The sequence below is a fragment of the Aristolochia californica genome, unplaced genomic scaffold (assembly GCF_029961685.1).
Source record: "Aristolochia californica isolate CCGP_79_NKW_82.1479 unplaced genomic scaffold, dmAriCali1.0.hap1 SCAF_14, whole genome shotgun sequence".
NCBI lineage: Eukaryota > Viridiplantae > Streptophyta > Magnoliopsida > Piperales > Aristolochiaceae > Aristolochia > Aristolochia californica.
In genome coordinates, this window is record NW_027181815.1 from 21,492,554 (window position 1) to 21,564,642 (window position 72,089).

Consider the following 72,089-nt stretch of genomic DNA (forward strand, 5'->3'; position numbering starts at 1 on the left):
GGTGATCGCAATGACACACTGGTGGTAGACCTGTAGGGTCATTAAATAAATCCGCAAATGCTGTAAGTAAAGGAGCTAACTGATCATCACCCGTGTGTTGAATATGCAAAGTGTGAAGTGCGTAAGGGACCTGTGCCACAATGCCTTGTAATGTAATCTGGCCCTGTGGTGCTGAAAATGTCATAGTCTGAGCCTGAAAGTCCCATAATATCGGTCCTAATAACTGGAGCCATTTGACCCCGAGCACCAAATCAAATCCAGCCAATGGAATGACTAGTAAATCTGCCTGAAAGGAATGCCCCTCAATGGTGAAAGGGGTGTTAGCACATAACCCCACGCTAGCAATTTTGGCCCCATTGGCCACTGAAACTGAGAGACCCGTTTGTTGTTGAATTTCCAATCCCAATTGTTGCGCGGCTGGTTCACTGATAAAATTATGTGTGCTGCCCGAATCAACTAAAGCAAGTAGCATGAGATGATGTAACCTGGCCTTTACCTGCATGGTATTAGAACTACGCAGGCCATGCATGGCATGGAGGGAGAGCTCTGCTTCCTGTTGTACCTCTTCAACAATTTCATTTTCAAGAAGCTCTTCTGAATCTTCTTCCAATAATTCAATACTGAATAAACGTTTACAGGTATGTCCGGGTAGGAATTGTTCGTCACAATTAAAACATAGGCCCTTTGCCTTTCGAGCATCCATTTCCTGTTTAGTCAAAAATTTACATGGCATAGAGTGTGGAGGAACATTAGTAGCCTGATCTGCTCGGTTAGGGGCAGAGGACCCAGAACGTGGACCAGATGCAGTACCCTGTGTTCTGTTTTGCCAAAATGGTTTTCTTTGTAAAGACTCTTTTAGAACTCTCTGTTTGTGCTCCACAGCCCTGGCATAATTCATTGCAGAGTCCAAATTTGTTGGACCCAGTAATTCCACTTCCAATCTGACTGCCTCTGTCAATCCAGCATTAAAAATCTGAACATGTAGGTGAGGAGGAACAAATTCACTAGCTCTGGCCAACCTTTCTTGGAACATTTTTTGGTAAACCTCTAAGGTGCTGGTCTGTTTGTAGTTGATCAATTCCCCCACTGGGTTGCTGCTAGCTGGAGGTCCGAACCTTAACTGGCAAGCATGTTTAAAGTGCAGCCAATCCTGAATGGAATGGACATTTCGGTAGTGATGGAACCACATGAGCGCTTCATCGAGCATGTGGTAGGCGGCCAAAGTAACCTTGTCCATTTCCACCGTTTGTTGATGATAAAAGAATTGTTCACATTTCGTGAACCACAGTAAAGGATCTTTAGAGCCATCATAGGTAGGAAAGTTAAGTTTAAAGTACCTGGGAACCGTTGATGGTGCTTGGGCGTGAGTGGTCATTGAACCCATTGGTTGGCGCAAGGGTGGATTTGGTGGTGGCGTGAATTGTTGGTGGGGAACTGGTTGTTGTTGAAAATTGGTTGCTGGTGGTGGCGTTGGTGCTTGAAGTGCAGCAAGTTGTCGTAGGATGGATTGTAGAGATGATTCCAGAGTTTGTAAGGTAGTATTGATGTGAGAAATTTCAGTACCTTGAAGAGTGGATCGTTGTTGAAGGTCTGAAAGGACTTGACGTATGTCCTCTGGAGAAGAGGAATCACCGAGGGTGGACCTGTCTGATACCACGTTGTTAGGATCCTCACGAGCCATGGATCTTGTCACCCTCCTCTCTTCTCTTCCTTCCATTATCTTGCTTGACGTTGAGATGGAATGAGGGGTTGAAGGGGATTGAATTTCGGAAAGGAGAATTGGGGAAATTCGGAAGAGCTTGAAGGAGCTCTTGACCTGTTTATCTAAATTACGTTAACTAGAGTGAACTCAATTCATAATCTTCATTACCCTAGCCGTCCCCTTAAATAGGGTGGAGGACGTCCAAAACCCTAAAGACCTCTTGGGTCAATGGTTCAAACCAATAAATGCTAAACCAACCCAACCCAAAGACAAAACCAAACCAAAGACAATTACATGTAAATTGAAAAACACATTAATTAATTCCTACGCCTGTTGGTAACTCGTGATGCTATAGAGTCCATAACACTTTATATGGAGAATTATATATCAAAAGAAAGATACGTAAGTCTATTTTCTTACCTATTCAACCAATTCTTGGTATGATTTTTTTATAAGGAGATATTATTCTTGGAAGAGTCAATGGTGATTCAAGAAAAAAAAGAGAAATAGTACTTAGTTCGGCAAGATAACAGAGACTGAAATCTATCAGATTATTTATCTTCTGATAATTATATTTTATGAAGAGAAGTTATACTTGGATAAAATTTATTTCAGTCTACTTTCATAATGAGAAAATTTCATGTTAATATGATCTATATTTAAAAACATATTCGCATTGGAAGAATCAAAGGTCATGCTGGTATTCTGTTACATTGAAAACCCGAATTTAAGCTGATTGTTTTGTGTCACTTTTTGAGTTGATATATCAAAAAAATATCTCACTTCTCCCTGGTTTGAGGGCTTATTTATACATCTCTGTTATTTGGGCCTATTGTTACATCTATGATATTTGGTTCAAGCTGGGATCACTGCCATTACCTCCCAGCTTAAGGGGGAGAAGTATGTTATGCACACAATAACATTAATATTTAATTGTTTTTATTCAATTTACATTATTTTATTTTAGTTTTCGGCCATAGGGGTATTTTTGGAATATTTTTTTAAAGGGGTATTTTTGTAATATTTTATCTTAAACCATGTAAGGGTGAACCCTATTTAGGGGGTAAGAGTAATGAGAAAGACAAGCATTGATCATTAGTCTAAGTAAATCAGATCGGGTTCTCTCTCTTACAAGGCCTAAAGTGTAAGCTTCCTTCAAAAGTTTGGTTATCCTCACATCTTCTGATCCGGAATGAAGAGAAAATTGTCTGGTGGTTGATCCATGGAAATGGGGCATATCAACATGGTATCAGAGCCGACCATCATCGGCGATTCTTCTTTTCTAACTGATTTTCGCAAGCAACTTGAGGAATTTCAGAGTGAAAACGACGCACTCCGCACTGATCTTAAGGACATCAGGGAGATTATTCTTCAAGTTTGTCTTCGATTTGAAGGAGATATTGCTCAGACTTCTGCTATTCTGGGTCTGGGTAGTGTAGTAGAAACAAAATTGGAGAAATCAGTGACGTAAGAAATCAAAGAGCCCTTTGTCTCTCCAGCGGCGGCAACATCAGAAATTGGGGACACCAAAATTCCAAAATCAGAAGGGTACTTAGAAATTCCTTCTTCGGAAATTCCGGAATGGAGTTCGACATCAAATCCGAAATTGGCCACAAAACTTCCGAAATCTGGAGGCGGGAACCTAGATTTTGGGAAATCGGCAAGGTATTCTGCCTCAACCTCGTCAGTAATGGCTGTTGTGAGTTCGACCTCAAAAAACCCCTCCTCACGGCCAGCGGAATGTCTCCTAGATTAGGAGAAGGTAATATTCCCATCATTTCTTCGAACTAGGATGTGTTTTCGAGAGCCCTCTGTCTCGGCAAATCCCCAATCGGTGAAGCCCAAAAGGGCTGCTCTTCACCGCCAGACACTGAGGAGGCTCCGTCGGCACCGTTAGAAATGAGTTCGGGGGAATTTGACTTCCGGCCACCACCACTCACTCTAAATCCAGCTCTCGACAGTCCAACGGGGAACCTACTTCAACGTATTTAGGGGTAAGCTTCTGAAAAGCCATCGAATTTTATGTCTACACTATTTTTCCATGGGGGTGCAGGGGGTGCAAGGGGATGAGCGACGCTGCTCGAATTTTTGGCTGGGAGGTTCTCTGCTCCATGAAGCAGAGAAACAGTACCCAATTGAAGGTATTCAGACTTGTGTGCATCCAGTCCAAAATGGATTTTTTCTGGGGATGCCGGATAGGATAGAAATAATTTTTGGGATGATGTTTTCTCTTTTTCTTGACGAGGATAGTAGCAGTGTGCATTTGTCATATCCATTTGGCAACATTGGGTTTAATCTTTTGAATGATTTGTATGATGCTCAACCACCTATCAAAATGATTCAACCAAGTGATAAAATTTTGTTGGGTATTCAGAGCAGGGCTAAGATATTTATCTGGATGAATTGTTTTTCTATTGGTGAGACCAGCAGTAGTGAGTTTGTTCTTGATCTAATTGACCATTTTGGGCTGAAATTTTTGGGTCCCATGTATGGAGTGGTTATGCAAGATTTAGTGTCGCGGAATTCCCTAATTTATGCGTTCTTTGCTGAAGATAGTGACCATTCTTTGTCCAACAACATATATGATCCAATTGCAGAAATGTTTCACATGATAAAGTGGGAAGGTGTTGTTCCTAACACATCGAAAGCAAGATTAGATACTAAGGATGAAGAGGACCTTGCTGATGAGATTGCTTGTGGTTTTCACATGGATATATTGGTGGGTACTCCTACGACCATTGATCAATCTAAACCTTCAGATGTGGTGGTTCCCTTCGTTGTTGCTGCTTTGCTCAACATACAATCAATTCGTACAACCGGTGCAACGGAAGACTTGTATAGTGCACATAATTATCTGAGTACGTGGACAGCATGGGAGCATAGCAACCCACAAGGTTTTTCAACCCAAAATTTTACTGTGATCTTTGGTTCATGTATATGTGTATTGTGCAATCTACTACTCAATCAGCCATGGAAAATTACACAAAGGTTGGCAAATCCCTTGTTGTGGCTGGGTGGGTGTCTCAAGGCAGTAGATGCTTGAAGGAGCTTGAAGGTTGCAAACATTGGTAAGTCCTCAGCAGACCTGCTAAAGGCCCTACATGGCCATATGGGATAAATACACCTTTCAGTGGTGACGTACTATCTACCGGGAAGAAATTGGTATATGGAGTTATTAACGCCTCTATCACTGTTGTTATTGCATTCAGTTCATTTGACATGACCTCTTGGTACCTAGACTATGCTTACTTCAATGACACAGGGGCAGTGACTGCTAGAACAGTTTTGGAACAATTAGCACGGAGGACCTTAAAGTGCTGGATAGCAATCACATTGGGCCATTGGATTAGGAGATATCTTGCAGCACTTGGGTTCTTCCACAAATTGTTGAGTGTTTCTGCTTTTACAGTGCAGAAATGGGCTCCACTAGATAGTCAGGTTGGAGCTAATTCAAAGGTGATAAACATATTGGCAGAGGACGGGCAGTGGGTTGATGAAATGTCTGGCAGACAGGGGGAATACTGTCATTTCTTGCTTAGTTGTTTGGGTTTTCTGGAATTGGTGCCAATTATGGATGGCGCTACTGCTGCGAGGTTTTTTGTGCATCACAATGGGGCTAAAGTTGTGTTTGAAGGGGTTGGTGATCATGGTTATGAGTACATGATGGGTGGTACTATCACAGTACTTGGGATACCTAGATGCAACCGTGCTCTGGATGGTCCACTTATCCTTTCTGTTTCTAAGACGATTCCTGCCTCTGATAAAGGTCGATTTATTGCCTGTGGGCATCCCTTTGCTGGTAAGGTCTGCACTGATATGGATCCAAATATGGGATAGATGCTTCTCATGGGATGTATTTTCCTGTGCCTTGATACTGGATTACCAATTGTTGCTACCATGCTGGGAAATTGTGGGCAGTGCCACCTTGCCAACAGGGGGGGGGGCTCCGTGAAGGGTTGTTTCACACCAGCCCAAGACCGATGCAGGGCAGCAAGGGTACTGGGGGAGATGTGGTGACATTCGGCACACATCCATCCCTTCGACCATAAAAAAAATTGCTACTTGGGTGGTATGCTCTAGGCGTTGGGGAGTTCCGAGGGAGGACACAGCTCCGAGGATGCTACTTGCACACAGGTGGAGACGTCAGCATACAGACCCTACTTTTGAGCTTGAGGACAAACTCGTTCTTCCAGGGGGTGTAATGTTATGCACACAATAACATTAATATTTAATTATTTTTATTTAATTTACATTATTTTTTTTCATTTTTAGGCCACATGGGTATTCTTGGAATATTTCATTTATAGGGGTATTTTTGTAATATTTTATCTTAAAGCTTATAAGGGTGAACCCTATTTAGGGGGTAAGAGTAATGAGAAAGACAAGCATTGATCATTAGTCTAAGTAAATGAGATCGGGTTCTCTCTCTCATGAGGCCTAAGGTGCAAGCTTCCTTTGAAAGCTTGGTTATCCACACGTCTTCCGATCCGAAACAAAGAGAAAATCGTCTGGTGGCTGATCCATGGAAATGGGGCATATCAAAGTAGAAGAAGTACAACAAAGAGGTATTTTATTTCATATGTTGTGAATAAGTTTATGTGACCAAAATATTCAAGAATGGGGAGCACAAAAGATGAAGTTTGTGCATCTAAGAAGAAACTTTTATATCGGATTACTTCATGGATTCTTTTATAAAGTTTATTATTCGGGTCATGTTATATGTGTTGGAAGATGGTCGTGTTAAATATAGTTGTTGCTGTGATGTCTCTTTGAGGACATTATTATTGAAGAAGAGGTGGCCTCATATCATCATTTATTTTACCTCGTCAAAAAATATCATGGTTTGGAAACCATGATGGAGGATATCCTATAAAAAAAATCACGGTTGCGAAACCATGATGGGCCCTGTCAAAAACAAAATATCATGGTTGGGAAACCATGACGGAGGATACCCTGTCAAAAAATATCACGGTTGGGAAACCATGACGGAGGAACTTATCATTACATCTATGTTATCTCCCCCCCCCCCCCCCCCCCCTGTAATGGCTTTTATGACTCCTACCAGTTGAGAGTCGTTGTCCTGTGGAAGGACACGGTGGTGGACACTTTAGAGCAATGCTGATAGACACACTACCGATAGAAGACGAAGTGTGCCCTACATCCACCATTAGGACTGGAGTATGAAGCAATGGCTTACCAGTTAGGAGTGATTTTTAATCTCACTTAGATTATGCCAGTAGGGCCTCATGGAAGGAATCAATAGTGTGAGGGGGAATGCTGGAAGATGAAAGCATATTGGAAGATGTGCCATTTTATTCAAAAATATTTTATACATCATTTGCAGTAAGTTGGGAGTTCATGTTGTTCTCTCACCCCCATCTTGAGGGGGAGTGTTGGAAGATAAGCTAAAACCCACCACGACCAAGGAAGGCCCACATATCTAAGATTATTATAAGATGGGCAACACGACCAAGGAAGGCCCACAAGATGGGCCTAAACCCATAAGAAATAGGACCCACAATGATTACCATGAGATGTCATCCTTATCAAATCAATTGGAAGATCAAGAAGGACTCACAAAAGTATTTTATGTTATGGTCACGTCAAAGAAGAGTTTTAGTTTTAGTTATGTTTATCTTTTATCTATATTGAGTTATTTAATTATGTTAGGACTTATCTTTAAGTGTTAGAGTTTGGGTGTAATTGGGATAAGGGTAGTTGATGAGAATGAAAAATGTCATATTTTTATCTCTTAATACTTAGTCTTTTATATTTATTTGGTGCCTAAATATACTTATTATTTTTATATTTTGATTTAGGATGCGAATGGAAGCGTTAAGTGCAAAACGAAGTTACTTGGGCGATTCTGGACAGTTTCGACATTGATTCATAATCTGGGCATAACTCTCTCGTCCGAGCTCAGATGGAGACGATTAAAGATGATATAGAATAAAACGAAAATTTTCTATATATTTTATGTTTTCCATTTTGAGCAATACTGGATGTGTCTAGGTCAAAATCTGGATTGAAGTAGCGGTACGTGCACTATGACCCAAACCGGATGCACGAAAAGAAAAACCCTAAACGGGGAGAAATGAGAGGATAAAAACGAAAAAAAGGAGTTCAGCGCCCATGAACTTATTGTCTCTTCTCCTGCTTTTCCTCTCTTTTTTATCTAGTTTTTTTATTCATATTTCTTCATGGCCCTGCGTGGCTAAACTTTCAGACTTGGTCAAAGGAAACTAAAGCCTTGGTATCAATACAACAGTGAGATCTGATTTATTTTCATCATTCAATTTATGTTTTGAGTATCTAATGTTCTGAAAAAAATTTCATGATTGTCTCATTTAATTCCTAGGATACCTACTAGTTTATTACTCATTGCATTCTACTGCTAGGTTAGATGTCAAATTCGTAATTGTTTGATCTCTCTAACCTGTGAAGCAATCGAGATTTGATGATTTGTTGCATCAGAAATTATTAGATCTTGAGAAGAACGTTGGACTAAATTAAATGCCGCCACTTGTGCTTGTGTTGTTTAGCTTCATCGATCTCTCTAATTATTAAGGTTGCTGCAAGATTAAACCTTTAGCGCTTGTCTTGGGTTGTTTAGTAATTAGGGTTAATTGGAACGCTTGTTTTATAATTAACTACGAAAGGAGAGATAGGAAGATAGTTCCAACAGTGAATATTCAAGTGTGAATTGATATATGCTTGCATCGATGATCAGTTGTGGAATTTTGATGGTGGATGTTGACTTACACTAAGGTTTGTTCTCTTGATTGATTTCGTTTCTTTTAATTTGAATTGTTTCTAAGTTGTTTTTTTAAAAGTGTTTTTGTTATACTAAACCCCCCCCCCCCCCCCCCCCCCCCCCCCATCCTTGTTCATGGAACATAAAAGTAGACTAATCATTCTTCATGAGATCGATCATTACTCGCACTTCTACATATATTTTTAGGAGAATAGGTTTTATTTTTGGTTGCCTATGACAGCACACCAGTAGTTTTATCGTAATTGGACTCTACTACCTTCCTCTATTATAAATAGAGGTTCATGTACTCTGATTACAACAAGTTATTGATGTCAATGAAGTATTTCACTTTTCCATAAATTCAACAATTCCTAACAAGTGGTATCAGAGCTTTGGTTCATGATTCAAAGCAATGACTAGCAGAGAAGGATCGGTACTAGGGATCAACAAATTTAACGGTATGGATTTTACGTTCTAGAGGATGCAAATCGAAGATTATCTGTATAGTAAAAAACTTCACGTACCACTTCTGGATATGAAACTAGAAAGTGTGAAAGATGATGAGTGGAATCTCCTCAATAGACAAGTGTTGGGAGTAGTCCGGTTGACACTATCAAAGAATGTTGTTCACAACGTGGCATCGTAGAAACCCACAACGGGGATGATGAAGATTTTATCTAACATGTATCAGAAGCCTTCAGCAAATAATAAGGTACATCTCATGAAAAAACTCTTAAATTTAAAGATGACAGAAAATACATTAGTTGGATCACGTTTAAATGAGTTTAGCATGATTTTCAATCAATTGACATGTGTTTAAATTAAATTTGATGATGAGGCTTGTGCTTTGATTCTTTTGGTGTCTCTACCAAATTGATCTTTAATGATGTTCATGACACCATTCTCACGAAGGGTTGCGGTCAGCAACTTTTTAGGCAACGGAAAGTTGATCTTTAATGATGTTCATGACACCATTCTCACGGAGGAAGTTCATAGAAAGGACTTCGGAGAATTGTCAACATCTAATTCTGCCCTAAGTATTGATACTAGAGGCAGGAACTTCGAGAGGAATTACAACAAGGGCAATAGTAAAGGGAAGTCAAGGAATGGTAGAAGTAAGTCCAAATTCAGAAGGAATGTGGAATACTAGAATTGTAGAAAGTCTGGTCACATAAAGAAGAACTGCAAAGCACCGAAGAAGGATGAAAAGAAAAACAATGATGCAAATGCAGTGATTGAAGATGTATAAGATGCTTTACTCTTATCGGTTGATAGCCCTATTGACTCTTCTTTTCATTATGGAAAAAAGGAAAACTTCATTAACTTAATGTAATATGAGTACATGAGCACCTATTTATAGCAGAGGAAAGTAATAGAGTCCAATTATAGTTAATGTACCCTTGTCCCAATTACACCCAAAGTCTAACACTTAAAGATAAGTACGTAATTAAACCACTCATCACAAATAGAAGACTAACATAACCAAAACACTATTAAACTGAGACTCTTCTACGAGATCTAATTCTGTGAGACTCCTGTAAGACTCCACCATATTTATTTTGGCTTTGTGTGACTTCTTAGTGTGAGAGAAAGTAAGAACCTTTCATATCTTCTTTCAACACCCCCGCATGCTACAGTTTATAACTTCAGCCTGCAATGAAAAGAATTCTTGGTCTTCAACTTTCTTTGCCGCAAAGAATTCTTCATAGAAGCAAAAACTTCATCTTTTGTGCTCCCCCTTTCTTGAATATTTTGGTCACATAAAAATTACCACAACATGTGGAACAAAATACCTCTTTCTTTTAATTCTACTTTACTTCTCCCTTTCAAGCTAGGGATAAAAAGGAAATATAGACCCAACTTAGACAAAAAACAATATGGGAGAAGAAAATTACTCCTACCCATACAACAATGATCCATACACCAGTCAAAATGGTCATAGTCTGAAACACGCTGCACTCAATTTTAAAGGCAAAACATTAGCCCAACTTTAGGACTTAAAAAAGAGACTACTCACTTTTTAAGGGTAGCTCAAACACAAATCACCTCTTGGGTGAAGAATAAAAGACTTGACTCAAGATGGATATTGGGCACACTCCTATACTTTCTAGGTAGTGGGTCAAGGCATTGCTCTCGATTGATAAAAACATAAGATGATAAACTGAAGAAATACTTGAGGAAAACAACTTTAACCAGAAGGACGCAAGTATGTGTTGAATTTAGGACCCTTTACTAAAAACTCAAGCAAGGTGAGAGAGGGAGAAAGAAAAAAGAAGAGAGAGAGTGCTCTCGGGTAGAGAGAAGAGTTTAGGCTAGAGAGGAAGGCTTCACGAGATGAGAAGTGGAAAACTACTTCTTTCTTATTATAATTTGAGTACAAGAACCTCTATTTATAGTAGAGGAAAGTAGTAGAGTTCAAGTACAATTAAACTACCATTCTCCTAATTACATCCGAACTATAACTCTTAAAGATAAGTTTATCATAATAAAATAACTCAACATAATTAGAAGACTATCATAACTCAAACTAAAACTCTTCTATGAGGATGTGATCATATGATAAAGATGCCAACTTGTGGTTATATTTGTGGGTCCTATTGGAAGATAGGGCCCAAGGCCACACGACCAAGGAAGGCCCACATATCTAAGAGTATTGTAAGATGGCCACACAACCAAGGAATGCCCACATATCTAAGAGTATTGAAAGATGGGCCAAGCACATAAGAAGTAGGACCCACCATGATTACCATAAGCTGGCATCCTTATCACATAAGTTGAAAGATCAAGAAGGACTCACAAAGATAACCACAAGCTAGTTAGAAGATCAAGAAGGACTCACAAAGATAACCATGAGCTAGCATCTTTATCTTATGGTCACATCCTAGAAGAGTTATAGTTTGAGTTATGGTTGTCTATTATTTATATTGAGTTATTTAATTATGCTAAGGCTTATCCTTAAGTGTTAGAGTTTGGGTGTAATTGGGACAAAGGTAGTTTTATTGTAATTGGACTCTACTACTTTCTGCTATTATAAATAGATGTTCATGTACTCTGATTATAATAAGTCAATGTTATGGTCCCTAGCCATAGATCTAGTAACTTGGCATGGGAATGGTAATTCTAGAGTGAGAAAAACGAGTTCAGCACGGGTAGGTGCTACTCCTTTGGGTAAGAGGTATAATGACCTCTTATGGAACTCGAAAAAAGGAGATTTCAAGGCCCCCTTGCTGGTCTCGGCTGAGAGGTTGAGAACCCTCTTGTTCTTCATAGAAAGAGAGGATTTTTATCCTCTTGTGGTTCACGGAAAATCAGAAGAGGGCCTTCTCTCTCTCTCGGAATGTTGTAGAGAACAATAGATCAAAAAGGTAGAAGAGAAATCAGGTTCAAGAGGGACCTAGAGCTCGTCAAGAAGAACTCCAAACCCTAGAGCTCATCTAGGAGAACTCTTAAACCCTGTTTAACCTAAAAATCAATACTTGCCTTCTCTTCATTCCTTTACCTTCTAAATTGGGTTTGAAACAAATAGACTTTAGGGTTTCATAATTACATTTCTACCCCTATGGCATGTAACCCTAAATACTTAATGAAAAATATACTTAAAAGCAATATAAAATATGAAAGTAAAAGTAATTAACTCAGTAAGTTAGTGGCACCTCCTTTGAGTGACTCGGTTAGCTATTGAGTCCTCAACATTTGCCCCCCCCCCCCTCACTTGGAGAAAGAGTTTATCCTCAAACTCATAAGTTGGGTAGTCCTGATTGAAGTTGTCCAACTGTTCCCATGTAGCAGTTGTTGGTTCGTTGTCCTTCCATTGTACTAGAATCTCCCACTGGTCATGAATAAGGCGGGCACATAATACCGTGGCTGGAGTAAGAATAACCCGTCCATTGTCCACTGGGGGAAGGGACGGGGTGGAAGGAGGGGGTGAGCACTGAAAGGGTTTTAGGGAGACATGAAACACATCATGAAGTTTGTCTATGGTGGGAAGTTGCAGTTGATAGGCGATCGGCCCCACACACCGAATAATAGAGAAAGGGCCAAAGTACTTTGGGGAAAGTTTATTTTACTATTGGCCAGCAATTGTCGGTGTGGTTGGAGGCGTAGCCAAATGTAGTCCCCTTCCTTGTATGAGATATCCATGTGCCCTTTGTCATAGAATTCCTTCATACAAACTTGTTCTTTGAGGAGTTGAGCAGAAATATTCTGTAGCACCTGGTCCCGTTCAATTAGTGCTTGATCAATAGAGTCCACTCGGGTGGAGACTGGAGTATAAGAGAGAAGTCGAAGAGGATCTCTTCCATATAGAACGCTAAAGGGAGTAAACAGTAAGGTTGTGTGGAAGTAATTTTTGTAACAATATTCAGCCCATGGTAACCATTGAACCCAAATTTTAGGACAATCGCCCACAAGACATCTAAGATACATTTCCACAGTGCGATTAACCACCTCTGTTTGGCCGTCTGTTTGAGGATGATAGGATGATGAGAATTTCAGCTTGGTGCCGCATAGACCAAAAAGTTCCCTCCAAAAACTGTTGATAAAGACCGCATCACTGTCATTGACAATCGATTCTAGAATGCTATGTAAACAAACAATATGCTTGAGGAATATTTGTGCCACTCGGGATGCAGTATATGGATTTGCATGGGGATAAAGTGGGCATACTTGGAGAACCTATCCAACACCACAAATAATACCGATTTGCAGGAAGACTGCGGAAGACCTTCAATGAAATCCATAGATATATTGGCCCACACTTATGGAGGAAGTGCAAGAGGTTGCAAAAGACCCACTGGACTTAAGTGTTCGGCCTTGTTACGTTGACAAATCAGACAGGATGTGACATATGCTGCAATGGAGGTCTTCATAGCCTACCTATAGAAATCCGCTTGAATGCGAGGTAAAGTTCTTTGTATTCCTTCATAAGGGCTATCATGGTATGCAGAGAGGATGGCTGAAACAAACTCTGAATTGTGTGGTACATATAAGCACAATTTGTAGTAAATAAGAGAATCCTTGACCATCTAGAGTCTAGTGCCCGTGCAAATTTTGGAGGACCAGATTGGTTGTATTTTCCTCCTTTACCAAGTCTAAGAGAAGAAAATGAGGCTAGCTAATGGCATAGAGAAGCGGCGGATTCTCCAAACGTCGTGACAAGGAGTCGACGGCCTTGTTTAACCACCCAACGTGGTATTCCACTGTAAAGTTGAACCCCATAAATTTACTAATCCAGTGTTGTTGAGGAGAAGTCATGAGGCGCTGCTCTAGCAAATATTTAAGACTGTAATGATAAATGCGAGTGAGAAATGCATGACCCCATAAGTAAGGTCGCCAATGTTAGACAACTTTGGCCAACCCGATTAACTCGCATTCATATGCTACCAATTTGTGATGTCGGTCTGCCAATTGTCTGTTGAAACATGCAATAGGGTGAAATTTTTATTGTAGAACAGCCCCAATGCCTCCACCGGATGCGTCACACTCGACCTCAAATAAATCTTCAAAATTTGGAAGTTGCAGAACTGGTATGGGTGCAAGAGCTAATTTGAGATCTGTGAAGGACTGTGTGGCCTAGTCATTCCAAATAAAGGAATTTTTTTTAGGAGGCTTTTCAATGGTGTTGCTAATGACCCATAATTCTTGATAAATTTTCTGAAATATCCTGCTAATCCCAAAAACCCTCTCAAAGTAGAGGTATTCATAGGTTGCGGCCAATCAGCGATGGCTTGAATTTTCTCGAAATCAACTGTGACACCATCATGGGAAATAATATGGCCGAGATAGGCCACATGGGACGTCGCCAAAGAGCATTTAGATTTCTTAAAATATAGTTGATGTGAATGTAACAATTGAAATATCACTCTTACATGCTCTAAATGCTGAGTTCCGGACTGGCTGTAAATGAGTATGTCATAAAAAAATAAGTACAAATTTGCGTTGATAGTTGTGGAATACCTCATTCATTAACGCCTGGAATGTGGATGGGGCATTGGATAACCCAAATGGCATGACCAAAAATTCAAAATGGCAGTGATGAGTACAGAAGGTAGTTTTCTCAATGTCTGCTGGATGTATATGAATCTGATGATATCCGGAGCGCAAGTCCAATTTGGTGAATACCCATGACCCATGTAATTCATCTAGAAACCACAGGAATAGGGAACTTGTCTTTCATAGTTTGTGCATTCAAATCCCAATAATCAACACAAAATCACCATGTAACATCATGTTTCTTAACAAGGAGGACAGGTGAAGAAAATGGTGAACAACTACTATGAATAAGGCCATGCTGCAGCTTGGCTTGGCACTATCTTTCTATTTCATCTTTATGCAGGTGTGGATACCAATAAGGTTGAACCACCACCACATCTGAGCCTGGTTTTAAACAGATCTGATGGTCACAATGCCTCAAGGGAGGCAGCCCGAAGGACTCTTGGAACAAGTCTGAGAATTCATCTAGGAGATGTTCTATAGTGTTGTTCGGATTATCCTGTGTGTGAAGCATATGAATGTGATGTGGCTTGTCAACTTAACTGCCCTGTAATAGTACTTGGCATCCAACAATCTCGAGCCCCTGGAAAACCAAAATCGGAGGTTGCAAACACCTCATCGGTAAGGGCAGATTTGTGTTCAACTTTAAAAAACCTCTCTCGCAGGATGCAAAATGTCTCCCAGAAGAGGAGACGTTAGAAATTCGAGAGCCCTATGTCTCTCCAGTGGTGGGGACATCCAAAATTGGGGACACAGATCCGAAATTGGAGTCTAATACATCAAATCCGAAATCGCCCAAAATCACGTCGGCATTGGACGATTTGGTTGCGACCTCAAAGCCAAAATTGGGGACAATGGAAATCTCTGAGCATGGACGTTATGCCCAAAAATCCCGAGCAGGACAATGGGACCCAGAAATTTCGAAATCAAACCACCCCTACTCACGGCAAGCAACAGTTCGTCCTGAACAGAAGAAGGAAAATTTTCCAATGATTGTTCCGACCAGGAAATGTTTTTGAGAGCCCTCTATCTCGAAAAATCTCCAAGCAGCAAAGCCCCAAAGGGCTACTGTTCACCTTCGGAGAAAGAGGAGACTTTGTTGGCTCCGTCAGACAAAATCCAATGGGAGTTGGCTTTCGGACAACAGCTCTCATTCTCAATCTACCTCTCGGAGTACCATAGGGAACCCAATTTCCACAAATGTTAGGGTAAGTCTCTGCAACCTATTAAATTCATTCAATCTTATGGAAAGATAGGGAAAATAATTGTAAGGGTGAATTGTTATTCCATCTTTTGGGAACTTTCAATTGGCTGTTGTTCGCCCTCGGGAAAAAGGTAAGGTTGGAAGGGACGAAATATGAAGGCATGTGATTGACACTCCTGTACAATTCATAAAATCAGTAGAGAAGGTATTTGAAAGAATGGTTGATAGGAGTATTTTTGCTGGGAACTCTCGGTTCTCTATTTTTCTGGTGAAATGGTATGGTCAGCATGGTCAAGGATGCTGGTACCCAGTGGAAGGTGTTAAACATGATGGGGTTGTTGTCTCTGGCAGCGCTCAACTGTATGGGACGACTTCTATTGTTGTGGATGAACACATTAATAGTGTGTATGTTCCTGGTCATTTTTCCAGCAGTAACAGTTCATCTCATAACTTTGTGTTTAATTTTTTGGATGATATGTATGGTACTTGACCACTGTTTGTCAAAGTTCTTCAACCAGGTGTGAATTTTGGTGATGAAATTTTGTTGGGTATTCAGGGCAGGGTTGAGATAATTCTGTGGATCAATGATTTTTCTATTGATGGGACTAGCAGTAGTAAGTTTTTTCTTGGTCAAATTGACAATGTTGAGCTGAAATTTTTGGATCTCATGTATGATGTTCGGGCCCTGTTCATAAAAAAATTTCTATTCGGTGGGAGTTCTGAATATGAGAAGGGAGCTAACGTGGAAAAAAAATGGAGATAAATTTTTTTTGGGTGTGCTGGGAATGGTTTTGTGGATGAATGATTTTTCTATGGTTGGGTTGCACAGTCTGACTCAATTTCCAATTTTTGTTACTGTTGTATTCTTGGGTTGGACAGGAGAGCCATTTTACATTTTTAAATTTGCTGCTATTGTGGAAATGCAGAAATGGACTCAACAGAAAGAAATAAAACCGATTAGAAGTGATGAAGATGAACAACACCTAGAATATGTAGAAAATGAAAATGAATCACAGGGTGCCTCATGCCTCTATAGCTCATGAGAATCAGGGACATGCTGCAATGATTACTGTTGTTCAGATCTATGAAAACAAGTTTAAAAACAGAAAACTGATAGGTTTATCTTTAGGCCAGCACCATAGCAGTGTTTATTAGAAGAGTGGAAGTTCTACCTATTGTTCCAGTTCAATCCAATGCATTGCTGGATTGTACGGCGTTGTTTTGGCACTGTAGAACACAGTGCTGCCAACAGTGCCACTACTGAAAACAATGCTGATAATTCTGTGAGTAGTAGCAGCAGTGACTTATGGCCCACAATTATCTATTGTTGTGGGTACAACAAATACTCCTCTGCAGGATGTAGCTAATTCTGGCCGGACAGGGACAGAGTTAAAAATAATTTCTATTATTACTACTGTTAAGCACCTAGCCAATACTACCCCAAAGACCGGCCTGTAAGGAGCGGAAGACATAGGTACTTAACCCAGGACCGTAACATCACACCCCTCCTTCGCGGGCCGACGGCCCACTTGCGATGGCCCACTCTAGCGATGGCCCACTCCGCCAAGGTCACCCCCTCCGCACGTGCGATGGCCTACTCCGTCAAGGTCGCCCCCTCCGCATAGGTCGCCCCCTTCGCAGTCGCCCCCTCCGGGATTCGAACACGCGACGAGGGAGCTAGCTCTGATACCAAATGTTAAGCACCTAGCCAATACTACCCCAAAGACCGGCCTGTAAGGAGCGGAAGACATAGGTACTTAACCCAGGACCATAACAACTACATGTACCATTAGTGGAGATCTTAAGCCCAAGAGGATGCTAATAATTAAAATTATTGTTGCTATTGCAATGAAGATAAGGGCACCCCAGTAGCAACTACAAACTGAAAAATATAATGCAGCTGAGCACCACCTAGAATATTCTGACTTTGACCAAATGCATTGTTATGGACACAATAACACTGAGTCATCTACTTTACTTTTATTATTTATGTTGCTTTTAATTTTGAATTTTATTGATTTGTAATAAGACTTAAAGGTAGGGTAGAATTGGGTTTTATAACCCTAACCTATGTTAATGTTAATGACGCTATTTAAGGGATAAGGATGGAGAAATAAAGCAAGTTTGGAATTAGCATAAACTAGGGTAATTTACGTTCTTGCTAGGCTCCCTATTCTAGGGTTCTTGGCGTGAACTCTCTTGGTGGTTTGCTGCATCCATTGGGGAGTCTTTGAGGAGATCTTGGAAGAAAAAGGAAGAGGAATAACCCTTCTCTTCCAAGCTGCAAGAGCAATCTACCTCTGCCACGAATCAGCAGTAAGAGGGGGAGGTTTGCGAGAGCCTTATCATCAAAGGAGGAGGCTTTTGAGTTGCTGGTTGGAGGAGATCTTCAAGAGGTATTTTTGATTACCTTTTCCATGTTTGGAAAGGTCTTCTCTGGTCTCTTTTACGTATAAGATAGTAGATGCATGGTTTTAGGGATTTATACCTGTTGACGTGAGTTATAAAATAGGGGATTCATATCGGAGTGGTTAAACATTCTTTTAACTTGTTGGCTGCATCTATAATTGAGAAAATGAAACTCCTTTTTAATCCTAACATAAAAGGAGAAGTAGAAGAGAGTTCGTTTCACAAAAACGTGTTAAAAAACCCTCAAACAGTGCTGCATCCTTATTTAACTCGTCGAGTTACTAGATCTATGGTTAGGGACCATAACATGCATGTGCATGGGGGGAACATAGATGTTGCTCTTGGTGTATTTAATGTATTACCTGCCATTGATCTCATCTCAAATGAAATCATATGTGGTAGAGGTGTTGTCTTTGGTGAAGATTGTCTTAATACCATTGATTTTGAGAAGTTGTTGGTAGATAGGGAGACTCTCAATGATGAAGGTTCTCTTGGCCATATTTTGAATGTTATGCTGTGGGGAATAATTTTTCTGGCTATTGACGGGAAAAATATTAAATTTTGGGCGGCGTCTGAACAGAGTATAAGTGTTGCTGCTGTGGCACTGCTGCAACTAGTGCTGCCAACAATGGTACTGCTGAAAACAGTGCTAATAGTCCTGAGAGTAGAACCAGCAATGCTTTATGAAGTCCATGATGTTTTCTATTTGGAAGAGGCTCATGAGTTATTCCACCAAAAACAGCGTTGTTGTGCCAAGGACACCATGCTGCTAGACAGGCAAGGACACAGTGCTGCTATGGCAGTGCAGAACACAATGCTACTCGACAACCATGCAAAAAGTGATGCACGGGCAATGCTGAATGAAATAGGTGTTATTCATTCTGGACATCTAAATAACTCTTTGATTGTTCTCTCCCATAACCAAGTTGTTGCAACAATTACATCAGTGGCAACAAAGATCATTGATACAAAAAATCAGGGGGGCAAAAATGTTGGGCTTTCTGTGGATGATGGCTGATTTCATAATGCATTTGTGTCCGACCGAGATACGCGGATGATGGTTGTCAAGAAGGGTGGCATGATCTCTGCTGGTAACTCGAGCCAAGTAGGTGATGGTGCTGGTGCAATCCTCTTTATGATAAGTTTAGTTGCAGAGCAGAAGGCATTACCATTTCTTGGTGTATTCATCAATTTTACTATTGCTGGTGTGGACCCGTCTGTAATGGGCATAGATCAACTTGTTGTAATTTCTGCTGCGGTGAAAGCGTTGTTTGAGGAAATCGTTCCTGCATTCCATGTCATGTTGCTTTATGGTATTGGAGTGTGCTACAACAAGTGATACTGGCAGTGTCCCAAAAAAAAATCTCGGGTGGAATGCTTCAGTTTTTTCGTCCAGAGGGCTGACACAAATACCATGGATGTGACTGGGAATAGGTGGAAACATCGGCATGGACAAGCAAACCCTACCTTCGAGCTTGAGGATAAGCTCTTTCTCCCAAGGGGTGTAATGTTATGCATGTAATAACATTATTAAATTAATTATTTTTCTTTAATTTATTTTATTTTATTTTAGTTAAAGAATTGATAGGCCACATGGGCATTATTGGAATATTTTATTTTCAAGGGTGTTTTTATAATATTTTATCTTAAACCTTGTAAGGGTGAACCCTATTTAAGGGGTAAGAGTAATGAGAAAGACAAACATTGATTTAGCATAAACAAGGGTTTTGAGTTCTCCTCAACGAGCTCAGGGGTGAGCGTTCTCCTCAAAGAACCTAAGGTTTTCAAGCTTCCCTTTGGCTTGATTTTTGTCTTTCTCTTCTTCCTCCCTACAAATCCATGTGTCAGATCCTAAACCACAACATGTTGATGGATGTCCCAACTGCTTGTGCCATAGACTTGTCTTGGTTTAACTGGTTGAAACAGTATTTATTTTAGGCATGTCCAGGTAGTAATGCCCCCCTTGTTCATGGCCTCCACCAATCACCTACTTCGTTATAAGATCCTAAAATACACAAGAAGTGGGTGAGAAGGTGATGGAACAATTAAAATATTTTGCTAGTTGATTAATAGATAAAATATTCAAGGGAAAAGTAGGAACAAAAAAAATATTTGTGAGCAGAAGTGGATCCTTTCTCGAGAACTTTAGTTTGAGAGCCATCAACAATGGTAACAAATTTACGTGAGAGACCAGGAGAAACTAAGTGTAGTAGATTTTTGTTACATATGAGATTCTCAAAGGCCCATGAATCAATTATCCTAGATGAAGAGGAGGCAGATAACATACCTGAAGCGGTGGTGGCAGTAGCAGCTGAGGAGGAACTTGGAGAAGAAACCATCAGTGTTTTAATTTTCTGGAATAAGTCATACTCATCATCAGTAAAGGTTTTCTTTTCTGATGATGTGGTAGATTGGTCCTCCTTTGTATCACTTACTAAGGTTTGATTAGCCTTCACCCAATCCGGTTTGTCATGGATTCTATAACATGACTCTATAGTGTGGCCATATTTCCCACAATGGGTGCATTCTCTATAATAGCACGTATCTATGGTGTGGCCATATCTCCCACAATGAGTGCATTCCTAACCATCTGTTCTGATAGACCCATTCCTTCCTCCTCTTCCTCGTCCTCCTCTATAATTTCTTCTACGGCCTCGGCCGCGATCTATTAATGTTCCCTTATGCCCATAGTACATAGCGGATGATACTTCAGTAATAGAAGAAGAATCATCTGGAATACGGAATAATGTGGTACATATATCATCAAAAGTGGGAATAGAAGAGGAGCTAAGAAGTTGAGTTTTAGCAACTTTGAGATATGGCTTAATGTTTGCAAGGCAAATGGCAGTGACTAAGGTTTCTTTTTGCTTATCTTGGACAATGACATCCATGGAGGTAGGCTGAGCTATTTTCCATTTTTGAAGAATGCCTTTAAAATGAACTAAATATTCATGAATATTTTCTCCTTGTTTAGTGTTTAACATTCGTTGGAGAATATCATATGGCTTGTGTAAGTTGTCAAAGCTAAAGTACAACTTAACACATGTCTCCCAAATTTGTTTAGCAGTATCAAGATGAATAACATTGTTGGAGACATGTTCTTCCATGTTGTTGATGAGCCTAATAACCAAAGTATCATTTTTTAACCACTTAGTATAAAAAATATCTTCTTAATCAATAGGTGGCCCAAGTTTGGTGAGGTGACCCTGTAGGTCCTTTGTTATAAGAAACCGGCGAACCGATGTGGACCAGCTCATGAAATTTGATACCCCTCGCAAGGGTATATCACTCTTGTTACCCATGTTTTCTTCAGCCACAATAGGCTAGTCAATGTAAAACAATTCTCCAAAAAATAATAATCAATGAACCAAGTAGACTTCTTCAACCAACTCTATTAATGGAGAAGCTTAGCATAGAAGCTAAGTAATCATAATTCTGAATCCAATTAATAAATAACCACTCATAAGAGGCTCAATATCAATCTTCTTTATGAGGGAATCTTGTTCCCAAACAAAATTATAACCTTTTATGCATAAAATCTCAACATAAACTGGTTTTTCAGTAAAAAATTTCCAAACCAAAAAAACTGTCTTGGTAACCTCTTCTAATCCGAGATGAATAAATCTCAATAATCTCATAAGATGAAGACAACCATAAAATCATCTCTGAACCATTCTAGATTCGAAAAACCAAGAGCATTAATTAATAATATCAAGAAAAAAAAACTTATTTCATGGGCTTCACTCTTGCTTTACAAAGAGCCTTCTATGAGTGGCTTTGATCATAATTTTTTAGAGCATACCTTTTGACGTGGGGATCCAAAATTTGATGCCCTGATACCATGTTGAATTTAGGACCCCTTTACGAAAATCTCAAGCAAAGTGAGAGAGGGAGAAAGAAAAAATAAGAGAGAGAGTGCTCTCGTGTAGAGAGAAGAGAAGAGAGAAAAAAAGGGAGAAGAGTTTAGGCTAGAGAGGAAGGCTTCACGAGATGAGAAGTGGAGAATTACTTCTTTCTTATTATAATTTGAGTTGAAGAACCTCTATTTATAGTAAAGGAAAATAGTAGAGTTCAAGTACAATTAAACTACCATTCTCCTAATTAAATCCAAACTATAACTCTTAAAGATAAGTCATAATAAAATAACTCAACATAATTAGAAGACTAACATAACTCAAACTAAAACTCTTCTATGAGGATGTGATCATATGATAAAGATGTCAGCTCGTGGTTATCTTTGTGAGTCCCACTTGATCTTGCAACTCATGTGATAAGGATACTAGCTCGTGGTTATCTTTGTGGGTCCCACTTGATCTTCAAATTTTCTAACTCATGCCAGCTTGTGTGATGACCCATCATGTCATCTCACGTTCTCATGGTGGGTCCCACCAGCTCATGCAACCATGGTGGGTCCCACATTGTAATACTTTGCAACACTTCCAAAGAGACATTTTTTTTTGGAAAACTAGGGGAGACTATAATGGTAGAACTTAATAAGTTTGACCAAGTTTGACTTATTTTGGGGTGATTGCAATTTTTTGGAGTTTACTATGCAAAAGATATACAACCAAGTAATAAAAACATAAAACTTGAAAACAACTTTGATGCAAGATATTACATATCTAGAATGAGCACATCATGGAGTGATTAAGTTGGACAAAAAATCTTTGATTAGAAGACAAATTTGGCTAAAAAACTCTGATTTTAGGAGAAAAGAAACTCAAATCTTGTCCATGTGTGGAGAGATAATAGGAGAGAAAATAAGGAAAAATGAGAGATTTTTGGTAGAACTGATATTTCATACTTCTGAAATCAATATCTTCAAATATATAGCTCAGACTCGCAAAATATTTGTTGATCAAGAAATTAGACTCAAATGTATTTAATTTGATATCTAATTTGACATAAAAATATTTGTTCTTGAATATTTTATGACCTCTTGATTCTCTTGATTCTATATTTTGACATTTGTTGACTGCAATGTGAATATCTCCTTAAATATAGATCAGATTGACATGAAAAATTATCCTTCTGAAAATAGACTTCAATAAATTTCATCAAAGTATAACTTCTCCTTATGAAATATACTTATTTTGAGATAAAACTGATATATTTATGGAATTTTTAATCTGATTGAACTGAGTACCCTTTCCTCTTTGGCCAACATGATTATTGACTCTTCCAAGATCGATATATTCCTCTAGAAAACTCAGATTGAGAATTTGTTGAACAGGTAAGAAAATTATTTCTTTGGATATATAATTCTCCTTGTAAAGTCTTGTTCTTGATGGCATAAGATGGCTAAATATTATCTAGTCGATACTGGTTATGCAAATATGCCAGGATTTTTGGCTCCATATCGAGGAACTCGTTATCATCTACAAGAATTTGGAGACAACATTCCTAGAAATGATAAAGAGTTATTCAACCGAAGGCACTCATCTTTGAGGAATACTATTGAACGAACTTTAGGTGCTTTAAAAGGTCGATTTCAAATGTTAAAAGGCGCTCCTCCTTTTTTTTATAAGATCCAGATAAAAATTGTAATAACTTATTGCATATTACAAACTTATATATGTAGAGAGGATTACAATGATATGTTTGAATTGGAAGATAATAATTCGGGTGATGATCTTGGTAGAGAAGGTGATGAGGTCCAATTAGCACATGTAAATGAGGATGAAGATAGTGATGATAGCGATGATCTTGTGGTTGAAGACAGCCTATCAATAAACATGCGAATGCAGCGTGCATTAGAATCCACAAGAGCCGCACAATTTCGAGATGCCATAGAGACTAGCATGTGGAATAATCATTGATGGTTGTATCTTACTGCTTTTGAACATGTATTTTGTCGTTTGTATGTACTAAACTAGTAAGTTGATGATTTTAATATTAAATGCACGAATTCGTTGTTATATTCCAAGGCATAAACATTTGTTTTTATGCTATAAATTATGGACTATTACGAGTAACTCAATTCATTTTCAAGCATGTTTTTTAAGTTTTACTTAATTTTATCCTAGTTTATTAATAAAATAATTTATTTATTAATTTTATTACTATATTAAATTATAAATTTAAGACTGGTAATTAAAATATTATTAAAGGGTGCATTTGATCAATTATTTTAGTTTGATTATCTCATTTTTATAATTAATTAAACTAATCATTTTTTATTTTGTAAAAATATATTAATAAATAATAGTACATAAAAATCCATCTTCTATTATTAATAAAATAATTTTATTTATTTATTCAGTTCAATTAATTAATTAATTATATTTGCTTATATTATTTTTATATTATTTATTTATTTTTTATAATTTATTCTAGTCACATTAATTATTATATTAATTTATAATAAAATATAATAATTAAGTAATATAATATAATATTTCATTAATTATTTTATTAATATATTTTAATATTACACATTAAATAACTTATAAGTATAGTAATCATGTTTATTTTGGTTAATTATCTGTTTAGGTATATGTTCTATTTAAGTATATTATAAAAAAATATTTATTCTCTTATTTATATTATATTTTTTTATTTTTGGCACTAGCACTGAATTCTTTTTCTAACAACCAATGATGAGTTAAATTTGAATTAATTATTTAATATAAATAGAAGTCTAATTTCATTTCTAATTTCATTTAAAGTTCATTTCGAGTTCATCGACTGTGTACCTTCTCTTGTGTGAACGTGTGCCCCAGGAGGCATGTTTTCAAACAAAACAGTACGGTACGGCTACGGGAGAAGTCCGGGAAAAACGCATCACGCATCACGCAATGCCTTTTTGGTCTCTTATTGAATTCTTTGACTACTAAGTTGAAATTAAACCTATTTTGAAGTCCGCATTCACGCCGTCCGGCGTGCACTATATTTTACAGGCTTACTGCAGCAGTAAAGTAAAAACCTTGCGACGCTCGGCAAGTCCCATGCGATTGCGACTCCCCTTTCCTCTTTCCCATTATTCTGTCGCCCGGTTTCAAGGTACTGGAAGAATCCACTCCCGGCTGAGGTTTCTAAAGCTGCCTTACTCCTTTCCGGCTACGGAACTTGTTCCGATTCATTTGATCTGAGCGACGAAGATTTTGTGGACTTCGGGCGGCTGATGCGGGTGGAGTTTTTCGCAGCATCGGTGGTAACTCTTGCTTCCAGCGTACTTTAGTTCGCCTGATGTGATGATTTTCTTACTTGTGATGATTCATTGGTTAATGATCCTCACATTTTGTTTGACGATTGTTCCTTGATTTTTTGTTTATTTGTTTGACGATTTCGTACTGATTTCAGGTTTCAGCTGATCTTTTCTCGCTCCTATGTGTTATGTAGCCGTGTTATTTTCTCGTTCTTTGCACTTTGTTTGCATTTTGATTTCGTTCCTGCGTTTTATTTAACCTTTCGCCCTAAAACTCTCCTTGATTTTACTTTTTCCTTACCGTGGCTTTCTTCAGTGTCTCTGGACGTCTCAAGGCAGCTTTATTTGTTGTGTCCTTCTGTTTTTTACGACTGTGATCTTTTTATGACTGTGATCTTTTCGCTGCTTCTATTATTTACTTCCAAGCCAACTCTCTCATTGTATAGTTTAACCTCGTGATTATCGTACTCTGCCATCTGTATTTCCGTTGCCAGAAGCTCCTTCATTTATCATTCAGTGTTTATATCTCGATCAGAATGCTGTAGCCACTTTATTCTCTCAACATGTACGACTCTACTAGCTTCTGAAAGCTGAAACCTTCTTTACTTCGTACTCTTTAGTATTTCGTGAAATGTTTCTTTTAATAAAGTTTTAAATCTCTTCCTGCCTCTCGTTGTGTATCTTCGTATATATGAATTCTGGTTTTTATGAAGGATCTATCTATTCTCATCTAATGTAAGGAAGATCTCTCTTTCTCTCTCTCTCTCTCTGCTGTCTAGTCTGCCCCTTTCTCTCTTTTCCGATGTGTTGATAAACTGGAATTTCCGGGATAAATTTCGCTTCAAACTTTTCTCAGGCTCCTAGATATGTGAGTGTGGTGCTTTTTATCGTGTCAATGACCAGCATTTCTATCTGTTAATTTTTTTAGATCTATCTATATTTTACGTTGTTAAGAACTTCTCCTTTTTCGTTGTATCTTAATGCAGTAAAGTTGTTTCTTACTCCATAGATTTTGAGCTTCACTAAGGACTGATTTTGGGCTTACTTTCTATTTGAAGCTCGGGTTGACCATATTGTAAAATGTTCAGTTGGTATATGTTTTGTATATAAAATTGATCAAGTTGCTGTTTCTCACCTGGATTTGGAGTGTGAAATGCATTTTAATTTTCAGTGATTGCTTCTATATGTATGATGGTCTTCCTTTTTGCACTCATGGATACCACACTTTTATATTTTATATTTCCATGAAACCGTGATGCAGGAATACAACAGATGAATTCAAAACAAGGAAGTGGCAAGGCATCTTTGGCTGCTGGTGCCAGTCCTAAGCAGACTTTGTCAGGAGAGTCTGGTTCTGGAAACATGAATGCTCAAGTTAACCAAGTTAATCCTGTCCTGGTAGATCCGATGGTGGGTTCTGAACATGATGGTGGGTGGGAAGTTGCAAAGAAATCTAAAAACCGAAACATAAATATTGCAGCTAAGTCACGAGGAGCCTCTGGTTCTTCCCCCAAGACATGGAACCATCAGGAAACGCAACCGAAACCAAGTGCTGCTAATAATACCTGGAAAGTCAAGAGTTCTGGAAACAATTGGCAGTGCCAAGCACAAGAACCAAGAAGACCAGCTGGGAGGGGAAATGGAAATGTCAAATCAGCACCATCCACTGGTAAAAACTGGGAAGCTGCATACATAGCACCACCAAATGCTATAGCTCCTCCTCTTCAGAATGGATGGCAATGGGCAGCCAGGGCTTCGAATCAGGACCAATATAAGGCTCCTGTGGATGCAAAAAACAATAATGATGTCAAGTCAGGTTCTTTTCCTCAGGATTCAGCAGGAGGCAGCTATCCGCCTAATACTAATCAACACCCGCTAGATGCTGAATCTGATGATGGTGAACTTGTGGGGGACAGTGACGATGACATCCTTAGTGATGATTATGATTCTGATGCTAGTCAAAAGAGCCACGAGACCCGTAAGAAGAACAAGTGGTTCATAGACTTCTTTAAGGCCCTTGATAATTTGGCTGTTGAAGAGTTGTCTGATTCGCAAAGGCAATGGCACTGTCCAGCTTGCCATGATGGTCCCGGTGCTATTGATTGGTACAAAGGTCTTCAGCCTCTGATGACGCATGCCAAGACAAAAGGATCACAGAGAGTCAGACTGCACCGTGAGCTTGCGGAATTACTGGAACAGGAGCTGCGCCTAAGAGATACCTCTGTAGTACCACCTAATGAAGCATTTGGTAAGTGGAGGGGTTTGCGTTCCTCAACTACTGATCAGGAGATAGTTTGGCCTCCGATGGTCATTATCAGGAATACTTTACTGGAGAAAGATGAGAATGAAAAGGTATTTCTATTGGTCCTCTTTCTCAGTTGATTTTCTAGAGAAATATTGTTACACATTTTCAATGTGGATACGTTGTGGAGGAAATCATAAGGCTTTTACGTCTATTTTATATTGTAGCAAGATATTGAATATGCATCGAAACTTTCAAGATGCCTAGAGAGTCTATCCTTGTCTTAACTATTTTTTTTTTTTTTTTTTTAGGAATAATAGTGTTAACTACTTCTTGACCTCCAAAACCCAACATTGAAAATGCCTGACTGAAATTCATCAAGTTCACCTTTGAATGCAACAACCCCTCCACACAGAACCTTGCTATATGAAAGATGATTCATGACCTCTAGTGGTAACATTAGTGTGAATAATCTGACATAAGTTGAAGTTTAAGTGAAATCTTCCAGCTACTAGTTGAAAAAAGACTTCCATAGTGTCATTTTTGGATGAACCTAAACCTAATATAACATGATATCGGAGTAGGATGTTTATCTTGTTGAGCATACTTCGTGTCTCATCTAGTGTTTCTGCTGTTTAGGTTGTACATGTCTCAGGCTTGTTATCCCTTATTTTAGGCTTAAGATGTGAGGGTGAGTCTAGTGAGAATAGAACCTTTACACCAGTGAAGTCAAAGAAATTCCTGTGGTTGTTGCTTGAGAGAAGGCTTCCTAACTATGGTCAGTTCTTTTAGGATAGACTTAAACCCATTATGTATCAATTAGAATTTGTGCTCTTGTTAATTATGTGAAGTTGTCTTGGCTTATGGTGAACTGCTGGCTTTTGTTTTTTCTTTAATATTGATGAGCCATACTCACATACTACATCCTTCTGCCCCAGTGAGACTTTGTCAACTTTTGACGGAATAATGGCATTGCAAGTTTTGATTGATTGTAGAAGCACACGGGAATAGAAAGGAAGATTTATATAACATCTGTTTCTTTCTCTTGTCATGTTCGGAATATTAATTTCTTTAAATGCAGGACTTACATTATAGTGATATTGGGGTCGATATTGTTATATTGCTTTGTAAAAAACAGTGTTATATTGCTATCTTATTATCTTTTTACTGCTAAGCTTTGATTAATGATCATGGGCTTGATTGGCAGTGATGCTCTTCTATGCATGCCTTTGTGGTTGTATATATTTTCTTTTGGTAGTACCCAGTAACCGTTAAAAAAATTGCAGTGGATTGGCATGGGAAATTCAGAGCTGCTGGACTATTTTGGCTTATATCCGGCTGTTAGGGCTCGACATTCCTATGGTCCTCAGGGCCACCGTGGGATTAGTGTTCTGTTATTTGAGGCTTCAGCAGTTGGTTATCACGAGGCTGAACGTCTACACAAGCAATTTCAAGAGCAAGGGACCGATCGGGATGCATGGGAAAATAGACGTGTGCTCTTTTATCCTGGTGGAAAGCGCCAGTTATATGGTTACATGGCACGCAAAGAAGATTTGGATAATTTCAATCTGCACTCACAAGGTATGTTTTGTTTATTCCAGAGGGAACTGTTTGACAATTAATGATGGATGTCTGGTCAGTCACTTGCACAAGCCCTGTACACCGGATGAACATGAATGATGAGATTCATTTCTCTATTACAGGTTGCCTGTATTTGAACATCTGTTGTTGTTTGTTGTTTGGGGCTTTTTTTTTTTTGCCTCAAACTTATAAGGCTAAAACAATATTTTATAAATACTGTTGAGACATTAATCCTGCTAGTCTTTTGAGTTTTGAACGAAGGTGCTAAAACTGCAAGATCATTTAAGTAGCGAATTAAGTGTGGTTGCCTCAAATTTATCTGCAGTGTATGGACCATTAGTCAGATTGTTAGATCTTTTACATTTAATTTGTAAACTATGGAAAATTGGCATTAGGATTGATATAGACAGCCTACAGATGTGTATGCCAGATGCTTCCTTGCACTTCTTCGTGGATTGTAATGTGGATAATTCCTCAATTTTATATACTGCAAGTGTCATGAGCTTGGAAATTTCACTTTTAATATACAAATTTGTGCAAAATTGTTGCAAAGGTTGCCGTGGATCATAGAAAGGGAACAACGACATTTTTTTTTTTTTACATTTTTTAGGAGACCTGGATGATGGTTGCACTGATTTTTAGGAATGGCTAGTGACTACTACTATTTCTTGTTGATTAGCTGTTTTTAGATTCTGTGACTGAGAAGTCGTTGGGTCATGTTTAGTATTTGTTAGAGGCATAGAAGAATCTTACAGCTAATGTTGTTCTGGTATTTAGATTATTATCTTTAGTATTTGTTGTTGTTGTCTAGTAATCATGTTCAAAATTCATCCACGTTTAGTTAAGTGGATTAATTTCTTTTTTTGCCTGAGTAACAGGAAAGTCCAGACTGAAATTTGAGATGGTATCATACCAAGAAAAGGTTGTGGGTGGAATGAAGCAGATGAGTGAAGAAAACCAACAATTGATCTGGCTGAAGAACAAAGATGCTGAACGGAAGGCTCTCAAAGAAACAGTGGGGCTTATGAGCAATCAGCTTCGTATTGCAAAAGAAGAGAATCACATACTGAGACTCCGGACAAAGAAACAATATGAAGAGAGCAAGGAGGAAGTAATAGCTTTTCTACCTCTTTATTTTGCTTTAATATTTTCTTATAACTGTATGTAGCTCCTCACTTTGTTTTCCACTATCCAATGAATAACTTTTAGATGGATAACATGGAGAAATTCTTTAATGAGAAAATTGCTGATATGCTTGATGCTCGAGAAGCAAAAGAGCAAGCCTTTGATCAAGCCCTGCAAGAGGACCGTGCTGCAGAGTTGAGCAATGTTGGTTCTGGAAGCTCTGAAGATCGTAAACATCGGTAACAAAAATCAATCCTACATGAAAAGTTAATGGGTAAATAACAGAAAAAGTTGTTCTCACTTGTATGGTGGTTCCTGGTCTCTCTACCTTGCAGGCAGGAAGAAATTGAGAAGTTCATCAACTATCAAGAAAAATGTGTGGATGAGTTTGAGGTGGAGAGAGAGAAGCTTGAGAAAACCTATAAAGCGAAGAGGACCGAAATGAAGGGGAGGCACTATGAAGAAGAGATGGAGTTGGAGAAAGGATTTGATGATGATCTGAATAACCTGATTGAGATGTACACCGAGTCCGCGCCTCGCCCTTCTGCACCATCTGGCTCTTCTTGAGACAGAAGTACAGTAAACTGTTACTCAAAAGGTATAATTACAACGAGAACAGCCAAGCTATTTTAGTTACCCCTCAGTGCTGTTCTTAATTTATGTTTTCTTTGTGATACAGTCGTTACTGAAATGAAACCGGAAGTAACGCTACTGATGACATTCGAGACGGACTATTTTATTGTTCCAGTTGGCAGAAATGAATATGAGCGATAATAAGTAACGTTATTTTCTCAGTTTTAATTAGTGTATCGAGGGTGTCTCAACATCTAATGTAGCGATAGAAGGTTTATGTGATGATGGTTTGTATGTAGTGATTTTCTCCATTGAAGAAGCCGACAGCCATTTCTGATGATATAATCTTGATGTTAAACTTCAACGTTGACGAATTAGCATTTTAAATTCGCTTTTAAGGGAAAATAACTCTGTTGTTAGGACATGTAGCTATTTAAGTCGATCAAATATCTTCTTTCTTTTTAGAATTGGTATGTTGCAAGAATGCCATGAGAGAAGTCTCTCGTTGATGCAATTAATGTGCCACAGGCTATTATTTGATCCTTAACTAAGATAATACATTTTTAGTTAATCGAAGTGCACGGGTTTCAATTTTTGTTTAATAGTTTCACTCGATTTACTGATTACTGTTCAAATTATTTGTTAAAATTCAATTTAATTTTTTTCTATTTGTTCATTACTACTTATTATTACCATCTGTGATTTTACTACTTCACTTTATACTTCTTAATTAACACTAAATATTAAATATTATCGTAATATTATATTTCTCATTTTTTACCCTAAAAACCTTAACCCTTTAAAACTCCAAACCTTAAGCACCAAAACCCTAATTTTTATTACCCCTAAACCCTTACCCAAAATCCTGAAATTATATAAAAATTGAACAATAAATACAAATAAATCACACATAAATAAAATAAAATAATATACAATTGTAAATTAAACTAAAAAAGTAATGTTTAGGTTTACCTTATGAAATTTAGGGGAAATCAAAACCGAGTAGGAGAATCAAAGCCAAATAGGGGAAATTAAGGGAAATCGAAGGAAATTAGTGCAATCGAAGCCGAACGGGAGGATTTGAGACGGTTCCAATAGCGAGTCAGAGGCAAGAGAGGGGACGATCAAAGCAGAACGGGAGGGTTTGAGATGATTCCAGTAGCGAGCGAGAGGCGAGAGGCGAGAGAGGGGAAGGTAAGAGGGAACAAGACGAGACGAGGTTTTCGTGAGAGAAGGGAAGCAATGACCGCCAAGACAAGGTTCCAACAGCCAACAGGGAGCGAGATGCGAGAGTGGGGAAGCAGAGAGATGGTAATGACTCATTAGCATTATCATCATGCTCTTCAATATTGTCATCTTCTTCTTCTTCTTCTTCTGCAGCAGATGGTTCAGACACAGACATATTGTCTTCTGCTGGGTGAGAGGATGTGCCTTCATTGCACTGTGAAACTATAAAATCCTTCATTGATTCTAATAATTTTTTTACAATTTCTTTCTCCGATATATTTGGAATCAAACTCCTTAATTAAGTTTTGAAACTTCCAAATAAAATTTTGGAGTCATAATGGACTTCCGGGATTCTGTGCAATCCAAGATTATTTTCATTTTGAATGATAGCATACGCAATTTCTGCACTTTAACATCAATATTGGGGAAATTTTTCCACCAACGAACATAGAATGTTCGTAATAATATTGGAAGACCTTTATCATTAAAGCATGTAGTACAATCACAACAAAATGAAAATTTTAGAGTTTATGTATGGAAAGAATTTAAAGCTATAAAAAATGTAAGTAAAGAAAATTTATTCACACACCACAAATGAACACAAAAGTTTTGTTATCTAAGTTTTGGAAATTCCACAAGTTAAACCCTAATAGTTCAGAATTTTATTAGAAAGAGACTTTTCTACATATGTTTTAAAAAATGGATATGCATGTTTGAAACATGTTAAAGCTGAAAATGACCTATGAATCCAAACCTTTTACAGAGAATTACATTAAATTCCCAAGTAAACGTGTGGTGGGATATTTACCCGAGTCAAACAAGCCATTATTTTGATTGTGCATGGTTCTCAATTGGTTTTTTAGCAAATATATAAAAAAAATTCCTTAAAAGCAAAACTTACTTTTCTTACAAGTTCAAAATACGAAATAAATGAAAGAGTCACATAAGTGATTCTCACCTTTCTTAGGTTAGATTGACGTGTAACACATATTCACAAGGGAAAAATAGTTCCCATTGATCGAAGCATTGAGTTTGCCTCCAAGTTCCTTGATGAATTACCAGAGAAAACTCAACTTCAGGGATTTCTAGGAAGTCTCAATTATATTCCGGACTATTATCCTCATCTTGCACAAGATTCCGCAATATTGCATAAAAGATTCAGAAAGAATTATGAGCCTTGGACTCCCAAACATACGTAGGCAGTCCAATTAATTAAAAGCAAGGTTAAACAACTCCCTTGTCTTAACCTGACTAATCCTTCTTATTCGAAGGTTGTAGAGACCGATGCTTTCCATATAGGCTATGGTGGCATCTTAAAACAAATTAATCCAGTTGGTAAAGAAGAATTTGTTTGATTTACCTCTGGTAACTAGCATGATGCACAAATTAATTATTCCACTGTTAAACAGGAAATATTGGCAATAATTAAGTGCATTCATAAATTTCAAGATGATTTATTAAATCAGAAATTCCTTTTGAGAGTTGATTATTCTGTTGCAAAATCAATTCCTAAGAAGGATATGAAGAATCTTACTTTTAAACAAATCTTTGCCAGGCGGAATTAAGTCAATGCCTACGCCTATCCATGACAACGGCAACACGGGCATAACTCAATTAACTTACTTCGCAATGTTATAATGATTTTTAGCCTTCCAGGGCTCTGATACCAATTACAACGGGAAGTAGGAAAAGAAAACCAGAAAGAGGAATATCCTAGTATGAAGTAAACATATTATAAATTTTTTATATCTTAATCATCAGGGGAGTTAACTTACTTCGCAATGTTATAATGATTTTTATATTTAATTTTCATTTTGTCTCCATTGGCATTGGCCAATGTTTGAGTAGTTTTCTCAAAGTACTGGGTTGGAATCAACCCTTCCTGGATGCAGTTTAAGTCTACTCCACTATCAATCAGAGCTATCAGTTTAGGAATGACAAAGTTTTGATCAATAACCAAATTGATAACAGTAGGCCATCTTTGATGGATGATTTTGGTGATTTGATTCAGAAAAGACTCATCAGATTTCTTTTCTTGATTCAAATCCTTTTTTGCACATTTTTGTTCAATCTTTTTATATAAAGATTTTAATTCTTTTAATTCAAACTTAATTTCTTTAATTTCTCCTTGTAATGAGGAGATGGATACAAGTTGTTTTGAAGAATTAGTTTCTTCATAACAACCAATAATTTCCTTCAACGAATAACCATTAACTCCTTGGATGGGAGGTATCTTTGAAGTACTTTGAATTTGTTCAAGATATTCTTTGATTAAATATCTTTTTGTTTGAGGATCTTCTTCCTCTTGATCAATGTTCTTTAGCATAAATTGTTGATCATTGGTAAACATTAATTTGATGCATTTGGGCCACAAATTGTAGGTGAGAACAATTGCAATCTGGGTCATCTTCTGATTGGCTGGGTAAAGCATAATCAATATCATCCCCAGAATCAGAATTTAAGAGAATTTTAGCCAACTAGATTCTCAATCCTTCATCCATCTGAAGTTGGTTAAGTTTTGGTTTTGCATCGATTTGAATAGTGGCCTAATTTACCACATTTATAACAGACAATTTTCTTTTTGTCTGGAGGATGTCTTCTAGGAGGCGGTCTCTATCGAGGAGGAGGTCTCCTAGGTTCATGACGAGCCTTTTGGGATATCGCCTACTCTGGTGTGAGTAGGGTTCGGGTCTCTTAGAATGAGAGTGTTAGGATCCCCACGAACCATGGATCTTGTCACCCTCCTATCTTCTCTTCCTTCCATTACTTTGCTTGATGTTGAGATGGAATGAGGGGTTGAAGGGAATTGAATTTCGGAAAGGAGAATTGGGGGAAAAACGGAAGAGAGCTTGAAGGAGCTCTAGACCTGTTTATCTAAATTATGTTAATTAAAGTGAACTCAATTCATAATCTTCATTACCCTAGTCGTCCCCTTAAATAGAGTGGAGGACGTCCAAAACCACCCTAAAGACCTCTTGGGTCAATGGTTCAAACCAATAAATGCTAAACCAACCCAAACCAAAGACAAAACCAAACCAAGAAACAATTACATGGAAATTGAAAAGCACATTCATTAATTCCTACGCCTGTTAGTAACTCGTGATGCTATAGAGTCCATTGCCTGTATCTTGCTCTGGTCAACTTTCACGCCCACAGCTGATATGACGTGGCCCAAATATGCCACCTCAGATGTACCCATAGAACATTTTGATTTATTCAAAACCAAATGATGAAAGCGTAGAATGGTAAATACCTGATGGAGGTGGTGGAGATGTTCTTCCCAATTTTTGTTGTAGACCAGAATGTCATAAAAAAAGACTAACACATAGTGGCACAGAAGTGATGAAAAGACCTCATTCATGAGGGCCTGAAAGGTGGATGGTGCATTGGAGAGACCGAAGGGCATGACAAGGAACTCGAAATGACCGTGATGTGTGCGAAAGGCAGTCTTCTCCACATCCGCCTGGTGAACTCGTATTTGATGATAACCAGATTTCAAATCTAATTTGGTAAAAATTGTAGCACCATGTAACTCATCCAGCAACTCGTCCACGACTGGAATGGGGAACTTGTCCTTAACTGTGTGCAAGTTGAGTTGCCTATAGTCGACACAAAATCTCCAAGATTTATCTTTTTTACGTACAAGTAACACTGGTGAGGAGCAAGGAGATCGACTGGGCTGGATCACACCCTGAGCGAGCATATGCATGCATAGTTGTTCTATTTCATCTTTCTGGATATGCGGGTAACGATAAGGCCGTACCACTACTGGATCAGTTCCCAACTTTAAACGAATGCGGTGATCGCAATGATGCACTGGTGGTAGACCTGTAGGGTCATTAAATAAATCCGCAAATGCTGTAAGTAAAGGAGCTAACTGATCATCACCCGTGTGTTGAATATGCAAAGTGTGAAGTGCGTTAGGGACCTGTGCCACAATGCCTTGTAAAGTAATCTGGCCCTGTGGTGCTGAAAATGTCATAGTCCGAGCCTGAAAGTCCCATAATATCGGTCCTAATAACTGGAGCCATTTGACCCCGAGCACCAAATCAAATCCAGCCAATGGAATGACTAGTAAATCTGCCTGAAAGGAATGCCCCTCAATGGTGAAAGGGGTGTTAGCACATAACCCCACACTAGCAATTTTGGCCCCATTGGCCACTGAAACTGAGAGTCCCCTTTGTTGTTGAATTTCCAATCCCAATTGTTGCGCGGCTGGTTCACTGATAAAATTATGTGTGCTGCCCGAATCAACTAAAGCAAGTAGCATGAGATGATGTAACCTGGCCTTTACCTGCATGGTATTAGAACTACGCAGGCCATGCATGGCATGGAGGGAGAGCTCTGCTTCTTGTTGTACCTCTTCAACAATTTCATTTTCAAGAAGCTCTTCTGAATCTTCTTCCAACAATTCAATACTGAATAAACGTTTACAGGTATGTCCGGGCAGGAATTGTTCGTCACAATTAAAACATAGGCCCTTTGCCTTTCGAGTGTCCATTTCCTGTTTAGTCAAAAATTTACGTGGCATAGAGTGTGGAGGCACACTAGTAGCCTGATCTGCTCGGTTAGGGGCAGAGGACCCAAAACGTGGACCAGATGCAGTACCCTGTATTCTGTTTTGCCAAAATGGTTTTCTTTGTAAAGACTCTTTTAGAACTCTCTGTTTGTGTTCCACAGCTCTGGCATAATTCATTGCTGAGTCAAATTTGTCGGACCAAGTAATTCCACTTCCAATCTGACTGCCTCTGTCAATCCAGCATTAAAAATCTGAACATGTAGCTGAGGAGGAACAAATTCACTAGCTCTGGCCAACCTTTCTTGAAACGTTTTTTGGTAAACTTCTAAGGTGCTGGTCTGTTTGTAGTTGATCAATTCCCCCACTGGGTTGCTGCTAGCTGGAGGTCCGAACCTCAACTGGCAAACATGTTTAAAGTACAGCCAATCCTGAATGGAATGGACATTTCGTTAGTGATGGAACCACATGAGCGCTTCATCGAGCATGTGGTAGGCGGCCAAAGTAACCCTGTCCATTTCCACCATTTGTTGATGATAGAAGAATTGTTCACATTTCGTGAACCACAGTAAAGGATCTTTAGAGCCATCATATGTAGGAAAGTTAAGTTTAAAGTACCTGGGAACCGTTGATGGTCCTTGTGCGTGAGTGGTCATTGAACCCATTGGTTGGTGCAGGGGTGGATTTGGTGGTGGCGTGAATTGTTGGTGTGGAACTGGTTGTGGTTGAAAATTGGTTGCTGGTGGTGGCGTTGGTGCTTGAAGTGCAGCAAGTTGTCGGAGGATGGTTTGTAGAGATGATTCCAGAGTTTGTAAGGTAGTATTGATGTGAGAAATTTCAGTACCTTGAAGAGTGGATCGTTGTTGAAGTTCTGAAAGGACTTGACGTATGTCCTCTGGAGAAGAGGAATCACCGAGGGTGGACCTATCTGATACCACGTTGTTAGGATCCTCACGAGCCATGGATCTTGTCACCCTCCTCTCTTCTCTTCCTTCCATTACCTTGCTTGACGTTGAGATGGAATGAGGGGTTGAAGGGAATTGAATTTCGGAAAGGAGAATTAGGGGAAAAACGGAAGAGAGCTTGAAGGAGCTCTTGACCAGTTTATCTAAATTACGTTAACTAAAGTGAACTCAATTCATAATCTTCATTACCCTAGCCGTTCCCTTAAATAGGGTGGAGGACGTCCAAAACCCTAAAGACCTCTTGGGTCAATGGTTCAAACCAATAAATGCTAAACCAACCCAAACCAAAGACAAAACCAAACCAAGAAACAATTACATGGAAATTGAAAAACACATTCATTAATTCCTATGCCTGTTGGTAACTAGTGATGCTATAGAGTCCATAACAGAGAGACTTTCCCTTTGCCCTTTCTTTGATGGGAAGGTGATGCTCCTGTGTCACAGGCAAACTGTTCACAAAATTCACCAAGCTCATGCTTACCAGTAAGATTTTGTTTCTTAAGCTGAGCTTGAAGTTTTAAATCATTACATAAGGTCAGTCCTTCTTGGATGATAGCACTGGTAAGGAGACCATATGTATATTGATGGTAGTTAATTACTCCTACGTCAATACCTAACCTTTTTCTTACCTTGCTGGCAAAAAGAGTTGGTAATCCATCAATATATTTTGCTTTCCAATATTCATTATTGGTATCAGTTCTTTGCATAACTTTCGTGAGAAAAACATCCTTATACCATTTAAAATGGCTTAAGTGTTCGACAACGAAGATTTTGCAAAACCTCTCTTCCCTTATCTGTTTGGGAAGTCAAATTTCCAATAAAATGATGAACAATACATGAAATTAAGGTATAAACTGCATCGTCCTCGCCTAGGTAGGCTTGGCCAGCTTCAGTTTTAATAACCTTCTTGGAATTATAAATTTCATGATGTTGTTCAGCAGTGAGGATATTATCCCACCAACCTTACTTTGCAATGTTATAATGATTTTACTATACATCTTCATTCTTGTTATGATATGGGACGTCACCCAAGTCACGTTGAGTTATGCCCGTGTTGCCGTTGCCATGGATAGGCGCAGGCGTTGAGGGTCGCTATACTCATAAATCGTTGACAGACGTGTATCTGATCAAGAAGATGATGAACAGTAAATTAATTATGATATTATGAACAATAGTTTGCTTCATTCATGATTACCATATAATAGGTTTATAATATGTTTACTTCATACTAGGATATTCCTCCTTCTGGTTATCTTTTCCCACTCCTTCTGTAGTGTAATTTAGTTTACTTTTAAGTTTCTTTTAATTGTTTTACATTTTAATTTGTCAAATATGGCATCTAGTAGTAGGATTACTGGATCAGTTAAGAATGCATCTTTAGTTGAATATAAAGTTCAACAACAATTGAATGATTGGACAATTCCGTCCATAAAACCTACTTCAATATACAAGAAATGAACTTTTACCCTTTCTAGTACCATGGGAATTAAAACCATGGAACGAACCATTAATCTTGACAATCAATATTCAACTTTGAAATTATTAGAGTTAACAGATCTCATGAGTGCAAATGTTGTCACTCCAAGGATGATTAATTGGGAGAAAATTCATTTCCCAGCCAACTGGACTATTCCTCAGGCTGTTCCTCCAAGACTCCTTATCAATCAGGATATTGATCAAGTCATCCAATCAACCGATGGTGATGTGGTAATTAATTTCAAAGACAAGACTCCTTATCGAGTCTCTTTATGTTATAAACTCTATAGCATCACGAGTTACCAACAAGCGTAGGAATTAATGAATGTATTTTTTTCAATTTCCATGTAATTGTTTCTTGGTTTGGTTTTGTCTTTGGTTTGGGTTGGTTTATCATTTATTGGTTTGAACCATTGACCCAAGAGGTCTTGTTTTGGACGTCCTCAACCCTATTTAAGGGGACGGCTAGGGTAATGAGAATTATGAATTGAGTCTACTTTAGCTAGAGTAAATTAGATAAACAGGTCAAGAGCTCCTTCAAGCTCTCTTCCGTTTTTCCCCAATTCTCCTTTCCGAAATTCAATACCCATCAATCCCTCATTCCATCTCAACATCAAGCAAGGTAATGGAAGGAAGAGAAGAGAGGAGGGTGACAAGATCCATGGCTCGTGAGGATCCTAACAACGTGGTATCAGACAGGTCCACCCTCGGTGATTCCTCTTCTCCAGAGGACATACGTCAAGTACTTTCAGAACTTCAACAACAATCCACTCTTCAAGGTACTGAAATTTCTCACATCAATAATACATTACAAACACTGGAATCATCTCTCCAAACCGTCATCTGACAACTTGCTGCACTTCAAGCACCAACACCACCACTAGCAACCAATTTTCAACCACAACTAGTACCTCACCAACAATTCACGCCACCACCAAATCCACCCCTGCGCCAACCAATGGTTTCCATGGCAACTCACGCACAAGGACCATCAACGGCTCCAAGGTACTTTAAACTTAACTTTCCTACATATGATGGCTCTAAAGATACTTTACTGTGGTTCACGAAATGTGAACAATTCTTCTATCATCAACAAACGGTGGAAATGGACAAGGTGACTTTGGCCGCCTACCACCTGCTCAATGAAGCGCTCATGTGGTTCCATCACTATCGAAATGTCCATTCCATTCAGGATTGGCTGCATTTTAAACATGCTTGCCGGTTGAGGTTTGGACCTCCAGCTAGCAGCAACCTAGTGGGGGAATTGATCAACTATAAACAGACAGGCACCATAGAAGTTTACCAAAAAACTTTCCAAGAAAGGTTGGCCCGAGCTAGTGAATTTGTTCCTACTCACCTACATGTTCAGATTTTTAATGTTGGATTGACAGAGGCAGTTAGATTGGAAGTGGAATGACTTGGTCCGACAGATTTGGACTCAGCAATGAATTATGCCAAAGCTGTGGAACACAAACAGAGAGTTCTAAAAGAGTCTTTACACCGAAAACCATTTTGGAACAACAGAATACAGGGTACTGCATTTAATCCACGTTTTGGATCCTCTGCCCCTAACCGAGCCGATTAGGCTACTAGTGTGCCTCCACACACTATGCCACGTAAATTTTTGACTAAACAGGAAATGGACGCTAGAAAGGCAAAGGGCCTATGTTTTAATTGTGACGAACAATTCCTGCCAGGACATACCTGTAAACGCTTATTCAGTATTGAACTGTTGGAAGAAGATTCAGAAGAGGTTCTTGAAAATGAATTTTTTGAAGAGGTACAACAAGAACCAGAGCTCTCCCTCCATGTCATGCATGGCCTGCGTAGTTCTAATACCATGCAGGTAAAGGCCAGGTTACATCATCTCGTGCTACTTGCTTTAGTTGATTCGGGCAGCACACATAATTTTATCAGTGAACCAGCCGCGCAACAATTGGGATTGGCAATTCAACAACAAAGGGGACTCTCAGTTTCAGTGGCCAATGGGGCTAAAATTGCAAGTGTTGGGTTATGTGCTAACACCCCTTTCACCATTGAGGGGCATTCATTTCAGGCAGATTTACGAGTTATTCCATTGGCTGGATTTGATTTGGTGCTCGGGGTCAAATGACTCCAGTTATTAGGACCTATATTATGGGACTTTCAGGCTCAGACTATGACATTTTCAGCACCACAGGGTCAGATTACATTACAAGGTATTGTGACACAGGTACCTAACGCACTTCACACTTTACAGCTTCAGCACACTGGTGATGATCAATTAGCTCCTTTACTTACAGTATTTGCTGATTTATTTAATGATCCTACGGGTCTACCACCAGTGCATCATTGCGATCACCGCATTCGTTTAAAGTTGGGAACTGATCCAGTAGTGGTACAGCCTTATCGTTACCCGCATATACAGAAAGATGAAATAGAACGACAGTGCATGCATATGCTCGTTCAAGGTGTGATCCAGCCCAGTTGATCTCCTTTTTCCTCACCATTGTTACTAGTACGTAAAAAGGATAAATCATAGAGATTTTTTTGTTGACTATAGGCAACTCAACTTGCAAACAATTAAGGACAAGTTCCCCATTCCAGTCGTGGACGATTTGCTGGATGAGTTACATGGTGTTACAATTTTTACCAAATTAGATTTGAAATCGGGCTATCATCAAATAAGAGTTCACCCAATGGATGTGGAGAAGACTGCCTTCCGCACACATCACGGTCATTTCGAGTTCTTCGTCATGCCCTTCAGTCTCTGCAATGCACCCTCCACCTTTAAGGCCCTCATGAATGAGGTCTTTTCATCACTTCGGCGCACCTATGTGTTAGTCTCTTTTTATGACATTTTGGTCTACAAAAAAAATTGGGAAGAACATCTCCACCACCTCCATCAGGTATTTACCAATCTACGCTCTCATCATTTGGTTTTGAATCAATCAAAATGTTTATGGGTACATCTGAGGTGGCATATTTGGGCCACGTCATATCAGATGTGGGCGTGAAAGTTGACCAGAGCAAGATACAAGCAGGAACAGATTGGCCGATTCCCACCTCCATCATAGCATTAAAGGGATCTTTGGGCCTAGGGGGATATTACAGAAAATTTATCAAATCTTATGGCCAGATAGCAGCACCACTCAACAACCTGCTAAAAAAAATGCCTTCCACTGGTCTTCTTCAGCAGAACAGACCTTTCACTTGTTAAAGGAGGCCTTAGCCTCAGCGCTAGTCCTACAATTACCAGATTTTGAGGGAGACTTTGTGGTGGAATGTGATGCATCCGGGGGAGGTATAGGGGCAGTGTTACAACAATTGGGATACCCCATTGCTTATTTCAGCCGTCAGTTGGGACAACACCACCATAAGTTAGCTGCATATGAGAGGGAATTGATTGGGTTAGCCAAGGCTGTCCAACATTGGCGACCTTATCTTTGGGGACGACCGTTTCTCATTCGTACAGATCATTGCAGCCTCAAGTATCTTCTTGGACAGCGCCTCACCACATCCCCACAACAGCATTGGTTAACTAAACTCATGGGCTTCAATTTTACGGTTCACTAGAAGCCAGGTAGTTCGAATTTGGGGGCTGATGCTTTATCACGTCAGGATAATTCAGCCACACAAATTTATGCTATCAATCACCCACGTTCACTGGTATTAGATTCTATTCGTGAGGAAGTACAGCAATATCCAGATCTCATGTCATTATATCAGGATATTCAACAGGGGACAACAGCTTCTTAGTGGACGATTCAGGATCGTCTCATACTCTACAAAAACAAGATCTTTTTGCATAATACATCCCAACTTCTTCACACCATCCTGTCCTCTATCCATGATAGCACACATGAAGGTCGACAGAAAACATATTTCCGAATCAGTCGGGACTTTTACTGGAAGGGCATGAAGAGCACAATTGCTGATTATGTAGCTGTTTGTCAGATTTGTCAACGAAACAAGGCCGAATCTTTAAGTCCGGCTGGCTTACTGCAACCTCTACAACTACCGTCTCAAATCTGGTCCGACATATCCATGGACTTCATTGCCAGACTTCCCATTTCATCAGGTAAATCTGTGATATTCGTCGTCGTTGATCGGTTTTCAAAATATGGTCACTTCATTGCTTTGGCACATCCATATACTGCTGCTCAGGTCGCTCAATTATTTATGGATAACATTGTCCGATTACATGGAATTCCCTCATCCATTATCAGTGATAGGGATGCCATTTTTACCAGTATCTTTTGGAAGGAATTATTCAAATTACAGGGCACACAATTGGCATTTTCGTCTGCATATCATCCACAAACGGACAGACAAACAGAGGTTGTCAATCGCACGATTGAAATGTATCTTCGTTGTTTTGTGGGGACACACCTAGAAGGTGGGTGAAATGGCTTTCATGGGCAGAATTTTGCTATAACACATCTTACCACACAACACTGGGGACTACTCCTTTCAGGGTAGTTTATGGCAGAGATCCACCTCGTCTGTTACCATATGAACCTGGGGCATCCAAAGTCGTCACTTTGGACCAAGCGTTAGCTGAAAGAGACGCTATGCTAACTGAGGTACGTACTCATCTACAGGAGGCCCAACACTTTATGAAACACTATTATGATAAGAAGCACCGGGAGTCATCTTATTTCCCTGGAGACTATGTGTGGTTAAAGCTTCAACACTACCGCCAGCTGTCCCTGACTGCATCCAAGTGCCATAAGCTGTCTCCAAAATATTATGGTCCATTTCAGGTATTGGACAAAATTGGGCCCGTGGCATACCGCTTGTAGCTACCACCGGAATCAAAGATCCACAATGTATTTCACGTCTCCCAATTGAAGCCCTTCCAGGGTGACTCGCCCCTACTGCACACTCCACTGCCGCCACTACATGAGGGTAGAGTCCTTTCTATTCCAGTTCAGGTAGTATAAGCATGCCACATTCAAGGTGATTGGGAAATTCTTGTCCAATGGGCAGATGCCGACCCTAGTGACACCACATGGGAGCCTGTTATCAGCATTTCGACTCTTATATCCTTCCTTCGAGCTTGAGGACAAGCTCTTTCTCCAGGAGGGGGGTGATGTTATGGACTCTATAGCATCACGAGTTACCAATAGGCATAGGAATTAATGAATGTGTTTTTCAATTTCCATGTAATTGTTTCTTGGTTTGGTTTTGTCTTTGGTTTGGGTTGGTTTAGCATTTATTGGTTTGAACCATTGACCCAAGAGGTCTTTAGTGTTTTGGACGTCCTCAACCCTATTTAAGGGGACGGCTAGGGTAATGAGAATTATGAATTGAGTCTACTTTAGCTAGAGTAAATTAGATAAACAGGTCAAGAGCTCCTTCAAGCTCTCTTCCGTTTTTCCCCAATTCTCCTTTCCGAAATTCAATACCCATCAATCCCTCATTCCATCTCAACGTCAAGCAAGGTAATGGAAGGAAGAGAAGAGAGGAGGGTGACAAGATCCATGGCTCGTGAGGATCCTAACACTTTACCACCAACGTCATCTAGATATTCAGATGTAGGCCAATCCTCTCGCCTACAAGAATTGGATGAAAAACAATCCATCAAGGATGATTCCTCATTAAAAGGAATCCACAATATCAGACACCCAGATACCTCATGGGTCTACCGAGAAAGGGAGCATGAAAGGACTTCTCCCACTCCCAGTGAAATGACAGGTTTTAATATGTGATTATGATTTTTTCACCTCAACAAAGTAACCAAGACCCACCACCTTTTGTGGTGGACCGAGCAACCATTAAAGCTGAATTTTTTCATCCCAATAATTTAGGTTTCAAAAATTGGTTTTTTGACACCTATGGGGATGTAGAACCCATGGAATTATCAAAAGAATTTTATCTTTATTTGGAAACAAATAGGGTAATTATGTCTTTTGTTGATTGGTTTATGCATTTTAGATTAAAGTAGGAGGAGAAACGACCATTAGTTTCTTCCACCGCCCCTACTCTTTCTACCCTAACGAAAGAGTGTCAGCTATGGTCTGGCATTACCATCAGATCAGTCCATCCTCCTACTGATCCGATAAAGCTTGAATTTCCAACTGCATCAGGAAAATCCCTTGATTATGTTGAAGCGGTTGCTTTTGTTAATCCTGAAGTTAGTCTGAATCCTATGGGTTAGATCAGGAGACAAAACAACTTTACCAATTTAAATCTCCAAACAATTGGCCAACAGCTAACTCGTATTGAAGATTTATTGGATAAGGTACACCCAAGAAATATTATCAAAATCCCTATGACTTATCTTCTCGCAAAGTACCATTGTTGATGAACAATACACCGCTCATCAAACCACCTGTTCCAGTTAGGAACTTTAAATTGGATAATCATTCCGAAGTAGTTGAGGAATTATTATCTAGGCTGGGCAAATTAAATCTTTCTAACAATCAAAATAGACAAGCCCAAAATGCCCAAGAAGCTAAAGCCGCTGAGGTTCGCAAAAGTATACACATACTTGAATCTCATGAATCTCACGATGATGAATCTCAAGAAGATTCTTTATCACAAAATACTGAAGATTTAACTCCTTCAGCATACTCTGATTCTGATATTGGTCAAGACCAGAATCTGCGAGATTTTGGTTTAACTAATGTTAATCAGACTAAAGAAATTCTTCAGGAAATGATACAAGACCAACCAAGTATCCAAAAATTGGATTATTCAAAGAAATCTACTCGTCGTTGGGATCAAAATCACAAACTCTATTATCATAGGCCTACACCACAGGACCTATTATATGAAGAGAATGTGTATAAAGATCAAAAAGCTTATGATGGTAAACCAATCTATGAATGGAACATAGATGCCATGTTTGAATATCAGATATTAGAACATTGTCGCCGAATGCTTATGTATTGTACAATCTGTCGGCAACATAAGAATTCTGATCAAGGAATTGCATAAATGCTTATTGCAGGGTTTTCTGGAACTAAAAGGTTGGTGGGATAATATCCTCACTTCTGAACAACATCAGGAAATTTATAACTCCAAAAAGGTTGTTAAAAATGAATCTGGCCAAATCTACCTTGGTGAGGATGATGCAGTTTACACCTTAATTTCCTGTATTGGTTATCATTTTATAGGCAATTTAACTTCCACTACTGATAAGGGAAGAGAGGTTTTGCAAAATCTTAGGTGTCGAACACTTAGCCATTTTCGATGGTATAAAGATGTTTTCCTCACTAAGGTTATGCAAAGAACCTATGCCAATAATGAATATTGGAAAGCTAAATTTATTGATGGATTACCAACTCTTTTTGCTAGTAAGGTAAGAAAAAGGTTAGGTAATGAGGTAGGAATTATTAACTACCAACAATATACATATGGTCTCCTTACCAGTGCTATCATCCAAGAAGGACTGACCTTATATAATGATTTAAAATTGCAAATTCAACTTAAGAAACAAAATCTTACTGGTAAGCGTAAGCTTGGTGAATTCTGTGAACAATTTTCTTGTGACACAGGACCACCACCTTCCCATCAAAGGAAGGGAAAAGGGAAGGTCTCTCATTCTAAGAGACCAGAACCCTACTCCCACCAGAGTAGGAGATATCCCAAAAGACAGTCTCATCACAAGACTAGTCATGAACCTAGGAGACCTCCTCCAAGATAAACTTCTCGTCAGAGACCTCCTCCTAGAAGAAATCCTCCAGACAAAAAGAAAATTGTCTGTTATAAATGTGGTAAACTAGGCCACTATTCAAATTGATGCAAAACAAAAGAGAAAGTCAACCAACTGCAGAGAGATGAAGGATTGAGAATCCAGTTGGCTAAAATTCTCTTAAATTCTGATTCAAGGGATGATATTGATTATGCCTCATCCAGTCCATCTAGAGAAAACCAAGATTGTAGTTGTTCTCATCTACAATCTGTGGCACAAATGTATCAGATTAATGTTCTTACTAAAGACCAACAAAATATGCTTAAGAACATTGATCAAGAGGAAGATCCTCTTACCAGAAGATATTTAATTAAAAAATATCTTGATCAAATTCAAAGTATTTCAAAGATACCTCCCATTCAAGGAGTTAAACCTTATTCTTTGAAGGAAATTATGGTCGTTATGAAGAAATCAATTCTTCTAAACAACCAATATCCATTTCCTCATTACAAGGAGAAATTAAAGAAATCAAGCTTGAATTAAAAGAATTAAAATCCCTTTATAAAAAGCTGGAACAAAAATGTGAACAAAATGTTTTACATCAAGAAAAGAAATCTGAGGAGTCTTTTCTTAATCAAATAACCAAAGTCATCTATCAAAGATGGCATACTGTTATAAATTTGGTTCTTGATCAGAACTTTGTCATTCCTAAACTGACAGCTCTGATTGATAGTGGAGCAGATTTAAACTACATCCAGGAAGAGTTAATTCCAACCCAATATTTTGAGAAAACTACTCAAACATTGGTCAATGCCAATGGAGACAAAATAAATAATTAAATATAAATTAAACAATGCCTCCATATGCACTAATGAACAGTGCATTATTATAGACTTTTTGTTAGTAAAAAATATGACTCAACAGGTCATATTCGGCACTCCTTTTCTGGAGAAAATTATGCCAATAAAAGGCATTGACAACCATGGAATTCTTGGACAGGTTATTAACAAACCTATATATTTCTCTTTCAAATCTTCTCCTCAAATTAGTTTTATAAATGAGATTTCAGAATTGAGAAATGTGAAAGAATATCATCTTCGGTTCCTAAATAAAGAAATTCAATTTTAACGCTTGAACAACAGCTGGAAACTACAGAGATAAAAGAGAAAATTAGTTCTCTTCAAAAAATATTTGCCCAAGAAATTTGTAGGACATTTCTACAACTTTTTGGGATCGACATAAATATATTGTGTCTTTACCATATATTGATGGGTTCAATGAAAGAACCATTCCGACAAAAGCAAGGCCTAGTAAAATAAAACATGTTTTACTAGACCTTTACAAAAAGGAACGAGGTGTTCCACGATTAGAGGTTAATTATAAACCACTTAATGATTGTGTGAGATGGATTCGTTATCCTATCCCAAACAAAAAAGATTTATTAGACAAATTGTTTTTTGCCAAAATCTTTTCAAAATTTGATTTGAAATCTGGATATTGGCAAATTCAAATCAATGAAAAGGACAAATATAAAACTGCATTCATTGTCCCTTTTGGTCACTTTGAATGGAATGTTATGCCTTTTGGTTTGAAAAATGCTCCATCTGAATTTCAGAATATCATGAATGGTTTATTTGCTCCTTATTCTGAGTTTACAATTGTTTATATTGATGATATCCTTGTTTATTCAGAATCTATAGATGCTCATTTTAAGCATTTACATGTTTTCAAAAACGTTATTAAAAAACATGGGTTGGTGATATCGACACCGAAAATGAAATTGTTTCAGTCCTCTGTTAGATTTTTAGGTCACAATATTCACAAGGGAAAAATAGTTCCCATTGATCGAAGCATTGAGTTTGCCTCCAAGTTCCCTGATGAATTACTGGAGAAAACTTAACTTCAGAGATTTCTAGGAAGTTTCAATTCTATTGCGGACTATTATCCTCATCTTGCACAAGATTCCGCAATATTGCATAAAAGACTCAGAAAGAATCCTGAGCCTTGGACTCCCAAACATACGCAGGCAGTCCAATTAATTAAAAGCAAGGTTAAAGAACTCCCTTGTCTTAACCTGACTAATCCTTCTTATCCGAAGGTTGTAGAGACCGATGCTTCCCATATAGGCTATGGTGGCATCTTAAAACAAATTAATCCAACGGGTAAAGAAGAAGTTCTTCGATTTACCTCTGGTAACTGGCATGATGCACAAATTAATTATTCCACTGTTAAACAGGAAATATTGGCAATAATTAAGTGCATTCATAAATTTCAAGATGATTTATTAAATCAGAAATTCCTTTTGAGAGTTGATTGTTCTGCTGCAAAATCGATTCTTAAGAAGGATGTGAAGAATCTTACTTCCAAACAAATCTTTGCCAGATGGTAGGCGGAATTAAGTGCCTTTGATTTTGATATTGAACATATCAAAGGAGAATTAAACTACTTACCTGATTTTCTAACCTGTGAATTTCTCCAGGGTCAAAATCATGTATAACCCCGCAAGGGGCAATCCACTCCCAATGAGAGGACGTGGTAATCAATCAAGAGGTCGAGGCCGCAAAAATCAAGAAAGAGGAAATTCCTCAGACAAGAAGGGCAAAACTCCAATGTCGTATAAGGGGACACTTGAAGTAGAACCAGAGTATATTACTCTTCCGGATACGAAGACAATCTTGATCCTCAATAGAGAGGACTTAGAGGGTACATTGGATTCCTGGGAGATGTTACAGAAATGGCTTGGAGAAGCCTACTGTCCCATCTGTGTAGGAAAACGATGGTATTCCTTTGAATCAATTTTGGTTCATTTAAATTCTATAGCAATGCATCATACACTGTCAAATGTGACTAAATGGGATAACCCAAGAGCTTACAGTAAATATACGATACAAAGATTCATGCACCCCTCAACATGGGAAAAATTTGATTTAGCTAAAGCAGCTAATCTTCCTAATGATATGGAATTTAAGTATTGGGATTATATGGATTCTTGGAATAATACCTTTTATTACCAAAATCCCTCCCATAGGCATTCCTGGTTTTTCCAGTGGGAAAAGAATGTCTATCAGAGGTCATTACCTCTACCCAGTTGGGTATTTGCATGGTGGAACAAATTTGGGCTACCCATTTCAATATTACCCGAACCAATTAAGGTTCATTTTGTGAAATGGACTCAAACCAATCCTGAGCTTAAAGCTCTGGGTTTTGACAAACCCCCAAGAAATAGTAACATCTTTATCTTCTTTATGGTATTTTCTATACCATGGATCTGGAGATGGGATTGTACTACCGGCTTTAATGATAAAGGCCTTCTAGTATTATTACGAACATTCCATGTTCGTTGGTGGAAAAATTTTCCCAATTTGATGCTAAAGTGGAAAAAATTGCGTTTGCTATCATTCAAAATGAAAATAATCTTGGATTGCATAGAATCCCGGAAGTCCATTATGACTCCAAAAATTTATTTAAAATTTTCAAAACTCAATTAAGGAGTTTGATTCCGAATATATCGGAGAAAGAAATTATGAAAAAATTATTAGAATCAATGAAAGATTCTATAGTTTCACAGTGCAATGAAGGCACATCCTCTCACCCAACAGAAGACAATATGTCTGTGTCCGAACCATCTGTTGCAGAAGAAGAAGAAGAAGAAGATGACAATATTGGAGAGCATGATGATAATGCTAATGAGTCATTACCAGATAGTCAGCCTCTGGAAGATGACGAATACATTGCTACCATGTTTCGACTATTCAAAGCAAAATTTAAAAGAAAATAATTTTGCAGGATATGACTATGACAGACACATCTGTACCAAACTCGTCGGCCAAGTCCGTCCAACAGCAACCGAGGAAATCCTATCCTCTGGCCCATAGCTGACCTATTTGTGACATCAATCAAGGCACCTATAGTAGCTTTGGTATGCCATTTTCCATCAAGTCACACTCATGGGATGCCGAATGTAGCCGCCTTCATCGGATAAGAGTAAAAGCTCTTAGACAAAGAAAGATTCTCTAGGACCAAGCCCATCACAGGTCTCTTTCACATCTCAATAATGGAGATAAGGAACAATAAAGTCAAAAGCATCTCAATTATGGAGACAATATTCCAAACAATCTCAATAATAGAGATGAGTCATCACGGCCGCCTCAATCATAGAGGCTTATCTTTGTAGTAGTGGTGGATTTCAAAATTGTTAGAATCCACTTTAGTTTCCTCCTACTAAATAAGGAGTTGTATTATTTTGTTAAGGCATCACTTGAATCACCTTCTCCTTTGTCGTCAAGGTTGCCTGTTTGTATATTTAAGCTACTTGGAGTTTATTGTAAGTATTTTATGATCTTGTGATTATAGTATATTTATTCTCGAGTTTCGTCTAGCATCGTTGCCTTCTATTTTTAGTTTTTATTCTTAAAACATTTCCTACTTCCCGCTGTATTTGGTATCAGAGCCACTTCCCGCTGTATTTGGTATCATGCTTTAATGATAAAGGCCTTCCAGTATTATTACGAACATTCCATGTTTGTTGGTGGAAAAATTTCCCCAATATTGATGTTAAAGTGGTAGAAATTGCGTCTGCTATCATTCAAAATGAAAATAATGTTGGATTGCACAGAATCCCGGAAGTCCATTATGACTCCAAAAATTTATTTGAAAGTTTTAAAACTCAATTAAGGAGTTTGATTCCAAATATATCGGAAAAAGAAATTATGAAAAAATTATTAGAATTAATGAAGGATTCTATAGTTTCACAATGCAATGAAGGCACATCCTCTCACCCAGCAGAAGACAATATGTCTGTGTCCGAACCATCTGCTACAGAAGAAGAAGAAGAAGAAGAAGAAGAAGAAGACGATGATAATATTGAAGAGCACGATGATAATGCTAATGAGTCATTACCAGATAGTCAGCCTCTCGAAGATGACGAATACATTGCTACTATGTTTCGACTATTTGAAGCAAAATCTAAAAGAAAATAATTTTGCAGGATATGACTATGACAGACACATCTGTATCAGATTCGTCGGCCAAGTCCGTCCAATAGCAATAGAGGAAATCCTATCCTCCGGCCCACAGCTGGCCTATTTGTCACATCAATCAAGGCACCTATAGTATCTTTGGTCTGCCATTTTCTATAAAGTCACACTCATGGAATGCCGAATGTAGCCGCCTTCATCGGATAAGAGTAAAAGCTCTTAGACAAAAAAAAAAAATCTCTGGGAGCAAACCCTTCAAAGGTCTCTTTCACATCTCAATAATGGAGATAAGGAACAACAAAGTCAAAAGTATATCAATTATAGAGATAATATTCCATACAATCTCAATCCTAGAGATGACTCTTCACAGCCGCCTCAATCATTGAGGCTTATCTTTGTATTAGTGGTGGATTTCAAAATGGTTAGAATCCACTTTTATTTCCTTCTTCTATATAAGGAGTTAGTTTCTTTTGTTAAGGCATCACTTGAATCACCTTCTCCTTTGTCGTCAAGGTTGCATGTTTGTATATTTAAGCTACTTGGAGTTTATTGTAAGTATTTTATGATCTTGTGAATATAATATATTTATTCTCGAGTTTCGTCTAGCTTCGTTGCCTTCTATTTTTAGTTTTTATTCTTAAAACTTTTCCTACTTCCCCCTGTAATTGGTATCAGAGCCATGGAAGGCTAAACCTTGAATATCCAGGTATGAAGTAAGATATTATAAATTTTTTATTTCTTAATCATCAGGGGAGTTAACTTACTTCGCAATGTTATAATAAATTTACTATTCATCGTCATTCTTGTTATGATATGGGACGTCACCCAAATCGCGTTGAGTTATGCCCGTGTTGTCGTTGTCGTGGATAGGCGTAGGCGTTGAGGGCCGCTATACTCATAAATCGTTGACAGACGTGTATCTGATCAAGAAGATGATGAACAGTAAATTAATTATGACATTAAGAATAATAGTTTGCTTCGTTCATGATTACCATATAATCAGTTTATAATATGTTTGCTTCATACTAGGATATTCCTCTTTTTGGTTTTCTTTTACCACTCCTACTGAAGTGTAATTTAGTTTACTTTTAGTTTATTTCAATTGTTTGTTTAAATTTGTTTTTAAATTTTTAATTTGTCAAAATATGGCATCCAGTAGTAGGATTACTGGATTAGTTAAGAATGCATCTCTTGTTGAATATAAAGTTTAACAACAATTGAATGATTGGACAATTCCGTCCATTAAACCAACTTCAATATGCAAGAAAGGGACTTTCACCCTTTCAAGTACCATGGGAATTAAAACCATGGAACAAACAATTAATCTTGAAAATCAAGATTCAACTCTTAAATTACTAGAGTTAACATATCTCAATAAGTATCTAGTAGATACTGAGAAGAAATATATGCATATTGGATGCATACAGATTGTGTTCAAACCCTTGACCTTACTAGGGATGAACACATGTCTGCAGGCCATACTTCGTGATGGTCGCTGTTTGGACTGGAAACCCTCATTAATGGGTATAGTTGAAACGAGTCTCAGTCGAGGACCCGTTTACTTTAATGTCCATCCAAACCTTACCCTATCGTTAACATATAGGAATTTGTTAGAATCTATCCAGTTGAGGATTCTAACACAGGGATACAATTTTATTCTTGGAACTGAAACCATTGATGTTATAACAAGGATCCATTTCAAAATTATGACTACCTTAGTCCCTAAGGTATTACAATTACCAGATCAGGGTAAGACAGTATTAATCGAGACCGATTTTATGAGTGCAAATGTTGCTACTCCAAGGATGATAAATTGGGAGGAAAGTCATTTCTCAGCAAACTGGACAATTCCCCAGGTTGTTTCTCCACGACTCCTGATTAATCAGGATATTGATCAAGTCATCTAATCCGCTGATGGCGACGTGGTAATTAATTTTAAAGACAAGACTCCTTACAGAGTCTCTTTACCACCGTCATTCAGATATTCGGGCGTAGGCCAATCCTCTCGCCTACAGGAATTGGATGAAAAATAATCCATAAGGGATGATTCTTCATTAAAAGGAATCCACGTATCAGACACCCAGATACCTCATGGGGTCTACCGAGAAAGGGAGCATGAAAGGACTTCTCCCACTACCAGTGAAATGACTGGTTTTACTCTGTGATTATGATTTTTACACCTCAACAGAGTTACCATGACCCACCACCTTTTGTGGTGAACAAAGCAACAATAAAAGCTGAATTTTTTCACCCCAATAATTTAGGTTTCAAAAACTGGTTTTTTAACACCTATGGGGAAGCAGAACACATGGAATTTTCAAAAGATTTTTATCTGTATTTGGAAACAAATAGAGTCATCATGTCTTTTGTTGATTGGTTTATGCGTTTTATACTCAAGCAAGCAGAAAAACGACCCTTAGTTTCTTCCCATGCCCCCACTCTTTCAACCCTAACGAAAGAATGGCAGCTTTGGTCTGGTATTACTATCCGATTAGTCCATCCTCCTACTGATCCGATCAAGCTTGAATTTTCAAGCTCCTCAAGGAAATCCCCTGATTATGTGGCAGCCGTTGCTTTTGTCAATCCTGAAGTCTCTCTGAATCCTATGGGTCAGATTAGGCGACAAAACAACTTTACCAATTTAAATCTCCAAACGATAGGCCAACAGCTAACTCGTATTGAAGATTAATTGGATAAAGGCCAGCCCGAGAAATATTTTCAGAATCCTTTTGACTTATCTTCTCAAAAATTACCTTTGTTGATGAATGATAAACCGTTCATCAAACCACCTATTCCAATTAGGAACTTTAAATTAGATAATCATTCTGAAGTTGTTGAAGAATTATTATCTAGGCTTGGCAAATTGAATCTTTTTGAAGATCAAATTACACAAGCCCAAAATGCTCAAGAAGCAAAAGCTGCAGTGATTCACAAAAGTATACACATACTTGAATCTCATGAATCACATGATGATGAATCTCAAGAAGATTCTTTATCACAAAATATAGAGGATTTAACTCCTTCTGCATTCTCTGATTCTGATATTGGTCAAAACTCTAATTTAAAAGATTTGGGTTTAACCAATGTAAATCAGACTGAAGAAATTCTTCAGGAAATGATTCAAGACCAATCGAGTATTCAAAAATTGGACTATTCAAAAAAATCTACTCGGAAATGGGGTCTAGATCACAAAATTTATTACCATAGGCCTACTCCTCTGGACCTTGTATGAAGAAAATGTGTATCAAGATCAAAAAGCTTATGTTGGCAAAACCATCTATGAATGGAATATAGATGGATTATTTGAATATCAGATATTAGAACAATGTCAAAGGATGCTTATGTATTGTACCATCTGTAGGCAATATAAAAATTTTGATAAAGGAATAGCAGATATGCTAACTGCAGGGTTTTCTGGAGCCCTCAAAGGTTGGTGGGATAATATCCTCACCCTGAACAACATCATGAAATTTACAATTCCAAAAAGGTTATCAAAACTGAATCTGGCCAAGCCTACCTCGGTGAGGACGATGCAGTTTATACCTTGATTTCATGTATTATTCATCATTTTATTTGAAATTTGACTTCCACTACTGATAAGGGAAGAGAGGTTTTGCAGAATCTTAAGTGTCGAACTCTTAGCCATTTTAACTGGTATAAGGATGTGTTCATCACTAAAGTAATGCAAAGACCAGATGCCAATAATGAATATTGGAAAGCGAAATATATCGATGGATAACCAACTCTTTTTGCTACTAAGGTACGTAAATGTTAGGTAATGAGGTCGGTATTATTAACTACCATCAATATACATATGGTCTCCTTACCAGTGCTATCATCCAAGAAGGACTGACCTTATGTAATGATTTAAAAATTCAAGCTCAGTTGAAGAAACAAAATCTTACTGGAAAACGTGAGCTTGGTGAATTCTGTGAACAATTTGCTTGATACACAGGACCACCACCTTCTAATCAGAGGAAGGGAAAAGGAAAAATCTCTCATTCTAAGAGACAAGAACCCTATTCACATCAGAGTAGGCGTTATCCAAAAAGACAGTCTTATCATCAGACTCATAAGGAACTTAGGAGATCTCCTCCAAGACAGACTTCTCGTCAGAGACCTCCTCCTAGAAGAAATCCTCCAGACAAAAAGAAAATTGTCTGTTATAAATATGGTAAATTAGGCCACTATTCGAATAGATGCAAAAACAAAAAGAAACTTAACCAACTTCAGATTGATGAAGGATAGAGAATCCAATTGGCTAAAATTCTCTTAAATTCTGATTCTGGGGATGATATTGATTATGCATCATCCAGCCAATCAGAAGATGACCCAGATTGCAGTTGTTCGCACCTACAATCTGTAGCCCAAATGTATCAAATTAATGTTCTTACAAATAATCAACAACTTATACCGAAGAACATTGATCAAGAGAAAGATCCTTAAACAAAAAAGATATTTAATATAAGAATATCTTGATCAAATTCAAAGAACTTCAAAGATACCTCCCATCCAAGGAGTTAAACCTTATTCTTTGAAGAAAATTATTGGTCGTTATGAAGAAACTAATTCTTCAAAACAATTAGTATCCATCTCCTCATTACAAGGAGAAATTAAAAAAATCAAGCTTGAATTAAAAGAATTAAAATCTTTATATAAAAAGCTTGAACAAAAATGTGAAAACAATAGTTTGCATCAAGAAAATAAATCTGAGGAATCTTTTCTTAATCAAATCACCAAAGTCATCCATCAAAGATGGTATATTGTTATTAACTTGGTTATTGATCAGAACTTTGTCATTCCTAAACTGACAACACTGATTGATAGTGGAGCAGATTTAAACTGCATCCAGGAAGGATTAATTCCAACCTAATACTTTGAGAAAACTACTCAAACATTAGCCAATGCTAATGGAGACAAAATGAAAATTAAATATAAATTAAATAATGCCTCCATTTGCACTAATTATCAGTGCATTATTACCGATTTTCTGTTAGTCAAGAATATGACTCAACAAGTCATCTTAGGTACTCCTCTTTTGGAAAAAATCATGCCAATTAAGGGCATTGACAACCATGGTATTCTTGGATAGGTTAATAATAAACCTATATATTTCTCTTTCAAATCTCCTCCTCAAATTAGTTTTATCAATGAGATTTCAAAATTGAGAAACGTCAAAGAACATCAACTTAGTTTCCTGCATAAAGAAATTCAATTTTTAACCCTTGAACAGCAGTTGGAAACTACAAAGATAAAAGAGAAAATTAGTTCTCGTCAGAAAATATTTGCCCATGAAATTTGTAGTGACATTCCTACAACTTTTTGGGATCGACATAAATATATTGTGTCTTTACCATATATTGATGAGTTCAATGAAAGAACCATTCCGATAAAAGCAAGGCCTAGTAAAATGAAACATGCTTTACTAGACCTTTGCAAAAAGGAAATCCAAAATCTGTTGGATAAGAAATTAATTAGAAAATCTTACTCCTCATGGAGTTGTACTGCTTTTTATGTCAATAAAAATGCAGAGAAGGAATGAGGTGTTCCTAGGTTAGTGGTGAATTATAAACCACTCAATGGTTGTTTGAGATGGATTCGTTATCCTATCCCAAACAAAAAAGTTTTATTAGACAGATTGTTTTCTACTAAAATCTTTTCCAAATTTAATTTGAAATCTGGATATTGGCAAATTCAAATTCATGAAAAGGATAAATATAAGACTGCATTCACTGTCCCTTTTGGTCACTTTGAATGAAATGTTATGCCTTTTTGTTTGAAAAATGCTCCATCTAAATTTCAGAATATCATGAATGATATATTTTCTCCTTATTCTGAATTTACCATTGTTTATATTGATGATATCCTTGTTTATTCAGAATCAATTGATGCTCATTTCAAGCATTTACATGTTTTCAAAATAGTTATTAGAAAACAAGGGTTGGTAATATCGGCACCGAAAATGAAATTGTTTCAGACCTCTATTAGATTTTTAGGTCACAATATTCACAAGGGAAAAATTATTCCCATTGATCGAAGCATTGAGTTTGCCTCAAAGTTTCCTGATGAATTACTAGAGAAAACTCAACTTCAGAGATTTCTAGGAAGTCTCAATTACATTGCGGACTATTATCCTCATCTTGCACAAGATTCCGCAATATTGCATAAAAGACTCAAAAAGAATCTTGAGCCTTGGACTCCTAAACATACTCAGGCAGTCCAATTAATCAAGAGTAAGGTTAAACAACTCCCTTGTCTTAACCTGACTAATCCTTGTTATCTGAAGGTTGTAGAGACATATGCTTCCCATATAGGCTATGGTAGCATTCTAAAACAAATTAATCCAGCAGGTAAAGAGGAACTTGTGAGATTTACCTTTGGTAACTGGCATGATGCACAAATTAATTATTCCACTGTTAAACAAGAAATTTTAGCAATAATTAAGTGCATTCATAAATTTCAAGATGATTTATTAAATCAAAAATTCCTTTTAAGAGTTGATTGTTCAGCTGCCAAATCGATTCTTAAGAAGGATGTGAAGAATCTTACTTCCAAACAAATCTTTGCCAGATGGCAGGCGGAATTAGGCATCTTTGATTTTGATATTGAACATATCAAAGGAGAACTAAACTCCTTACCTGATTTTCTAACCCGTGAATTTCTCCAAGGTCAAAATCATGTATAACCCCGCAAGGGGCCATCCACTCCCAATGAGAGGACGTGGTAATCGATCAAGAGGCTATAAAAATCAAGAAAGAGGAAATTCCTCAGATAAGAAGGGCAAAGCCCCAGTGTCGTATAAAGAGACACTTGAAGTAGAACCAGAGTATATTACTCTTCCAGATATGGAGACAATGTTGATCCTCAATAGAGAGGACTTAGAGGGTACATTGGATTCCTGGGAGATATTACAGAAATGGCTTGGAGATGCCTACTGTCCCATCCGTCCTTTGAATAAATTTTGGTTCATTTAAATTCTATAGCAATGCATCATACACTGTCAAATGTGGCCAAATGGGATAGCCCAAGAGCGTACAATAAATGTACAATACAAAGATTCATGCATCCCTCAACATGGGTAAAATTTGATTTAGCTAAAGCAGCTAATCTTCCTAATGATATGGAATTTAATTAATGGGATTATATGGATTCTTGGAATAATACCTTTTATTACCAAAATCTCTCCCATAGGCATTCTTGGTTTTTCCAATGGAAAAAGAATGTCTATCAGAGGTCATTACCTCTTCCCAGTTGGGTATTTGCATGGTGGAAAAAATTTGGGCCACCCATTTCAATATTACCCAAACCAATTAAGGTTCATTTTGTGAAATGGACTCAAACCAGTCCTGAGCTTAAAGCTCTGGGTTTTGCAAAACCCCCAAGAAATAGTAACATCTTTATCTTCTTTATGGTATTTTCTATACCATGGATCTGGAGATGGGATTGTACTACATGTTTTAATGATAAAGGCCTTCCAGTATTATTACAAACATTCCATGTTCATTGGTGGAAAAATTATCACAAGAGGCGAGGGAGGGGGAAACAGAGAGTGAGAGGCAAGAGAGGAGGCGATCGAAGCAGAACGGGAGGATTTGAGATGATTCCAGTAGCGAGCAAGAGGCGAGAGGCGAGAGAGGGGAAGGTAAGAGGGGGCAAGGCGAGACGAGGTTTTCGTGAGAGAGGGAAAGCAGTGACCGCCAAGACAAGGTTCCAACAGCCAACAGGGAGCGAGATGCGAGAGAGGGGAAGCAGAGAGATGTCAAGAAGCAAAGAAGGTAGGGAGGGCCGAGAGAGAGACGGCTGAGATGCAAAGAGGGCAGAGAGCGAGATGTGAGAGAGAGGACACAGAGGACCGAGAGCAACGGAACACAATAGCAAAGAGGGTCGAGCAAGAGTTCAAGTGAATGAACTAGGATTTGTGTTGGAATCCCAATTCACTCATTGTACTCAGGAGTGAGTTCAAGTGAATGAACTAGTTCATCCACTTGAACTCACGTCCGGGTGCACGCACTAACGTTTTTGGCCAAGTGAGAGTATAATCACTTACCATTTCACTTGCCCTTCGGGTGCACAAAAGGGTTTGTTTAGAACCCCATTGGAAATAAAAGAAATGAAATGAGAATTTAACTATTATTATTCCCAAAAATAGTTAATGAAAAGGAGAATTTGATCATTATCCCAGTTTTACTAACTATTTTTGGCAATAATAATGGTCAAATTTCTTATTTTCTTTTCTTTTCTAGGTGTTCCAAATAGACCCTAAAGTAAATCTTAGAACAATTAAACAATTGAAGATAAATAGAAGACTAAAATAACTACAACACCTTTAAATGAGATTTTTTGTAAGACCAACTCGAAACTTATGTAAGACTCTACAATAGTAATTCTTGCTATGTGAGACTTACATCTATGGGAATCATGTAAGACTCTCTCATACTTGTTCTTCAACAAATGGAGGGGGGGTTCGGTTAGGTCTTGATGCAGGAAATGTACTTCAGTCGCATTATTCAGTTCATCTCCTGACGTCGTTAGTGGAGCACCAGCGTTCAAGTCATGTAGATGAATAAGTTGAATCCAAAAATCATCTCCATAGTTTAATTTCGGGAATCTGGTTTTTGCAGTATATTACGAATTATCCAAATGAAGTGGGCGTCATGCTTTGAACCCTTGTCAATTTTTTTTTGTGGGGTCTCTCTTCCGCACCCTCCTTCTCTCGGTCTCCTCCTTCTCTCGTCACTTCTTCCTCCTCAAATGTTTTCCTCCGTCTCTCTGTGGCCATCTCCGTTCTCCCTGCTTCCTCTTGCTTCTCCCTTCACCCTTCTCCCTCTCGGCCTCCCTTTCCCTTCCCTCTCCCTGCAAACGTCCTCTCAGCCTCCCTTTCTCTCCCTCGCAATCGCTCTCCCTCTCGGCTTTCCGCTCGGTTCTCCCTCTCCCCTATCCCTCTCTGTCTCCCTCTCTTCTCCCTCTCAGCCTCCCACTTCCTTCTCCCTATCACTAGTCTCTTTTCCCCCAAAATAACTCCCGATTTCGTTCAATTTCCCCCATTTTGATTTCAATTTTCTTCGATTTTTTACATTTAGGCTTCAATTTCAACCTTTGCCTTCGGTTTTCCCCAAATTTCAGAAGGTAAGCCTAAACACTAATTTTTTTTTATTAATTTATGATGTATTTGATTTAATTTTAATTTATGTGCTTAATTTGGGGATTTAGGGTTAGGGTTTATGGTATTTATGGTTCAATTTCGTCTTTATAAGGTTTAATTTTGGGATTAGGGTTAGGGTTTAATGTATTTAGGGTTTAGTGCTTGGTATTTAAGGTTTTAGGTTAGGGTATTTTTAGGGTTTAGGGTTTTTTAAAAAAAATGGGTTCTCGGTTTTGGGGTGAAAGGGTTAAGGGGTTTTAAGGTTTGGGGCTTTTAGGGTTTTTAAGATCTATGGTTTATGGTTTAGGTTATGGAATTAGGTTTGAGGGTTTAGGGTATTTTTTTTAGGGTTTAGGGTTAGGGTTTAGAGTTTGGGGTGTTTAGTCCTGTTCGAACAAGGCTGAGTCGCCTACACCGGCGTCCATTAGCCAATGAAACCCAACCCCCATCGCTGACAAAGTGCAGAAAAAAAATTGTAATTGCTTGTTGCATATTGCACAATTATATATGTGGAGAGGATTACAATGATATATTTGAATTGGAAGATGATGATTCAGATGATGAGTTCGGTGGAGGAGGTGATGGGGTCCAATTAAGTGCAACGGATTATACAGACAACGATGATAGTGATGGTCTTGTGGAAGAGGATACCCAATCAACAAGCTTTTGGAGGCAGCGTGCATTAGAATCTACAAGAGCCACAAAATTTCGAGATGACATAGCGACTTACATGTGGAATGATAAATGATGATTGCTTTTGAACATGTGTTGTTCTTATGTACTAAACTTTTAACTTGTAATTTAATATTAAAGGCACGAGCTCGTTATTGTCAATGTATGTTTCTGACGACGAACTAGACCCACAGAACTCTGGTCTTCATGGACACGAAATGCGTCAGACAAGTTGATGGCACAGCTTAACAGGGAGCTCACAGCTCCTACGGTGGTGGACGAAACCACCACTATCTCACGAGACTGACAAAACAGTCCATACGACTAGATGAGAGAGAGCGTTGAGCTCTTTGGTTTCTCGGTGAAGACAACGAACACAAGAGACGAAAAATAATTCCTCCTGTTGGGGTTTTTTCCCCTTTCATTATGTATTTAAGCTTTAGGTTTTACTGTTACAAAATGGCCCATGGGCCCAATACAATGCCACCCATCCCATTAAGCCTAATCTAACAACCTTATGAACACAACCCAAATAATACAAAAATTATGAACATAAATTATATCTAATATACATTTTAAGATATTGTAACATCCCCCCCCTCAAATTGATGCTGGTGAGTCAACCATCAACAATTTGCCAACCAAAAAATTATGTCGAGATTGAGACAATGCTTTGGTGAAGACATCGGCCACTTAAAGATCTAAAAAAATGTACAGAAGAGATATTACCCAGCACTCCAAAGTGTCGCAGATAAAGTGACAGTCAACCTCAATATGCTTGGTCCGCTCATGGAAAATCGGATTGGTCGCAATCTTGATAGCACTTGTATTATCTGCATGAAGCAGTGTAGATGAGGGCTGAGGAAACTGGAGCTCAACAAGAAGATTGTGGAGCCAAATAACTTCAGAACACGCAGTAGACATAGCATGATACTTGGCCTTGGTAGATGACTTGGACACCCAGTCTTGTTTCTTACATTTCCAAGAAATCCGTGCATCCCCTAAAAACATACACCAGCCTATAGTAGAGCGGCAGGTATCAGGGCACCCTGCCCAGTCAGCATCACTGTAGGCAACCAAACATAGCGCGGAGCCGGTAGGAAAGAGTAAGCCACGAGCAGGGGAGCCGCGTAGATAGCGGATGATGCACCGTACTGCCGTAAGATGAAGGTGTCGAGGAGATGATGTAAACTGACTGACCTGATGAACAACATAAGAGATGTCCGGGCGAGTAGTAGTCAAGTATATGAGACTCCCGACCAGTTGTCGATAGATAGTCGGATCATCAAGGAGATTCCCTTCATCTTTCCTATAGTTCACATTGACCTCCATAGGGGTAGCCACCAAAGATGTGTCCTCCAACCCTGCGAGAGTAATAAGATCTAGAATATACTTATGCTGGTTTAAGAAAATACCTTTGGGTGTGTGATGTACCTCCAACCCTAAAAAGTATGTGAGTTGTCCAAGATCCTTCATATGAAAAGTGGCATGCAACACCTTCTGAAGCTTGGTAATCAGTCCAGAGTCAGTGCCAGTAATGATGATGTCATCCACATAAACCAAGAGAATGACTATGCTCGCGACAGACTTATGATAGAAGAGAGATGAATCATAGTGACTCTGTGTGAACTTGTGGAGAATAAGTGTGCCGCAAAACTTCTCAAACCAAGCCCGGGGGGCTTGCTTAAGCCCATACAAAGGACGACGTAGCTTGCATACATGATTAGGAGAGGAGGTTGACATACCCGAGGGAAGCTTTAAGTAGATATCTTCCTGCATATCACCATGGAGAAAGGCATTCTTCACATTCATCTGATGCAGTGGCCAGGTTTGAGATGCTGTAATGGCTAAGATAGTACGGACTGTGGTCATCTTGGCAACTGGTGCAAATGTTTCCTCATAATCAATCCCATATTCCTGTCTGTTCCCCAAGGCCACAAGGCGGGCTTTGTACCGATCCAACGATCTATCTGAACGCAGTTTGACAGAGAATACTCACTTACTCCCAAGAGGCCGAATAGTAGGAGGGGAAGCCACAATGTCCCAGGTGTGATTCTCCTTTAACGCTTGTAGTTCAGTTTGCATTGCCTTTTGCCAACACTCATGTGTCATAGCCTGTTTATAACCAGAAGGAATGGAAATAGAAGACAAAGTAGCTACTAGAGATATAGGGGAGGGAAAACCATACCTGGCAGGAGGGTAAGAACGACGCATGGATCTGTGAAGAGTGATGGGAGCAGGAGCAGAGGGAGGATCAGGAGCAAGTGCCAGGTCAGGATGGTGAGGGGCAGCAATGCATTGGGGTGAGGCTCATCAAAGCTCGGCAGACTAGACAGAGAAGCAGACGGTAGAGTAACTTGAGATAGAAAGAAATATTGATTTTTAAAGAAGACCAAATTTCGAGAAACACGGACTCGATGCGCCTGGGGATCATAACAAACATAGCCATTTTGAGAACCAGCATACCCAAGAAATGCACACATAACTGATTGGGCTGTAAGTTTATGCCGTTCATGATCAGGTAGATGCACAAAACAAACACAACCGAATGTCCGAAGATCAGTGTAGGATGGAGAATAACCAAATAATTTAACAAAGGGAGAGACATGATGCAAGATAGGCAAGGGCAAGCGGTTGATTAAATGAACGAAGGTAGAGAGAGCTTCACACCAAAACCGAGGAACGGATGATTCAATGAGGAGGGTGGGGACCATATCAAGAAGGTGACGATTTTTTTGCTCAACAACCCCATTTTGTTGTGGTGTCGAGGGACAAGAATGCTGAGAGATAATGCCTTTGCTTTGAAGAAATTCCTGGAATTCAGCCGACATGTACTCGCCTCCAGAGTCAGAGCGGAGTACTTTATGGTGAGCAGAGATATGTGTTTCAATTAGTGCAAGAAACCTCTTAAAAACGAAAAAAACTTCAGACTTAGACTGTAAGAAGTAGACCCAGGTAAATCAACTAAAATCATCAATAAAGGTGACAAAGTACTTAATTTGTGCATGCGAGACAACATGAGCAATTCACCAGACATCACTATGAATAAGGTCAAAGCAGTGGGAGGCATGCGAGGCATGATGCGAAAATGGTAGAGTTTTCCTTTTACTAAGTTTGCATGATGAACAGTCAAAATAAGTATCAAGAGAAATGCAGTCTTGATTGCCTAATAAACCCGATTTAAACAATGTACGAAGGACAACTGAGTTTGGGTGGCCTAGACGTCTATGCCACATCTTAGTGCCAGACCCAACAACATTACAAGCAAAACAAAGTACATGAGAATGTGGAATAATAGTGGATAGAAAGATTTTAAGTGGAAATAGCCTGCCCACTTTAGGCCCCTTCGCGATCACCTTCCCCGATGCTTGATCCTGCACAACACAGCCAGAGCGAGAAAACTGAACATTACAATTTTTATCAATCAATTGACCAACAGACAAAAGGTTTGTTGATAGGTCAGGAGACACAAAGACATCAGCTAAAGAAGGAGAGAGATCACCAACAACACTGATAGGCAGAGTGTTGCCATCAGCAGCGTTGATGTGCAGGTTGCCATCATACTTTATAACATTCGAAAGAGATACAACATTGTTGGTCATGTGGTTAGAGGCACTGGAATCAGAATACCATGGTTGAGAAAAGAATTTTTTCTTACCTAAGATACCAAAAGTAGAAAAGGTAGATATGATCATCTGTTGTACTATTTCAGGAGTGAGATTGGTGGAACTTGTAGGTGCTGGTGTAACTGGAATGGTAGTGACTAGGATGGTTGTCAACAATGCTACAGAACTAGAAGTACCAGTGGAGGCATGATAAACTGTATTCTTCCTCGTTTCAGGGCGTGTAGGACAAACTACGATGAAATGACCCAACTTCTTGCAGTAGCTATAGGAGCTCTTGGGGCATTCCCGACCAAAGTGACCATATGCCTTGCCGTAGAAGCACTGAACAGAACTCGTGTCCCAACCCTTATTTCTTCCTTGTGCTACATAAGCTACAGGAGCCGAGATATCAGCCTGGACTCGATGTTCCATACGAGCCTGAGTAGCAATGCCCTCCTCCTCCCTAAGAAGTTCACTCAAACAGGCATCCAGTGACGGCACTAGATGACGATTCATCAGATGTGATCGTGCATTCTCAAATCCTGGACGGAGCTTCATCAAGAATTGATCCCTTTTACTGGTTTCATGTACGGCTTGCATAGCAGAGAGAGCAGCAACATGGACATTCTCATAAACAATATCAGTGTAGTTAACCCACAGATTTTGGAAGCCCGAGAAATATTCTTCAATGGAACGGTTGCCTTGCGTGAAATTTGCCATTTCATATTCAACTTGAAATCGACGGGTTGTGTTGTTTTGATGATAAACCTTGTGGAGGTAATTCCACATATCCGTTGCAGTTTTGTAGGGCCTTAGATTAAGGATTAGATGAGGCCCAATAGATCCAAGTATCCAGGTCATGACTCTAGCATCCATAATGGTCCATTTTGACAATACGTCAGCATTGCAAGGTGCCGGATCACTCCCATCAATATGACCCCATAAACCTTTTCCCTGAACAAATAACCAGAACTGAAATTCCCAAGCACTGTAGTTCTTGCCCGTGAACCGAATAGGAGAGAAATCTAACTTGTCTGTTAACATGATAAGATCGGATCCAACAAAATTCCCGATCTACCCCGTAATATCATAAATTCCAAATATATCCCCACACCTTCGAAAATTCCAAATAGACCCCCACACCTTTAGAAATTCCAGATCTGCCCACAAACTATCAAAAATTCCAAATATACCCCCACACCATAAGGAATTCCAAATCTGCCCACAAAATATCAGAAACTCCAAATATACCCCCACACCTTCAAAAATTCTAGATCGGCCCCCAAAGTTTATGAAAATTTCAGAAACTACCTTATGCAAATAATTTTCCTCTGAAGCTTATGTGAACAGAGGGCGGGAAAAAAAACTAACCTTTCGTTCCCCTTCCCGGTGAGAACCCCCTTCCTGACAACGAAATCACCCGTTGGAGCTTTTTCGATGACTTCTCTGAGCTCAAACGGTGTTTTCCAACAACTCCCGAAAGAGCTGCCGAAATCAAAGTCGTCAGACAACGCAGGTCGTTGGACATGGATTCTTCGGGCGAAAGATCTTCGGATGGAGATGCTTTGTCACTCTTCGGACAAATCAAACTCTGATACCATGTCAATGTATGTTTCTGAAGACGAACTAGACCCACAGAACTATGGTCTTCACGGAGACGAAATGCGTCGGACAGGCTAACGGCATAGCCTAACAGGACTCTCATAGCTCCTACGGTGGTGGATGGAACCACCACTATCTCACGGGACTAACGGAACAGTCCAAATGACCAAACGAGAGAGAGCATTGAGCTCTCTGGTTTCTCGTCGAAGACAACGAACACGAGAGACAAAAAATAATTCCTCCCGTTAAGGTTTTTCCCCATTTCATTATGTATTTAAGCTTTAGGTTTTAGTGTTACAAAATGGCCCATGGGCCCAATACAATGCCACCCATCCCATTAAGCCTAATCTAATAGCCCTATGTACATAACCCAATTATACAACAATTACGAACATAAATTATATCTAATATACATTTTAAGATATCCTAACAGTTATTAGAATAATCTTTCTTAGGTTATTAATGAAGTTATATATTTATTTAGATATTATTTTTATTAAATTTTATTACTACATTAAACTAGATATTTAAGTCTAGTAAATAAAATATAGTTACAATATGCATTTGATCAATTAATTATTTTCAATTTTGTGGAAATATATTATTAATTAATACCACGTAAAAAACCATCTTCTGTTATTAATAAAATATTTTTTTACTTATTCATTATATTTATTTTTAATTATTGTATTATATTAGTGATTTAATAGTGGTAATTAAAATATTGTTAAATCAAGTATTTGAACAATTATTTTGGTTTAATTAACCCATTTTTTATTTAATAAAATCAAAGGTTTTAAATTTAACATAAATATATTATTAATTAATAATACGTACAAATATATAGTGTGTTAAAGTTATGATTAGATCAATTTTTCTTGTTTAATCATTTCTTTTTAGGTTAAAGTATATCATATGTTATTAATAAATTAATAACTTAACTTATTACATTCATTTCTATTATTTATAATATTATTTATTTATTTATAATAATTAATCACGTGCGAATTTCATTGGCTCACGTAATTACTACATTAATGTACAATAAAATGTAATCTTTAAATAATATAATATCTAATTCAATTAATTAGTAAATTAATATATTTTAATTATACATTAAATTACTTATTCGTATAGTAATAATGCACATTTTACCTAATTTTGGATTTAAAGATTATGTTTTAATTAAGTATACTGTTAGGATTTAAGGATTCTCTTATTTTTTTTATATTTTTATCATATTGGGGCACTAGTAGTAGAAACTGTTTTCGAGTGCACATGAAATTGTTCATACTAACATTAAGTTCGAAGATGAAGTTCATGTAGATAAATGAAATTAATTTGAATTAGGAGATGAAGATGAACTTCAAATTTTCGTTTTATTGACTAACCCCTCAAAAGTAAGAAGAATCGAGAAGAATCAAGAGAAAAAAAATTTCGTCCCAAAAAATGGCATAAATACTAAAAAGTTTTGGTTAACAAGAAAATTTGTGTGTGATATTTTTCTTACACTTTTCTATTAGTACAAGCACACCCTAATGAGGCAGTTTTTAATATTTAAGACACCTAAACAAAATGATATTTCCCCCTTGATATTTGACGGTTTAGTACATGAGATGAGATGATAATTAGTTGAGCTTTCATTTGTGAACGTGCCACACGAGCCCTCTTTACGGGTCTCCTTATTGAAATGCTTTCACTACAAAGTCGAACTTAAATCTATTTTGAAGTCCGCATTCTCGCCGTCCGGCGGTCGCCACTATATTTTACAGGCTTTTTCCAGCGGTAAAATGAAAAACTTGCGACGTATGTCATGTCCCATGCGATTGCGACTCCCCTTTTCTCTTTCCCTTTATTCTGTCGCACGATTCCTACGTACTGGAAGAATCCGCTCCCGGCTGAGGTTGCTGGAGCTGTTTTACTCCTTTCCGGCCACGGAACTTGTTCCGATTCTGTTGATCTGAACGACGAAGATTTTGTGGACTTCGGGCGGCTGATGCGGGTGGAGTTTTTCGCAGCATCGGTGGTAACTCTTGCTTCCAGCGTACTTTAGTTCGCCTTATGTGATGATTTTCTTACTTGTGATTCATTGGTCAATGATCCTCACATTTTGTTTGATGATTGTTCCTTGATTTTTTGTTTATTTGTTTGACTATTTCATACTGATTTCAGGTTTTAGTTCCTCTTTTCTCGCTCCTATGTGTTACGTAGCGTTTCGCCCTAAAACTCTCCGTGATTTTACTTTTTACTTACAGTGGCTTGGTAGTAAATTCACATTTCTTATTCTAATTTGGGTAACATATTTATTATATAATTATGTTTTTTATTTTTAATAAAATAGACTGAAATTAAGTGATCTAATTTTGTCAAACCCATTAAGGAATGTGTCATGTATATGGACCAATTGAGTAGATACCATAAGGAATTATGAGAACTATATATAAGGAGACACAACATGGTTATGGTCCATAATATACTAAATCATACATATTTTCCTTCTCCCAATCCGGAAGAGAGACGAAAGTCCCATTGAGGAATAAAGAGATTTAGTTGAGGAAGACCACAACACCAATCTGTTATTATCATTCGTCAAAGATATTCCACAATAGAAAGATGAAATTTCAGCAATGGATTCAGGTATGTATTCAATCCTAATATTCTAGCATGTTGTAAATTTTGGATTAAAATTTACTATTACGGATTCTAACAAGTGGTATCAGAGCAGTCCTATTAGATTATTAGGATTTTTGGATTAATTCCGTGGAGAGTGATACGAGAAGAAAAATTTAATTTCTCCACAGAATTCGTCTTGGGGTTGTGCGTTGGTCGGCGTCGCCATCGAAAGACAGAGGCCGACGTCCAACGTTCGAGGCTCGCGCTGCAGAGTCCGCTGGGAAATGTTGTAGCGATGACCATCCCCCCCTCCTCTTCTCTTTGAGCGTGGCTGCAGCGTCCGTTGGGAAACATTGAAGCCGCAGCGTCCGACATTGCAGCGTCGTCCTGCGGAAAAGGGGGTGAGGCCACGACAGAAGTCAGGTCCCGTTACAGCGCCTGTTGGGCGAAACGCTGTCCATTGGGCAACCTTTTTTTCCGTCGTCACCATCGCCTTTTTCGTCGTCGAAAGAGGAAAGGAGCGACGGAAAAACAAAACCTGCGTTGTAGTAGCGACGTCCTGCGAGAGAATAGGGGAGGGGCACCAGAGGAACCTTGGGCGACAGCAGCGCCCGTCGGGAGCGCTATCATGGCCGTTGGGTGACAACAGTGCCCGTCGGGAGCGCTGCCATGGCCCTTGGGCGATAGCAACGCCTGTCGGGAGCGCTGTCGTGGCCGTTGGGCGATAGCAGCACCCATTCACTCCACCGGGCGAGCTGCCATGCCCGTTGGGCAACTGCAGTGGGTGTGCGTCCGTTGGGCAATTGTTGTGCCCATTCAAAGCACCAGGCGCACTGCTATGTCCGTTGGACAAACTGCAGCGTCGCCATTAAAAAATAAAATAAAATAAATAAATAAAGAATAAAAAATAAAAAATAAAAAAATAAAAAGAACCTCTAGTTTTGTTAGATGGACTCAGGTGAGTCAACTCGGACCGGTTGCTGAAGATCGAGGTCGAGTCGGCTCAGTTGATTCAGTTCTAAAAAATCAGATTTTTGCACCTGTGGGGATTCGAACCCACGAGCAAGCTTTGCGTTTGGCGTATATGCCCAATAAGGCTGCTCATATTTGTTTGTTACATTTGACTAAATATTTTGTTTATATATATTACATTACAGAACATTCATTGCAGCTCTACGGAAATACAGGCCAACGTAGCAACGCCGATGAGGCGGTGCCGCAGTGTTGGAAAACTGAATAGAAATATATATATATATATATATATATATATATTTTGTTGAGTTGGTCTAGTATTTTCAATCAAAATTTTTAAAGCTATATGTAGCCAAAGTAACTTCTGTAGTGTCGAATTATTTGACTAGAAATACATAGATGTTTGTATGGAGTTATTTATGCAAATTGTGTTCGGCCCAAAGGAAGACACAATTTGGCCAAATCAACAACGTAACTGTGATGATAAATGCGTGACAATTATAAAGACTTTTTATGTAAACAATAGTCGGTCCAAAGAAAGGCTATTGTTTAACAGAACTGATTGTCAGTATTTGATCATTGCATTGAGAGTACCACTTACAATTAATTTCTCTGTCCAAAGACTAGGAATTAATGTTGTACTAGGTATCTTGAGATGGATCCCCAATTTAGATTTTATTTTGTACTTGTCTATTTTTTTTTTATATGACATGCTAGTTAATGTGAGTATGCTTGTTTATTTTGTTCTTTATACAGTTTCTGTTGCTACTGCTTCAAATGTTACTGCTCAAATATGCAGCATTCCAATGCTGAGCGGGACGAATTTTAAGGCATGGCGAGATACCGTGGAAATTGTCCTCGGTTTTATGGATTTGGATCTAGCACTTCAGGCAAAGTCACCCATTTCTACTCCGGATAACCTCAATGAGGTTAAAATTGAGAAGTGGGAGCGCTCTAACCGAATGTGCTTGATGATCATGAAACTCTCTATTCCGAAGGCGTTTTGAGGCTCTATGACAGAGAGCAAGAGCGCCAAGAAGTTCCTAGAATAAATTGAACAATATTTTACCAATAATGAAAAATCGGAGGTGAGTAACCTTTTGGCTAAACTCGTTTTGATGAAGTATAAATGCAAAGGGAACATAAGAGAGTACATCATGGAAATGTCTCATCTCGCGTCAAAACTCAAGTCACTTAAGTTGGAGCTGTCTGAGGACTTGCTCGTGCACTTGGTTCTGATATCTCTTCCTGCACACTTTGGCCAATTCAAAGTGAGTTATAACACTCAGAAGGACAAATAGTCCCTAAATGAGCTTATATCTCACTGTGTGTAAGAAGAAGAGAGGCAGCAACGGGATAAGACTGAAAATGCTCACTTGGCCTCAACCTCTCAGTACAAGAAGAAGAAGAGAGGTAAGGATACTGCGGTAGGTTCTTCTCAGACTAAGAAACAGAAGAAGCAGGCTGAGGAGTTTACCTGCTTCTTCTGTAAGAAGTCGGGACATATGAAGAAGGATTGTCCCAAGTACACCGCCTGGCGTGTAAAGAAGGGTATGCCTCTAACTTTAGTTTGTTCTGAAGTTAATTTAGCTTCTGTACCTAAAGACACTTGGTGGGTGGATTCTGGTGCTACCACTCACATTAGTATGTCTTTGCAGGGTTGCCTGTGGAGCCGACTGCCAAGTGATGCTGAAAAATTCATCTTTGTGGGCGACGACAATAAAGTTGCAGTAGAGGCTATAGGAACTTTCAGATTACAATTAAACATTGGATTTTATTTGGATTTATTTGAGACATTTGTTGCACCGTCTTTTAGGCGGAATTTAATTTCTATTTCCATTTTGGACAAATCAGGTTTTTCTTGTTCTTTTAGAAATAATAAAGTTAGTCTCTTCCAAAATTCAAATTTTGCTGGTTCTGGTCCCTTAATTGATAATCTATATATGCTTGATGTTGTTAGTTCCTATAGAGAAA

The 72,089-nt window shown here is 38.5% G+C and overlaps 1 protein-coding gene across 2 annotated transcripts; it reads left to right on the forward strand.

The window, feature by feature from the left end:
• The first annotated feature begins 24,998 nt into the window (after window positions 1-24,998).
• On the forward strand, window positions 24,999-31,142 carry LOC137949992 (protein SUPPRESSOR OF GENE SILENCING 3 homolog). Of its 2 annotated transcripts, none has more exons than XM_068796304.1 (7): window positions 24,999-25,213; window positions 26,469-27,559; window positions 28,736-29,030; window positions 29,909-30,141; window positions 30,240-30,394; window positions 30,491-30,753; window positions 30,835-31,142. In XM_068796304.1, the coding sequence occupies exons 2-6, from the start codon at window positions 26,480-26,482 to the stop codon at window positions 30,720-30,722; spliced, it is 1,995 nt and encodes a 664-aa protein (XP_068652405.1). In that variant the 5' UTR covers window positions 24,999-25,213; window positions 26,469-26,479; the 3' UTR covers window positions 30,723-30,753; window positions 30,835-31,142. The 2 variants fall into 2 exon arrangements, with proteins under 2 accessions (XP_068652405.1, XP_068652406.1); XM_068796305.1 differs by having other exon boundaries at window positions 24,999-25,210.
• Window positions 31,143-72,089: the final 40,947 nt, after the last annotated feature.

Bases quoted from the DNA above. Each gene is read 5' to 3' on its own strand.
- LOC137949992 (XM_068796304.1), top strand. From the start codon at position 26,480: ATGAATTCAAAACAAGGAAGTGGCAAGGCATCTTTGGCTGCTGGTGCC. The intron at 27,560-28,735 runs GTATTTCTATTG...AAAAAATTGCAG, and splicing joins AGAAAGATGAGAATGAAAAG to TGGATTGGCATGGGAAATTC. The intron at 29,031-29,908 runs GTATGTTTTGTT...CCTGAGTAACAG, and splicing joins TTTCAATCTGCACTCACAAG to GAAAGTCCAGACTGAAATTT.